At 46.9% G+C, this 61213-nt stretch overlaps 1 protein-coding gene across 2 annotated transcripts; it reads left to right on the top strand.

Moving 5' to 3' along the window:
- Positions 1-18866: 18866 nt before the first annotated feature.
- On the top strand, positions 18867-29668 carry LOC136546927 (uncharacterized). Of its 2 annotated transcripts, XR_010781457.1 has the most exons (8): positions 18867-19436; positions 20470-20661; positions 20781-21020; positions 21580-21797; positions 27845-28096; positions 28653-29166; positions 29286-29454; positions 29547-29668. XR_010781457.1 is itself a non-coding variant. In XM_066538887.1 (6 exons), exons 1-6 carry the CDS (start codon positions 19016-19018, stop codon positions 28929-28931), a joined length of 1602 nt encoding a protein of 533 aa, XP_066394984.1. In that variant the 5' UTR covers positions 18867-19015; the 3' UTR covers positions 28932-29262. The 2 variants fall into 2 exon arrangements, 1 of the variants encoding a protein (XP_066394984.1); XM_066538887.1 differs by lacking the exons at positions 29286-29454; positions 29547-29668 and having other exon boundaries at positions 28653-29262.
- The last annotated feature ends 31545 nt before the right edge of the window (positions 29669-61213 follow it).

Genomic DNA, 61213 nt, shown 5'->3' with positions numbered 1-61213 from the left:
GTGCGCCCGCTGTCCAGCTGGCGGAGGTCCCGAATGCGGTCTGGGACCATATCACAAGTGGGCTGTTCTACGGAGCATCGAGGGTGTTGACTTCGGTGGTGATGTACCACCTAAACCTGGACTTCGCCACTATCTGCAGTAGGTATGCTGACAACCTGAGCATGAAGGACATCTAAATGCTCGGGGAGAGCTTGCTGCCGCACGCAAGGTTGGTGGCAGAGCAAGTCTCTGCGTAGTGGGTGATGGACATCCGCTGTGAAGACATGGCCAGAAGCGTGCGTCGGGAGGACGTCGCCTAGCCTATGGATGGCATAGAGCCTGGGTCGGAGGTGGACATTGCCCTGGCTTCAACCGAGCCGAATGTCGTCCTACCGGGGAGTGAGCAGCCCGCGCCTTCGTCGGTCATACTGACAGTAGATGCCGCCAAGCCACCCCAATACTTTGGGAAGTATAAGACGCTAGTAGATGTAAAAAGATTAAGTTTGTGGGGGAGCCCCCATGTAAACGTTCTTGTGTACATAATGACTACAGTTGGTTTCATTTTTTGTGATGGAGTCATTCCGTCCGAGGAAGCTTATCCCTTTCGTTCCTTAGTTTTCCCTTAGCATAATTTTGTTTTTTATTCTTTCTTTCTCGTACTTGCCCATTCTTCCCATAGGCTATAACCTTGGGAGCCTAGGGCGTGGCCCGTGAGGCTCAGCTACTCATAACCTTAGGAAAAGGCAGGGTGCGATCGGTCGGAATGTTTTAAAGCAAAGCTACATAAGGCAAATTAAAAGAATGAACTACTCTTTTGTTTAGGTAGGAAGGAGTTTCACCATATGATAGTAAATGAAAAAGAGAGGTAGTAGTGTACCCTCGTGGAGCCCCCGAGCGACCCGAGCCAAAAAGTGTCTGGGTCAGGGTGCTCTTATAGGAGGAAACGCTAAGTAAATAATGGTAAGACTAAAATTTATGGGAATAAAAAATGGCATAGTTGTTCCAAGCATTCGGTGAGAATGTCATCGCTGTCATCCTTCAGTTGGTAGGCGTCCGGTTGGATCATTTTGACCTTCAGTCGTCCGGTTCCTTGTCCACTATACCCCCTTTCTTGGCCGCTGCTTCTACGCCTTTTTCTTCCTTTGGCCCGTCGGCCTATCGCAGAAGGCGCTTGAGGAGCTTGTAGTCCTTGTAGAGGTGTTTGACGGGGTAGGCATGGTTGGTGCATAGGCTCTTTATGAGCTCATGGAAGTGGCCCAAAGGGTCCTGCTGGGGCTGCTTGCCCATGTGATCAGCCATGGCGACCAACGCAGAGTTGGCCGGTCGACGACGATCTTTTCTGTTCTTTTTCCCCTTCTATGTGGAGGGGCCCTCATCCTTATCTTGGCGCTTGGCCTTGCCTTTGCCTTAGCCTCCATTGGAGCATAGTGGGAGCGGCGCTCGCTGGAGGCGTTGGACAAAGTTTCATGGTCCTGGGCCATCAGGACTGAGACTCCGGTCGCCGCTACGTGCGTCTTGGTTTGGCCTGAGCCACGCATATGCAGGTGGTCGGTGCAGAGCGTTCATCAAGTCAAGATGAGGCATGGGTGTGACCTCTTGTGCCGCACTCAGTGGTTGTAGCGATGAGCGGGGGGAGCGACTCATCTGTTGCGTCCCCATTCCCCTGGTGGCCGTGAGTCGGTGTTGTGATACGGAGCTCTTCACCTATTGAACAGCTATGGTCTCCACTAGTGCCTAAAGGTTTATGGAGCTCTTCACCTATTCCCAAGGGGTGTTTGGCTTAGGGAGGCCACACTGAAGCATTACCATGGCGGCGATGTTCTGATTGGGCCGAGCGAACTATGGGGCATCGTTCCCCCTATCTATGGTGTTGCGCTGGACCTGATGGGTGCAACCCTAGGTGCCGCTCGCCGGTTTATGCACATGAGGTGTAGTGTGGTGCGCCGAGCGCGCTGGCGTAGTCAGTGGGTGGTGCAACCATTGTTGTCGTGGTTCCTCGCCGTGCTCCCATGCGAGCTCGGGGGTCTCCTCATGAGGATTCAAAGGGGTGTGAGTGTGCAAGGACTCTGTTACCACCGATGGCTGTCCTAGAGTGTTCACCATAGCGCACTCCTAGGATGAACAGTGGTGGGGTACCACGTCATCGATGCTAGAGACATCACTCTCAACATCATTATCCATAAGGTCGAGGAAATAGGTGGGAGCAGAGCTCACCATCCCCATGAATTCAGACATGAGAGGGGTGGCGCTGGCATCCTTCGGAGACCCCGAGCGTACGTGTCTGCAGGAGACATGAGGCCGTAGGGGAACCAGTTGTATGGCGGTCATGGCGGGGACAACAGGGTCCCTCTAGATAATCGGCAGAAGATAGAGAATAGCAAGTAAATAACAATATGTACGTTACTCACAGCGGGATTTGAGCAGAGAGCTTGCTTGGAATGAAGTGCGGATGCCGCGCCATTGAAGTCGTGCATCCTGGAGTCAATGGAGGGCACCCCACCGATGGGTGCTGGAATGAGTGCCTCCTCACGGAGGTGTAGTATGCCGAGCCGGTCGAGGATGAAGTCTAGGCTTCCGAGGGGGAGGCCTAGGATGGCTTGAAGACGGGTGGAACCCACATCCCAGCAGGTGGGAGTACGGAAAACTCCAGTGAGCCAAAGCAAATCATATCATCTGAGCCCGCCATGGTGAAGGTGGTGGAAAAGTGGGCCATCTAATAACCAAAAAGTGTTGAACATATAGTGTCTTCCCTACGGACGGTGCCAATTGTTGGTGCAGAAAGTGACCAACAAGTAAATATTTATAGTTTTACCATACGTTTTGATCGGATGTGGCCTAGCACTCAATGACATATGGTTTATACTAGTTTAGGCAACGTGCCCTATATCTAGTTTGAGTCGGTCGATGACTTTATTCCTGAGCCCAGGTGCTCGAAGTTTGCAGTGGGGTTACAAACAAGAAGGAGAAATATGGGGGTACAAGAGGTCCGGTCGGACTCTGATCGGAAGGGTCGAGAGCGACAGGAGCTCCGCTATGAGCTAAGTGTTCAAGCGTGTGCTTGAGGTTTGAACCTGGCGGTTCTATGGTTGTGAACTAGTGAACTTGATCGATCTAATAATCTTGAATGACTTGACTGAATCTATCAACCTAGATTGACTTGACTGAATCTATCAACCTGGATTGACTGAGTCTTTTGGGAGAGAGCGCATCCCCTTTTATAGATGAAGGGGATGGCCTTATAAGTGTGAGGGAGAGAGTACGTATGCTATCGAGCCTTGCTGCCCACGTTGACAGGTATAGGATGATGGTAGGCGCCCACAATGTTGAATGTCAGATGCACGTGGGAGGTGGTGTTGTCTTCTTCATGTATGGCAGACATCGGCGCCTGCCACACTATTGATACCTAGAGGCATGCAAGGGGTTTTACCATATTCATTCAGTACGGTAAAAGCCGGCACCCACAATACTATTGATGCCCAAAGGCATGTGGGGGGCCTCACCGTATGGGAGTTAATGGCGCCCACAATACTGTAGAAAAAATGTCGACGCCTACAACACTGTTTGTGTCAGAAAGGTTGCAGAGTACTATTTCTATAGGTGTACTAGGTATGGTCCCTGGTATTGTGGTTTGACTTGTGTGTCCTACCTTGCTTTCTCCATTCGTTCCCTGGTCCTTTCCGAGCAGGCATCCCCGATCGGTTGGTCCCAGTCGGCTCTGATTGTGCCAGTCGGAGAAGAGCGACGAGCAGGGTTTTTACGTACTCCGGTCGGAGACATGGGGTCAAAGTCGGAAGTAGTGCTTTAGCCAAGCCTTCTGGTCGAAGAGGCCTTCCGGAGGGGGGCTGGAGACTGAAGTGAGCCCTCTAGTCAGAGAGGTGGGCCAAAGTCAGAAAACGGGCGTCGCTCCTCCTCGGCGAGACCTTCTGGTCAGTGATAGGATTGCCCTTCTGGCCTGTTGTTTAGATACTTAGGCTGGTCCATGAGTTACACGTTGTCTACTTGGGCTGAGCCTTTGTTGAGAAGCCGATCCATGAGGGACCCTAGGTTTATGAATCTGACAGTTGTACTTTTTGGCCCATAGCAGTTGGCGATGACATGAGCTTCTATTAGGAACCATGTTCGAGGGATCAGGCGAGGCGAAGCTAGCCCTCAGACGTTGGCCATAGTGGAGCCAACCCTTGGGGGTCGGCCAAGGTGGAGCCTACCCTTAGGAGTCAGCCGAGGCGGAGCTAGCCCTCGGACATCGATCGAGGCGGGGCCTGCCCTTAGACGTCGGGCAAGATGGAGCCAACCCTCGAGGGTCGGACAAGATGGAGCCAACCCTAGGAAGTCAGCCAAGGTGGAGCCGACCCTTAGGGGTCAGGCAAGGTGGAGGCCACCGCCTCATTGTCCATCAAAGTGGGGCCAACCCTCGGGGCTCAGACAAGGTGGAGCCCATGATCTCGGCAGTCAAATGAGGCAGGGCTTAGCAAGACGTGTAGTCACGCTCTTGACCACTTGGATGAATCAACGTTGATGGTTATGAGTTCCTCCTCTTCGGGTACCTTAGTATTGGTACCCGACAGTAGCCCCCGAGCCCCTGGATGATTCAGGTAGAATCACCTAGGGGTTTTTTTGACTTGCCATTGGGTGCACACGAGCACACCCGGTGGGTATAGACCCTAAGCCTGTGGAGGAGTAGAATACTCTTTCAGAGGTTTTGCGAAAGGGAGGACTCTGAGGGCCCGGGCCTTCTTTTGTTGCTCATGGCATGTCCTAGGAATGGTGATTCCTTCTTGCCAAGGTCAGTGATGAGGACATCACTCCTTTAGATGCATCCGCTGATCCTCCAACCGTCATGCAAGGTCCAATGACCCAGGCTTGAATGCGTTAACTCAATTTAGAGGTGAGCTTATTCTTAAGTGATTCTTTTCATACTTTTGAGAATAGACTACTACCTAATGATGTTATCTTACTTAGGAACATTGGAGAGGGTCATGATGGACTTAGAGGATGTGGTGGAGGTGATGATGACCAGCAAGGACGTCCAATAGAAACTAGAGTCCTAATCCAACATGATTTCGAGTCTGCCTCAGCCTCTAGGACCAGTCTGCCTTAAACTGGTCACCCAGGACGCATCTAGACTCCATTTTCAACGATCCACATATAGATGGAAAGCTAATTTGATAATGAAGCCAATTGAAGTGGTCTCATGTCAAAATCTATTCGGAATCAATAGGAATCATGGTCACAATTCAGTGTCTAGAATCTATTAGGGTGCTGCGACACCGTCTTTTGGTCCGTTGGACCATGTATCATGTTTGGGCCCATTAGGGGCACATCTAGGGGTCTTGCATGACCCTAGAGTCTTCATAAACAGCTGCCACTCCTCCATTAGGGTTTGGGTTTTACTTAGATTATTCTATCAAGAACAGTTTCGCCGTTCATCGGTTTGTGAGACCCCAACTTCATGAGATTAATCATTCATCTACAATTTAGTTGTGTTCTTTCTTGTTCTTGCTTATGTTCTTCATTGCGTAGGTAGGAATTAGCCTTCTTGGTGAGGTCAACCTAGTTTGTGACTTGGTTGATAACCAGAGGAGCTGTGGTGCTAAGATTGCAGGGTTTGATCTTTTGATCTAAAGCCGGATTGGTGTGTCATTCTCCACCACAATGATAGTTATCTCTACCTAACAGAAGATCGAGATCCCCATCCCCATTAGTCAGACCCTTCGCGGGTATGGCTATGAGATTTGGTGGTTCGTTTGAGCTTTCGGCATCCGTTTCGCAGAGATCCGGCTAGGGTCAGTTTGGCTGAGACTCGATCATGGGCCGAGATGCATGTGGTGCTCATGCGCCTAGGTACTAGCTGCTTGCGAGGCTCATCCCTTTCCATCCCTCATTGTAAGGGTGCCTAGAGCAATTGTCGAATCTATCGATGGGCCAACTGTCAAACTCCTAGGCCTAGACAGGCCGTAGAGGCGTTTTTAATCCGTATTCCTCTTACTCGTAATGAGTCATGACCCGCCCAAGGAGGCAAAACATCTGGCATGTATTTTGAGGGAAAGGATAGAGATTGCGTGCGTATATCCCATGGTGTGATGTTATAGACTTATAGCAGATCATGGCGGGCACGGAGATCTAGGCAGATGGTTGGTTTCCTCGCATCCGTCGCCCCTATAAAACCAAAGGGTTCACCCTCAGGGCTTCGTACCTTGCCTTCTTGCCTTTGCATCTACAACCTCCACCGCCAATCGCCTAGGCCTCCTGCATCTGTGTCCTAGCAGCCATCGAGCTCATGTTCACCCACCCCTATCTTCCAATGGATTCATGGTGCCACTCTAACATCACATTCTAGCGCATGGAGGGCCACGTCCATAGCGGTTTTCTCTACATGTAGACCATAGATGAGTGGCTGCTACCCAGCGAGGAGGATGTGTCGTTGCCACCTGACGGTTATGTGGTGTCGTTCGCGCACTTTCATCAGTGTGGGTTCGCTACAACTGCTCACAGATTTCTTAAGGGGCTGCTACACTACTACAAGATTGAGCTATAGTACCTCAATCCCAATGGAATCTAGCACATGGCGGCGTTCATCGCCTTGTGTGAGGGATTCCTAGAGATCAGTCCCCACTTTGATCTGTGGTGGCACTTCTTCGCCATTACCCTCTAGAAGAAGCAGGAGCTGAATTCACCGATGGGATGCGCCGGCATCCACCTCCAGAATAATCGGGTCGGCGAGTACCCATCAATGCGGCTGTTGACCTCCAACAAGGGGTGACATTCGCATTGGTTCTGTCTCAAGAACAACACTATTGCCTCCCTGCTGGAGTTCCTCGGGCGTCTAATCGAAGAGGCCCTGGATTCGTGGAAGTGGGGTGTCCTAGAGAAGGACAAAAAGAAGATCTGGGACCACCTTAGCGCCATCTGCATCCTAGAGGAGAGGGGCCTGAAGGGGTCAGGCATCATTAGGGCCTACCATGCTAGGAGGGTGGCACCACTGATGAGGCACGTGCTTCCTCTATATGCGATGGTGCTCGAGGTGTCATTCATTGGGATGGTGCTGGCCGAGGGAGCGCTCTCCCCTTCTGAAGTCACGCAGCGCATCAAGGAGGCAAAGGAGCCTTCATGGGATGACACAGGCGTCCCCTTGATTTCATGTACCCAATGCCGGGGCATCCTCTAATGCGGCTGGAACTAGGCTATACTGTCTTCATAAGTTTTCTCTCCTCACGCCTCCTCTTCAGTTGATCTCCCAACCCCTTGATAGTAATATTGAGATGGGGGACTAGCCGAGGGACCTCGTCCTCATGGATCAATTGGCTTCGCTACCGAGGGATTTGTCCGTGAGGGCAGTGAATCGTGCCAAGGGCGAGCGTGGTAGGAAGGCTAAGTAGGACAAGAGGAAGAAGAGGTAGTGGAAGCTGCTAGTGTGGGAGCGAGGGGAGGACACTGGCAGCGACGATAATGATGATGAGGAAGATGACGACGAGGTAGTTGACGACATTGAGTGGGATGACCTAGAGAGCAAAGATGTGCTGATGAATATCTGCTTGTCTTTATAGGAGTTGGGGCCCTTCCTGTTCCATGGAGGGGAGGGCACATCAGTGGGGCTGACAGAGACAGGCCAGATCATCGACCAGCCCCAAAAGCCAATAGGGGCAGGTGGATCTATCGCCGTGCCTAAGGTGCCGATGGTGGTGGGTGGCTAGGCCGTCGCACCCTAGGATGCAAGGGGAGAGAGCCCCTCTACCCAGGAGTAGGGGGCAGGCTTGAAATGGTCCCACCCCAATGAGGTAGAGTAGGGGTCTAGGGGTTTGCCCCCAAAATGTATCCACCATCCAACAGTGCCAATGTAAGTCACCATCTCCTCTGTTTTTCTCTGTTTTCATTGTGACTTATGCTTTTCTTTCTTTGCAGCGGCGTGAAGCGGTGTAATCCTTTGGCACTATCATAAAAGGACAGCATCGCCCTTCAAATAGGATGGTAGCTGTCGGTTGGCGTCACGCCCATTTTGGGTGGGAGCGGTGCTGGTGTGACCGCATCACTGGCTAGTCAGGCACCGCCCGCGGTGGCACCCATGCCTTCGGTAGGACAAGTAGGCATAGGGGCTCGAGGGGCGCCTTTGGAGGTCATCGAGCAGCCCACGATGGAGGCGGTACCACTGCCGATGATGGGGCAGACGAAGTCACCGTCCACGCTCATGGCGCCGACCGCGGTGGGCACGACACAGCTGGTCCATGCCCCGCTGATGTAGGTGGAGTTGGCAGTGGCTGTGATAGGTGGGCCACAACTGGATGCAACCATGATAGTGCCTGAGGCAGCGTCGCAACCCACGCCATCGACAACCCAAGCGACGGCGCTCGACGTGGGCCAGACGGAAGGGGACACGACCGAGGGGTCTCCGGACATTGTCACGATGGCAAAGGGGACCGGTAGGGAATCATCCCTGATCCCAATGTCGGGAGGCAGCCACTCACCTACGTGGGGTGAACACCTGCTCCGATGGACAAATCTAGAGGACCAGCATCGATGCTATTTACCCTCGACGATGCACCGAGAGCATGGAGCGGGAGAGCCTCAATGTGGGAGTCTCGTTCATGCTCAAAGCCCTAGACCATGCCCAAGGTGCCTTGGCCAACATTGTTGTTCCCGCTGGCTAGGTACTTGCTTGATCCTGCTTCTTGCTTTTTCCTTTCTCCTCATATTTTTGTATTCTGACCATTGTCTTCTCTCAGTCCCTTATTACTCATAGCCAGGGGAAGTCATGGTTCCTTCGTGAGTAGAAGGGAACCTGGGACTGCCTTGTCGAGGAGGCATGACTACGTGGGGAGGTGATGGCCTAGCTTGCTGCCACCTAGTAGAAGGTGGTCGAGCTGACTCACATTGCTAAGAAGGTGAACAGTCTCTGGTTGCGGGTGGCCGAGGCCCGTTGGCATGTGGATGAGGCTGAGAGGGCATTCGAGGCTCTATTGGCGAGGTCATGGGAGGATGAGGAGGAGGCCATCAAGGTTAGGAGGGAGAGGGACGAGCTACTTCAGAAGGACACCGAGACCCACTGGTGGATCCTCGGCCTCCTAGCCGAGGTTGAGAAGGAGCGGGAGTTGAAGCTGGGGGTCAAGGAGAAGCTCATGATCATGGAGGAGAAGGCGAGTCTGGACGCTGCGGTGGTCACTCAACTGGGCAAGGAGCAGGACGAGCTGCTCCAAACTGTGGAGAGGCTTCGCTTGGAGCATGGCGTGGCTCGCGAGGAGTGCGACTAGGCCCTCTGAGTGTGCGATGATGCACAGCAGAAGATCGGCTCCCTCCAGGCCAAGCTTGGAACTATGATGACCTAGAGGCTGGAGGCCGAGGGCATCTCCGCTAGGCTAGCCGTGGACCTCGTTGAGGCGAGAAGGAACCTTCAGGTGGAGAGCGACGAGCTTGGTATCCTGAGCACCGCCCTCAGAGTGGTCTGTGATGTCTTGGAGGTGGTGCGGTCGGAGGGGACTAGTTCACTCATGGCCTGTGCCGTCGAGATCACAGCGTGGGTGCACCAGCTCAAGAGGGACACCCTTCGCACCGGGGTCCATCAATCCTTCGCGATTGCTTATTCCCATTATGGGGACAGCATTGACCTAGAGACGATGAGCCATGGCTTAGTGCTTGGCTACACTGACATCGAGCTGGATGAGATAGAGGCGGCGGTGGCTCCTCTTTCGCAGGATGTGGCAGACAAAATGGAAGACTCAGTTCTACCCCAGAGGGGTTAGTTAGTCAGATAGGTCGAGTAATCGTTCATGTAACTAGTAGACAAACGCTGACCCTTCTGCACTATCACACAAACTTATCATTTTATTTTATTTGACTAAGTTTGTTTTCCTCCCTTTTTATGTGTGGAAAGGGGTTCGTGTGTTCCTACCCTTCCATTTGTTAAAACCACGGGGCCCAAGGTGTAGGAGGGAAACTCTAATCGTGCTGGTGAGTAAGAGTGTCGTAGCCATAGGGGCATTGGTTTTTCGTAGTCCAACCAGCCATGCTTCAATCGTTTGTTTCCACAGACCTTGTCACTAGATTTAATGTGAGGAAGAGGTCGGGCACGGCGGCTATTTTAGAAAGGGTGTATTTATACCCTTATCAGCCCTTGAGTGAGATCCGACCCTGTTTGCTGGGGTCAGGTGTCACTAAAGATCATGGAGAGGATAGCAAGATTAGTAGGAGAAAACTTCTCTTATTTTCGTACGTCCCTCCTCCCTAGGATCCGAGCTATCGTTCCGTGACCACGCGTTCGGTCTCCTTGAGAGTGTAACTTTCATCGAGCCCCCACACGTAGCGGAGGTTCAATTAAGGGTCAGCTTGACTTTGTGATTGTTGCCCCATCCGTGATTTCTGCACTGTGGGGGTTGAGCTAATGTTACTTGCTTCGATGGCTCGAGTGGTGCACTCGGTGAAATCGCTAATGAGCATGTTCGAGTGGAATCTGGGTCCATCGTTCGCTATGGGCTCAGCAGAGCCTTCATGTGGCATTCCACTGCCCCTTAACCTGCCTTCCAATAGATGCCCCCTCAATGGGGATTCTATGGGCTCGGCTGGGAGTTAGGATCGAACGAAAAGGTTGAGATGACCCTATCCGCCTCTATGTTGGTCGACAAAGGCCGCTGGGGCTCATCTACATTTTCTCCCCTAGCTCTTGTTTGATGTGAGGCGGCCTTGGACCCTCCATGGGTCAGCCTTCGAACCCCAATCTCTCAATTTAGGGTTGGTCGGTTTGAGCCCTCGAGCCCTGTGAGACTCGGGAGGGGTCGGCCAAGTTTCATGCGTCACCCCACCCTCGATTTCTACAACCGGAGGGGACTCATTGTTTGTTTGTGACCACATGTTCTGTCACTTTGCGATGTTGAGCCCCCAAGCCCCTGTGTGTAACAGGGGTCCGGTCAGGGGGTCGGTTCATCTTGTGATCATCATCCCTCATGCGTCCATTCGCTAGAACGGAGCGGCTAGGCCATGCCGTGCTTTCCTCGTTGGATGGAGCAGGGTGCACGGTGAGTTGTTAACGATCTTATTCGAGTAGAGCCTTGGCATCCCCTTCATAGGGGTCTAGTTCGAGGTCAGCTGGTGACTGGCTCCAGATTCTTTGGCGGCCGGTCCATATAGTTCCTGGATCCATTCGACCGGTCCGAGGGCTCGATGCCTTTCTTCGGGGAAAAACCATGGACACTGCATCATCTAAGACTCAAAACGAGGGTTGGAACGCCCAAGGCGCTCCACGTGCTTTGGGTATTTTCCGCTACCAGGCCCGTCCTTAACCTCCCCTAACTCTAGGGTGCCCTAGAGCGACCGTAAACCAGCTGGTGGGCTAGCCTTCAAACTCCTTGGTGTTAATGGGCCATAGGAGCATTTTTAGCTCCATATCCCACTTACCTACGATGACCCTTAGTCTTTGAAGGTGAACCGTTGCTCGATGGATCATTCACGGGGAAGATTTAGATAGGCATATGCTTGTCTTTTGGCAGCTTCCTAGAGTCGTTCGATTGACCTGGGTATAGGTTTTACCTTGATGATAAGAGTGATGGGTTCGGAAAGCTCTTACCATACATGATCGAGCAGGATCTGGGTCCATCGCTCATGATGGGGTCGGCATAACCCACGCGGGGCATCCTGTTGCTCCCTACCCGTTTTCCTGCAGTGGCCAAGTCATCTGATCGACTTGTGTTACCTGTTGAGACAAGACTTTCCTGCGGAGATAGAGGATGAGGACATCCTATGCAAGAATTTAATTAGGCAGATAAGCCAGGCGGGGAACTTTTAGTAAATGGACAAGCTTCTAAATTTTGTTATAGCAAACAGCTCTTTAGCCCTTCTCCCCTTTTTCTATAACAAGGTTAGTGCATTCCGACCCTTTTTGTCGTTAAGGCCATAAAAGCTCGGGATGCGAGTGAGCCAATTCTGATCATGCTGGTGAGCAAAGACACCATAGCCGCTAGGGCATAGGTTTCCTAAAGCCCGACCAGTTATACTCAGAGCTTGTTCCCACAAACCTAGCTCCTAGGTCTTAACGTAAAAGGGGGTCGGGCACTGAGAATGTTTGCTAGGCGGATAGATATTTAAAGTATACTGGCCCTTTCCATGGCTAAGGCCAAAAAAGCCTAGGGTGCGGAAAAGAAACTCTGATTACGCTAGTGAGCCAAGGCGCCATAGCTGCTAGGGTGTAGGTTTCTCGCGGTCCGACTAGTTTTACTCAGGGTTTATTTCCACAAACTTCGCTTTTGGGTCTTAATCATGAGAAAGGGTCAGACATAGAGATTATCTACCGGATAGATATGTCCTTATTAGTCCCCGAGTGAGGCCCAACCCCCCGCCATTTGTCGGGGTTGGGTGTCACAAAAGATCGAGGAGTTTGACAACGAAACTAATAATAAGAGAAAATGTGCGTTTATTAAGGGTAAAAGTGATATAGCTGCTCAATGTTCCCGGCGTTTGACGAAGACCTCGCCGTTGATGGTTTTGAGCTTGTAGGTGCCTGGCCGAAGCATCTCTATGACGACGCGTAATCCTTCCTATGGCGAGGAGAGCTTGCGGCGTCCTTGCATATTTGGCTGAGCGAAGGAGGGCGACATCGTGTGCTTCATCTAGCTAGACTCCATCCTATGCTCTCCTTGTTAGAGCTTCCGAACAAGAACCGCTTCAAGAGACCACATTCCTTGTATAGGTGCTTGACAGGGAAGGCATGGTTTGGGCATGGCCCTTTAAGCAGCTTCTAGAAGTGGCTCGAGGTGCCCTCCGTGGGCTTTCGACCCCCCGCGCGGTCGGCGTTGGCCACTAGTGAGCTCCCGCGCCGCCGCTTGTTCTTCCTTTTGTTGGGAGGCTTAGAGGCACCTTCGTTGGCGTCCTCATCCCGCTTTGCCTTGCCCTTGAGGGTCTGTCGGCCAAAGACCTGAGGTCCCATCAAGTCGGGGCTCGGGCTTCAGTCCTCATCGCTGTCATAGCGTCAACCATGGTGTGGATGGTAGCCATGGCTGGCCCCCTCCTTTGTGTCACCGTAGGCACGCCTACGGGCGTTGAGGGTGTCACAGGCATCGCGGTGGAGGTCGAGACGCTCATGCACCAGAACCGTGGCATGTGGCCCGCTGCCCTAGTTCGGTCTGATGGGCCGGTACGTCCTCATCGGGTTGTTCTGAGGGCGCTTCGCGATTGCGAGCGTCGGGGGTGTCACGCGCGTTGCGGTGGAGCTCAAGACGCTCGTGCACCAAAATCATGGTATGCGGCCTTTCGTAGTCGAAGCTGAGAAACTGGTTGCTTCCAGGGGTGTGGACCTTCGTTGTAGGTAGCTGTAGCTCCTCAGGCGCCTCGGTGATTGCGCCGAGGCCAGTGAAGAGGAGGGGTTGTGTGGCAGCGGAAGACCGCACCAACTCTCCCTCCGTCGTAATGACGAAGTCCATGTTCCTAAAACACACGCGCGCGCCCGGGACCCAGCTGACGTTGCGATTAGCCATCCGAGGCCTGGTGTTGATGTCGAGATGAGCAAAAAGGCCCCTACCTGGTGCACCAACTGTCGGTGTTTCTGGTAAGCACCGGCTAGTAAATTTGTATATTGCGCTTCGGACACAAATGGTGTGCTGAGAGAACACAAGGATTATACTGGCTCGGGCCAAATGTCCCTACGTCCAGTTTTGGGCTACTCGTGTTACCAACACTGAGCTTGTAGTAAGGGTTACAAACGAGCGAGAGAGGGAGGTAGTTCCCAAGTCTCTGGTGTTACTAGCCCTCAGACGTCGGTCGTGGCAGAGCCGACCCTTGACGGTCGGTCGAGGCGGAGCCAACCCTCGGGAGTCAGCCGAGGCGGAGCGAGCCCTCGGACGTCGAGCGAGGCGGGGCCTACCCCCAGATGTTGGGCGAGATGGAGCCAACCCTCGAGGGTCGGACAAGATGGAGCCAACCCTAGGAAGTCAGCCGAGGTGGAGCCGACCCTTTGGGGTCGGACGAGGCGAAGCCCGCCGCCTCATTGTCCATCGAAGCGGAGCCAACCTCGGGGGTTGGAAGAGGCGAAGCCCATGGTCTCGACGGTCAGACGAGGCGGGGCTCAACAAGAGGTGTAGTCGCGCTCTTGACCACTCGGATGAATCAACGTTGATGGTTATTATCTCCTCCTCTTCGAGTACCCTAGTATTGGTCCCCGACAAAGACCATACCATATTAGAAGATGTCTTATAAACTAGACCTGAGAGAGTGATTAACAAAATGATTTATTGTGATTACAAAATATGAAAGCTAAGATGGTTCATGTGGAAGGAAAAAAGTTAAGGAAAGTGGTAACATATTATAAAATATAACTACATTTTAGTCTTTAATCAAACATGTTAAGGAAAGTGGAAAATATCACAAAATATAACTGCATTTATTCTTTAAGCTGACAGGATAGGGAAAGTAGTAAAATGTCTTATATGGCATCCATTAACTCGTTCATGCACACATGGTCTACGTATGGGTATGGCAACGACGTCTACTTGCATGTCTCAATGGCCCTGTTTGGATACTCTAGCACAGCTAGAGGTTAGAGTTAGTTTCTAGCTCAGGACTAGCCCTGAACTAACTCTAGTTTAAGAAATGTTTGGATACAAGGGTTAAAATGATAATAAATGTGCTTTCCAAATCATTGGTGCGGATGAAAGTAGAGAGAAAACAGTGGACCCCACCTCAAATAGCCCCAACTAGCCCAAATAATCACCTCTTTTGGGGGATAGTTTTTTAGGGTGGGCTAGTTCCAAATAACCCACTATAGCCCTCCTGTTTGGCTACTTTAGTACTAGTTGAGCTCAAACTAGCTCAAAATAGCTCTAACCCATAGATCCAAACAGGGCCAATGTCTACCCTATGAGCATATCCGACTGAGCCAATAGATCTGGAAGGGAATGTGCTACCATTTATTCATTTTCATCCATTCACCTGGTCAATTATGTCCAGAACTCAAATGTGGTTTTTTAAGACAGTTTTAAACTCTATATGTAGTTGTATCCTAAGATGGAGTGCCTATTTTGTTTCGTTTATGCACCTTTAAAATTTGTTTAGGTGACTAACAACAATGGGGCAAGCTACCAAGCCAAAAGCCAAAGGAAATTGTCTTGACAAAGTTAGGTTAGTACAACAGGGTGTTAGCGATTGAGAGACGTGAGACGATAATAACCTTGTGGTCCAAAGTAAGTGAAATTTATTCAAGATCCACCAGCGTGGAAGAATATAATCATTGGTGGATCTTCATCGACGGCTTCTATCCTTTTTAGAAATTCTCTAATGGCTATACCCTTGTTGAAGGGGAAATCTCGAAGCCAACCATTAATCGTAATGGAACTCTGCGCAAAGTTTCCCCTTGTGATATGAGTTACTATCCCTTGATCACTTATAGTACCCCAAACATCCGACTGCATTTTCCAACTGAAAAGAAAAATGACTACCGAAATAGAATTGTATGCGCTGGCAGTTGAGGCTTGGCAGGATGGGAGTGAATTAAGGTCGAGGGAGCAGGAAAGAGTTTGTTATTCGCTATTGGCTTAGTATTTCCCAAAAAGGCCATTAGCCCCCACTAACTTTGCATTTTTCTAATAGAATTATATACTCCATTCAAAATTATAAGACGCTTTAACATTTTTCTAGCTACGTATGTTTTGCTATTTGCCCACTATGTCAATATACATGTACAGGCAATGGGTCTAGACTCTAGAAAAAACAAAAAATGTTCTATGATTTGGAACGGAGTACTTAACTATACTAAGCTATTGTTAATTTATCTATTTTACCACTTATAATACCCCCCCCCCCCAACCTCGCTAGTGAATGCAATCACTGGTTTCTGTACCAAAAATAATCGTGAGCAACTGCTGATTATTCCGTTTATCACCGATAATTTACATTCAAAATCTAATTACCTACGCAGTGATAAAAACACACATTAGGACGTGTTCAGTGACTCTGTGTTCTAGCCGAGGCACATTGCACGTGCAGAGCATTGGTGTTGTCTCCCTCCTCTACGCGGTTTGCATCACCATGAAAACGAATAAACGATTCCAGTATATCACTCATACGCACTTAGGCAGCCTATCCCAATCCCGCTAGCTCCACTCCACGAGCCCGCCACGCCGGGCAAGCAATCAAGCACTTTACCGTTGGTAACCCACCACGTGCCAGGCGCCCCATTGGCCATGTACCCTCCTGCTGCTACAGTGCCGAATATCCTGCTCCAGTGCTCGATATCGATAACCCCAGACCCAGAAAAGGGCAGCCGCCGCATGCATCAGCATCGCACAGACCCCACCGTCCGTCCACTCCATCCCGAGCTCCAGCCATAGAGCCGCGTGATCGCGTTCCGCCGACGCGCCGCGTGCCACCCGCGAGGTCGCTGCGCGAACCGGAGCACGCGATCCTGCCGCCCGGGGTCCCACCCCACCTGCCCAAAGCGTAACCGGTACGCGCGGGTAGCTCGGATCCCCCGTACGGCGGCGGCAGCTGTGGCCCGTGCTGTTTTGCCGCCTCGTCGACTCGTGGTGGCCCGGTGGAAGTGGCAGGTGGCGTATCGGGGCAGTTCGAGGCCAGGGTGATGGGCGAGGGCCCAGGGGCGGTCGCCGGTCGCGGTCGGTCTCCGCCAGCCGGTCCAGCCGTTGCAAGCGTCCACACTTTCTCGTCCGGTTGCGCCGCCGCCCCATCTCTGCTAGAGCAACACAAGGGCTTTGAAACGGACAATCCTAACACCGAAACTACTCCGTATGAGATAATGTTTAAACTTACCAAATCATTTAGATATTATGGCCCCGTTTACGTGTCTTTAAACTCGGTTTGATCCACTTCTTTTTTTCATCTGGAACAGTATTTTTCTCTCATAAATTCCTCCAAATTTATTCAGATTCCTCCAGAATTCCTCCAAGCGAACGAGGCCTACAGATAGAAACTATGAAATTGTATTTTTAACTATGAGATAATGTTTGATTAAAAAAAACTATGAGATAATGTTTATACTTGCAAAATCATTTAGATATTATAGATAGAAACTATGAAATTATATTTTATTAATTGGTTGTTTTGGATAACGCTAACCTTAAAAGGAATATCAATAGGTCTTGCCATGGATCCTTGTATTATAGGACGGAGGAAGTATTATGGTTATAAACTCTACCCAATAGCAGAATGTGATTGTTTAAGGGAATTCCATTACAAGGTAATGGATTAGAAACGGGCTCACCATTAATTGTACCAATAAGAAGCCATCACGAATACTTTTAGTGAGGCCATGCACTAATGGAGTATTCGGCTGGACTTTAAAACACTGTTCATGTAGGTTTACTGTTTATACTGGTTTTTTTTAGAGAAACACGCGGTTCGGGTTGAAAAAAAAGACAGCCAGCCAGCCAAATCTGGCCAACCGAACACGCCGTAAAAAGCCTCTCTCAATGTTACCAAAAAGTATTAGGGCAGTGGAGTCCTTACGTCATAGTATTGATTAAAATCACAAGGTCACCTAAATCAACCACTGTATGTTTACAATACGCACTTTAAGCACACAAATGATTGAAAATACTTTAGACGAGAAGAGTGTCACGGACCCTTTTAAGAAATGCTTATTAGTGTGTATAACCATTACAAGTTAGCACAAACACAACACACACACAAATATGACATTTTTTTCGGATCCTAAAAATAAGAAACCACAGAACTTAATGCCATTCATAGTTGCATGTACCTTCTATTGGCTAGTAAATACTTCATCCGTTTTAAATTGTGTATCGTTTTTTAGGTCCTGTTCGTTTCTCTTATAATTTGTACTTTTCAGTTTGTTTTTTTTAACTGAAACAATATTTTTTTCTCACAACAAATCAATTGGAACAGTGTTTTGGCTTGTTTTTTCAGCGAAATGAACGACGCCTTAGTTTTGTTATAAGTCAATCTTTTAAACTTTGACTACTTTGACTAAGTGTATGAAAAATAGGCCAGTATCTATAGCATCAGTTTAATTTCTGAATTTTGTTTAGATAGTGCTCTAAACAAATGTGCGGGACAACGTTCAAATATCTGTAAACAGCTTCATTCTGACATTTGCAACAGCGGTCTCTTAAGTTTTCTTGCAGTGAACGTGGGAACAACATGGGACCACTACTTTTGAATTTTTGTGATCACTTCTCGGCATGCCCAAGTATCTAGGTGGTGTTTAATTTCAGGGGTTAAAATTTATGGATTTTACATCAGATGTCACATAAAGATATCACATGTGAATATTTGGATAGTAATAATAAAACAAATTACACAAGTCCTTAGGAATTCGCAAGACGAATTTATTAAGCCTAATTAATCCGTCATTAGAACATGTGTACTGCAGCATCATATTGTCAAGTCATAGACTAATTAGGCTTAAAAAATTCGTCTCCATGCATGTGTCCTATCACATCGGATGTTTGGATACATGTATAGAGTATTAAATATAGACTAAAAAATAACTAATTACACAGATTGCGATTACTTTGCGAGACGAAATTTTTAAGCATAATTAGTCTATGATTTGATAATATAGCATACAGTAAAACTACATTACACATATGTTAATAACGGATTAATTATGCTTAATAAATTCAACTCACATATTACTGAGAACTTTTATAATTTGTTTTATTATTACCATCCAAACACTTCCTTATCACACCATAATATGACCCCGATATAACACCCTAAACTTTAGCCCGCGATTTAAACACCGCCGAGCATCTATGTCAATCTGACCGTCCATTAAGCGGCAGTTGCGAGCCGCCGTGCCGCCTCTCACATTTCCTACGGCCTAGATCCGTGGACGCTCGTGGGGAAGAAAGCAACCCAGGAACCACCAAAGCCAGGGACAGCCACCGAAACTCCTACCCACACAGCCTAGCGGGACCCACAAGTCAGCCAAACATCTCAAGCTCGCCATTTCGCCTCCGTTTCCAACTCCCAAAGTGTGCCGGTCTTCCACTCCCCCTCCTCGCTTCCCAATCCAAACCTCTCTCTTGCACAGCACGGGAGGAGCACGTACACGCGGAGCGAAAGCGATCGGCGCCGCGGCGGCAAGATGTCGGCGGCGGCGACGATGACGTGGCACGAGGACCTGTCCACTCTCGTGGGGGACACGGGCGTTCGCCTCCCCGGCGCCGGGGGGCACGCGCCGCCGGCGGCGAATGTTGTGGCGGTGGGGGCCGGGTGGTACGGGGAGGAGGAAGAGGGGAGGGCGGAGGAGGAGGGGTGGGCGCAGCAGGCGAAGGGGTTCGCGGAGTCGACGGCGGAGATGCTGCGGGAGCTGGGCCGGGGGCTGTGGGACGTCGCCGCGCAGAGCCTCGCCGGCGCCGAGGACAGCGAGCTCGCGCGGCGGCTCCGGAAGCGGGCGGCGGCCACGGGGAAGCGCCTCAGCTTCATGAACGAGTACCTCCCCGAGGAGCGCGACCCGGTGAGGTGTTGGCTCATCGTCGCCGCAGTCGCATTCGTCACGCTCCTAGGTAACCGCTGATCTCGAGTCCGCCGCTCTTCTCTGCGTCAGCACCGCTATACCGCGCGCTGGCGTGACGCGTCTCTGCCTCCTGCTGAGCGTGCAACTGTGGTTTCTGGCGTCCCGCAACATGCTATGTGCGTTTTATCTTGTATTTGTTCTTTTGCGGGGATGGATCTAACTGACTGTGGAGAATCGGGAATAAACGCGTGTTTCAGTTTCTGTTGAGGGTTTTAATTTGAATTTTGGATTATAACCTCTCTCAGCTGTGAGCAGATATCTATCCTGTAGCACGTTTCACTGTCGAATTGGTTGAAAAACGTGACATTTGCAACCATACATTTTCAGACCCTGGGATCCATGCCTAGTTTGCTTGGGCAACGTTGCTTTGACAAGAAAAATCCGCAACTACACTAATGTTTTATTATGTGTATTCTTGGTTTGTGTTTGATCCGCTGAATCAGTGCAATGGTTAAGGATACCACTAGTCAATTGTTTTACTTTTTGAGTTCCTCCTGGAATGGGACAAGGAGAACTGCTTGATCCTATTTCATTCACATTTGTACAGATGGTTTGTCTAGCGTGTCTAGTCTAAGTAATTGATTTTCATGGAGGCCACTGTCTATTTCTCATTCTTATCTTTCACCATAATATGATGAGTATGAACCAAGTCTGTTTATTTTTAGTCCGATTTACTCTGTCACTGATTTCTTATGTACATTTTGTGATCAGTTGTTCATTGTGAACCAAAGCTTCTTACTTGAGAACTGGAACATGTTAATTTATATATTTTTTAAAATTCGAATAATATTATGAATTTAAGGTGACTTTTATCCTCATGTTATAAATTTACGGCCTTCCGGTTATGATAGCACAATGCAACATCTATCCAGTAGTGCCAAAATGCCCATATCTGATTGACTGGTTATGCACTAGACATCCATTTTGTCAGTGCACTGCGGTCAATTGACCCACATTACAGTTTGTCCATGTAGGGATCAGTGCACCACTTTAATTGCTTAATGAGAATGTTCTCCATGCAGTTTTAGGTGTTGGGAGTGGCAATGAAACTCCAATAGAGCTTCCAAAGAAACTTATCATTGGTCCCCCAAGTGCTGATAGAATCCAACTTCCTGATGGACGGCATCTGGCTTATGAAGAACAAGGAGTCTCAGCTAACAGAGCAAGATTTTCACTGATTGCTCCTCATTCTTTTCTTTCATCAAGGCTGGCAGGTAGGGAGTCCAGTAGAGTTGGTATGGCATGTTAGTTTATCAGAGCATCACATCATTTGCTGGATAGTGTTGGCATTTCCATGCTTTCTATTTGATCTACATTGTTCTTTCTCATGCAGGAATCCCTGGAATAAGTGCATCTCTTCTGGAAGAATTTGGAGTACGACTTGTGACCTATGATCTTCCTGGTTTTGGTGAAAGCGATCCACACCTAGGCCGGAATCTCAATTCTTCTGCACTGGACATGCTCTATCTGGCTAATGCTCTGAATATTCCGGAAAAGTTCTGGGTTGTGGGCTATTCTGGAGGTGGCATGCATGCCTGGAGTGCTCTTCGTTACATTCCTGATCGAATTGCTGGTACCTACCTCATATGGTTTTATTCTATATTGTTTTGGATTTGTAAATTTATATGTTGGCAAGTTCTTGATGGGGATGCCTCTTTGGTTGCAATTGTTTTTGACACTAGCACAGTGGAGCCATTGTTTTCAGCCTGTGGATATGCAATGTCATACCTTGCTTATGCCCTTTGAACTTCAGAAGACTTAATTCTGGAAATGATTGTGACCTAAACATAATGCCATCCATGCTTTACATTTTTGTAAGTTTGTTAGTATATCACTTTTGCTTCGATGATAATGAAATGCGAGTGCTCTATTCAAGTGGATTACTCAGCACCATCTAAATCTGTAACGATATTTTTGTAACTGATAGCACATATGCACATATGTCTTCCTTGTTTAGAACCTTGACCTGCTCAAGACATAACTACCATTACATCTTAAGATTAAGATGTGGTTATTTCAGTCATAAGCATTTATTGCTTTTATTTTCAAAGAACACAGACCTTACATGCTTATTGTATATGTAAGTATTACTGTTAGGTCTGCTGATATGTGATTTATTATTCCGAGTCCAGGTGCAGCAATGTTCGCACCTATGGCAAATCCATATGACTCCAAGATGACCAAAGACGAGAGGCGTAAAACATGGGATACCTGGTCAACAAAACGGAAACTGATGCATATTTTAGCTCGGAGGTTTCCATCACTGCTACCGTTCTTTTATCGCCAAACCTTCCTTTCTGGAAAGCAAGGACAGCCAGATAGTTGGTTGTCATTGTCATTGGGGAAGAAGGTATGATGATGTCAGTTTTATGTACTATCTCAGCATACCAATGAAAAATTGGGATGCTGCTGCAGGGCAACATGGGCATGACATTATTATTTGCTTTACCATTCCTGCTCTTACTGTCCATCATCAGGGTTCTTTACAATATAAAAACCTTCTATTTATTTCAAGGCATAGGAAAATCAGATGCAAGATGTGTGGTATCTTGCACAACAGACAATGACACAAGGAAGTGTTAGACTGCTATATTATGGGCTGTAGCTTGGGCTATTAGCATTACTGTATGGGCTGTTACGCCCTGGGCTTGGGGCTGAGTGCGCCTGTAGGCGCCCCTTGGGGTTTTATGGTAGATGATCTTGGTTGAGGCAAGGATCACCGTTGATTGGGTGTTTCTATAAACCCTTGACAATCCTTGCCTATATATATTGTACTCATTTGGTACCTCCATAATCAATCTACCAAGTTTTCCCGAGCCATCTCTTCTTTCATGGTATCACGAGTCTGGGTATTCACCCCGATTCCACCTTCGCTGCCCTAGCGCGCCTTTTCCCCTTGGCTGTGCTCCTCCCCAGCGCGCCCTCCCCTCGGCTGCGCTTCTCCCACCCATCTGCGCCGTCTTCCCTGTGCTGCGATGCCTGGGACTCCTCCCCCCTCTCCCAAATCGGCAGCCGCCGCCGCCTCCAAGGCTGCCGTCCCCACGGTATCCAGCCTAGACTCCGATGCCCAGGCCAAGGCTGCTGCCGCCGCCAAAGTTGGTGCCGATGCGGATGCCGCTGCGCGCCTACGCGCAGCCAACCGGAAGGCTGAGCGCGATGCCGCCCTCGCGCGCGCCGCCACCGCCGCCCGCGCTTGCGACGCCCTGGCACGCGCCGCCGCTGGTGCACCCGCGGACGGGGACGATGAGGACGACCTCTCCGATCACGCCTCCGACCACAACGACAACACCGATCTGCATCAAGCCCTCCTTCTGCAAGAGGCTGCTGCACTCGCCAACCTCCACTCCCAGGCTGTTGCGGTCCAGAACATCCGCAATCTTGTCACGGTTGTTCTCGACCTCAACGCCGGCAATTTCAATCGGTGGCGCGATCATTTCCTCCTCATCGTTGGGAAGTATTCCCTTCAACACCATGTCCTGCAGGACTTACCGGCACATGGTTTCCCTGACTGGCAGCGCATGGATTGCGTTGTCAAGTCATGGATCCTCTGCACCATCTCCGACGACCTCGCCGCGACGATCTCAGCGCGCAACTCCACTGCCCGCGACACTTGGCGCGCTGTGGAGTCCCAATTCTTCAATAACCGCGAGACACGAGCCCTCCTCCTCGGACGCCAAGCTTCGCAACTTCGTTCAAGGTGATCTGTCCATCACCGATTACTGCAAGGAGCTCAAGCGCATGGCGGACACGCTTGGTGACTTAGGTAAAGTCGTCACCGACCGCACCCTTGTCCTCAACCTCATTCGCGGTCTGAATGAGCGCTTCAAGACCGTCGGCATGCATCTCCGGCGAGGGCGCCCCTTCCCCACGTTCCTGGACGCGAAGGCTGACCTCCTCCTGGAGGAGTTGACGATGGAGAACACGTCGTCGTCTCAATCGACAGCACTCACCGCTTCCACCACTACGTCAGCCCCGTCGCGTCCTCCTGTTGTTAAGCAGCCTGCAGCCTCCAGCGCAGGCTCCGGGGGTGGCTCTGCTCCCTCCAAGAACCACAGCGGAAAACGCGGCGGCCGGCGCGATGGCGCTGGTGGCAAACCGGCGCCCACTAACACGCAGCCAGGTGCCCAGTCCAGCGCACCCTTTGGTGGACAGGGCGCGCCATGGCCCTCCTTCTACCGCCCGTGGGCTGGGGCCATCCAAATGTGGCCTGGACGACAGCCTGGGCAGCGGCCTCCACTTGCGCCACTGCCTGGCACCCCTCAGCACGCTCTGCTGGCCCAGCAGCCTCTTCAACAGCATGTTGTGCCTGCCCCGGTCCTGGAGAATGCCGGGTCTTGGACTGCACCACCCCCCGGCTACTACCAGCCGCACGCTGGACTTCCTACATGGGATCAGCAATCTCTGGCATCGACATTCAGCACCATGACGCTGCAGCAGCCACAAAACAACAATGACTGGTACTTCGATTCAGGTGCAACCTCTCACATGTCATCACATTCCAATTCGCTTTCACATACTACTTCCTCGCGGTATCCTACTCCATCGTCCATTGTCGTCGGTAACGGATCCTTACTCCCCGTTACATCCACTGGCTCTACAGTTATTTCACCATCTTTACGTCTTAATAATTTGCTGGTTTCCCCACAACTTATTAAGAACCTAATTTCTGTTCGCCAGTTCACTATTGATAACAATTGTTGTGTTGAGTTTGATCCAACTGGGTATTCTGTGAAGGATCTTCTGTCTCGGAACGTGATCGTTAGGTGCAATAGCTCCAGACCGTTGTACCCTCTCCGGCTGCCAGCTGCTCAATCCTTGGTCGCCGTCACCGAGTCTTCACTTTGGCATCGCCGCCTCGGTCATCCTAGACACGAGGCCCTCTCCAAGCTTGCGTCGAGTCTTCCTACTTGTCGTCATGATACTACTACTGGCTGTCATGCATGTCAATGAGGTCGTCATGTGTGTCTTCCATTTCATTTGTCAACTTCTCGAGCGTCCAATAAATTTGATCTGATACATTGTGATCTGTGGACATCACCTGTTCTTAGTGTCTCGGGCTATAAATATTACTTGGCTATTCTTGATGATTGTTCACATTATTTATGGACGTTTCCTCTGAAGTTGAAATCTGACGCTTTTCCGACAATCGCTCACTTTTTTGCCCTTGTGTCCACTCAGTTCGGCACCACCATCAAGACAGTTCAGTGCGAAAACGGTCGTGAGTTTGACAACTCCAGCTCCCGCACGTTCTTCCTTACCCATGGTGTTCGCCTCCGCATGTCGTGCCCATACACTTCCGCCCAGAACGGTAAGGCCGAGCGCATCATTCGTTCCATTAACAATGTGACTCGCTCCCTACTGTTCCAGGCTTCCCTCCCACCCTCATTCTGTGTCGAAGCTATGCAGACAGCCACATATCTCATTAATATCTTGCCCACCAAAACGCTGAGCTCATCCACCCCGCACTTTGCCCTCTTCGGCACAGCGCCCTCCTATGATCACCTACGCGTTTTTGGCTGCACTTGTTATCCCAACTTGTCCGCCACAGCTCCCCACAAACTTTCCCCTCGATCCACCTTGTGTGTCTTCCTGGGATATTCAGCCCATCATAAAGGATACCGCTGCCTTGATCTCTCTTCCAATAGAGTTATCATCTCTCGTCACGTCGTCTTTGACGAGTCAGCATTCCCCTATGCTGAGCGTGCCTCCACTCCATCACCCGCAGACTTTGATTTTTTGGACATTACTGACTATGTGCCAGCTCCCATCGGACCAGCACATAAGTTTCTATCTGTAGGCACTGGTCCTTCGACACCCGCACAACCACGTGCGGCTGCGGCTGACACCGATGATGACCTGGCTGGTTCAGCAGCGCTTGATGCGCTCCCAGCTAGTCCACCAGTTGTGCCTGCCTCGCCTTCGCCCGCACAGCCACGTGCGGCTACGATGTCACCATCGTCTGCACGGCCATGTGCGGCACCGACTTCTTCGACCTCGCCGTCACCTGTAGCTTTGGCCGAGCCGCACGGACCTCCGCCCGGTTTCCCACCGCTGCCTGTCTTCCTGGTGCCCGCAGTCCGTCACGTGTACACGCGCCGTGAGCGCCAAGCTGCTGTTCAGCCAGCTGCTGCCCCTACGTTGTGCCGGGAGAGCCCAGCTGCTGTCCGGCCAGCTGCTGAGCGCCCAGCTGCTACACCTGCGCCGCTGCCCAAGGGTGCTGTTGCTGTCCCAAGTGTGATCAACCAGCACCCCATGGCCACGCGCGCGAAGACCGGCTTCCGGATTCCTGCTCTCTATCATGCTACGCCACTGTCTCTAGTGCCAAAGACCTTCCGCAGCGCACTCGCCGATCCGAATTGGCGTTCTGCTATGGAGGAAGAACATGCTGCTCTTCTCCAAAACCACACATGGGATCTTGTTCCTCGCCCCCCTCGGGCTAATGTGGTCACCGGGAAGTGGATTTTCAAGCACAAGTTCAACACCGACGGGTCACTTGAGCGGTACAAGGCACGCTGGGTCCTTCGCGGCTTCACTCAGCGGCCTGGCGTGGATTTTTCAGAGACTTTCAGTCCAGTCGTGAAGCCTGCCACAGTTCGCACCGTGCTTTCTCTGGCTCTGTCTCACCAGTGGCCCGTGCACCAGCTCGATGTGAAGAATGCCTTCCTACATGGCAATTTGTCACAGACAGTGTATTGTGTACAGTCGTCTGGTTTTGAGGATCCCACCCACTTGAACTTCGTGTGTCAGCTCAACAAGTCCTTGTATGGGTTGAAGCAGGCTCCTCGCGCTTGGTACAGTCGGTTCGCCACTTTTCTGTTGTCTCTCGGGTTTGTCGAAGCCAAGTCAGACACCTCGCTCTTCATCTACCGGCGCGGCTCAGATATTGCATATCTTCTCCTGTATGTGGATGACATCGTCCTCACAGCCTCCTCCTCGAGTCTCCTTCGACGGATCATTTCGGCCCTCCAACAGGAGTTCTCAATGAAGGATCTTGGCAAACTGCATCACTTTCTCGGTATGCATGTTCAGCAGTGTGGTGACGGTCTCTTCCTTTCGCAGCGGCAGTACATGCTGGATATCTTGGACCGTGCTGGGATGGCTGAGTGTAAGCCGTGTTCTACTCCAGTCGACACAAACCCCAAGGTTGCAGCGGCTGATGGCCCTCCTGTGGCTGATGCAACAGACTATCGAAGTCTTGTTGGCGCATTACAGTATCGGACCTTCACCCGGCTTGACATCGCCTATGCTGTCCAGCAAGTCTGCCTTCACATGCATGACCCACGGGAACCACACTTGGCAGCACTCAAGCGCATCCTTCGCTATGTTCGGGGCACTCTCCACTTAGGTCTACTGTTGCGGCCATCTCCTGCCACTGATCTTGTGGTCTACACTTACGCTGATTGGGCTGGTTGCCCTGACACGCGCAAGTCCACCTCGGGCTACGCAGTGTTCCTCGGTGATAATCTCGTCTCCTGGTCATCCAAGTGTCAGAATACAGTCTCCAGATCTAGTGCCGAAGCTGAGTACCGCGCGGTGGCCAACGGTGTTGCTGAGGCCTCTTGGCTGCGTCAGCTCTTGCTCGAGCTCCATGCCCCCCTTCGGCGAGCTACTTTAGTCTATTGTGACAACATTAGCGCCGTCTACATGTCCTCCAACCCGGTACAGCATCAGCGCACCAAGCATATCGAGATTGACCTCTATTTCTTTCGGGAGAAGGTTGCTGCTGGTAATGTTCATGTCCTGCATGTGCCATCCTCATCCCAATATGCGGACATCTTCACCAAAGGTCTTCCATCTTCGGTCTTCACAGAGTTCAGGTCCAGCCTGAACGTGCGCGGTGACGATCATCAGACTGCGAGGGCGTGTTAGACTGCTATATTATGGGTTGTAGCTTGGGCTATTAGCATTACTGTATGGGCTGTTACGCCCTGGGCTTGGGGCTGAGTGCGCCTGTAGGCGCCCCTTGGGGTTTTATGGTAGATGATCTTGGTTGAGGCAAGGATCACCGTTGATTGGGTGTTTTTATAAACCCTTGACAATCCTTGCCTATATATATTGTACTCATTTGGTACCTCCATAATCAACCTACCAAGTTTTCCCGAGCCATCTCTTCTTTCAGGAAGAAGTGGCACTGGATTTTAGTTAGAAAAAAACCTTTTAAAAAAAAATATTCAGATGAAAAATTGGAGCGTCTATGTTTATCTTCCATGTGCAACTCAACATCTGTTCCACATAGGTAAACAACTTCAGCATTGTTGTGTTTCATGAACATGTTAGTAATTGATTTATCCATGCCTGATTGGTGCTAGCTTTAGAATTCTTAGTATTCATCCTTTTGATTAAATGTGAACATTTGCCCTTTCTCGTGCCAAGTACTAATATTACGTCATTATTCAGGACAAAACTTTACTGGAAGGTCCTGTGTTCAATGCATTCTGGGAAAGGAATGTTGCAGAGTCTGTGCGCCAGGGAGATGCAAGGCCATTTGTAGAGGAAGCTGTGCTGCAAGTATCTGACTGGGGTTTCAGCTTGTCTGACATCCAAATGCAGAAGAAAGAGGCTCGAGGCTTTTTTGAACTCATCAAGTCTCTGTTCAATCAGGCTGAAAAAGAGTGGGTGGGATTTCTAGGCCCAATACATATATGGCAGGTTTGTACTCTGTTCTCTGAAACTGAAAGTGATTCAAAAATATGGCAGCCTTTAGTAGAAACTAAAGAAAACTTACTCCAGCTATTTCACACATAGTGTGCTTGCACACAATGACGTTGTTTAGAAGGTGTTCTCTAGCTGCCTAGCATCTGGGTTCATCAGTTTCTGTTTATGGTCATACTGTAGATTCAGTGCATGTCAAGGTTACCTCATTTAGATGGCTTCAAAAAAAAGCTTTATCAGCACAGCAGAAAGGTTGCATCAGTAGTAATTGTAGCTGAATAGTATTGATTTTGTACGATTCAGGAAAATTGATGCATAAGTGTAGGTAGTATCGTGATTGGTTTTGTATGTATTAACAAATAGCAACAAATGGCATAAGAACTGGGAAATGGAGACACTATAAAAGCACCGTGTGTTATCAATTGGACGCAATGAATTGGATGTGTCCATTATGTTGTTTGGTGGTTCAACTTCTCAAACTATATGCCTTGCACGTTCGTGTAGCCGAGGGAATAAGGGATTCCTGAAGAACTAACCTTTCATATCTCAACAGGGGATGGACGACCGAGTGGTCTCGCCGTCAGTGGCTGAATTTGTGCGGCGGGTGGTTCCAGGAGCCACGGTCCACAAGCTTCTTGCTGAAGGCCACTTCTCATACTTCTGCTTCTGCGATGAGTGCCACAGGCAGATATTCTCCACCCTCTTCGGCATTCCCCAGGGCCCTATCAACCCTGCGCTACAACCTAGCGAGGTGGTTTCAGAGCTCACCGAAGAAACAACAGTACCAGACAATGGCACAGATCAGGAACAAGGAAAATCAGGCCTGCCCTGATTCAAGATCAGTTTTCAGGATCAACAGTATAGATATGAGACGTTACTACTACTAAAGACAATACCTCAAATAGACGGGAACTTCGCTGCCCAATGGGACAATGCCTACAGCCTGTAGACTGAGCTCCTCCTCCTTCTGCGGAAGTCTTGAAGGCAAAGCATTGGATAGAGGAGGCTGTGCCGTTTCAGTTCGATGTACAAAAATGCTCATCACAAATTCGCACGGCACCTGCTCGGTGCGCTTTTAGTATAGTCGGTATTAAAATTCGATTAACCTGCTATTACTCCGTTATAGGCTTCTTTTTGCACATTATGGTTGAATTGTGCCCTCAGCTGAATTTTGTTCCTTTACTAGTTATGCCATGATGAAGGGCGGGCCTGGTGCAAGCGGTAGAATCTTACCGTCTGTGACCGGAAGGTCCCGGGTTCGAATCGTGGTCTCCTCGCATTGCACAGGCGAGGGTAAGGCTTGCCACTGACACTCTTCTCCAGACTCCGCATAGAGCGGGGGCTCTCTGCACTTGGTACGCCCTTTTTTACTAGTTATGCCATGATCCAATTTTTCAATCCAGCTTAAGGTCAGTAATGTATTCGCCTCTTGCAACATGTAAAAAAGTTCGCCTCTTGCTGCCGGAGCACTTGCCAGCTGGCAGGAGACGGATGTACAGACTACAGTGCCGTGTGATACTGTGAGTGTTTTGACTTTGGAGAGGTATGTTTGGTGTCTGTGGAGCGTTGTTTCCCAAACGGCCCGTCCAGCGAAGTCCATTTAAGCATTTGAACTTGAACCCCAACTTGTCACCCTATCCAAATCCAAAAAAAAAAAAACATCTCTCAACCCCAATACTAAAATTATATACGTCCTCTAGCGTTTATAACCGGACAGAATGTTGTTTTTTTCCTTAAAAATGTCGCATCTTTGATCACACACCAGTTAGGGTTAGATCGTTAGGGCCACCACATGCCGAAGAGCGCAGGGGTAGCCAATCGTGCTTGCGTGATGAAGAACGGCTAGTTTAGAGCAAAGTAGCAAAAAAATCATAAAAGCTATCGCCCGGAAGGGACCCTATACGTGTTGGATACCTCAATCGGTCATGTACCTCCTATTTTATAGGGAGTACGGGCAGTGGCGGATGCACGATGCGGGATAAGGGGGGGCTAAAATAATGGAGATGTTGATTTGCATGAAGATTTAATGATGAAATCAAGCTTTTGCTACAGTAATTAGGCTTGAAATTAAGAAATTAGGGGGGCTGGAGTCCCCCAGCCCCCCCTGTGGATCCGCCGCTGAGTACGGGTAGTCTTATATCGTTAGAAAACCAATATGGTACTATAATTATGTCGCTTTATAGAGTTTTTTCTTATATTGGGCCAAAACTTGCATGAGCCTCTTAAAATTGGCATGGGCCCAATTTAAGTGCCAACAAGGCCCCACATGTTATTGAGTTTTAGCCATGTCATTTTTAATGAAACATTTAATCTACTAAATAATCAACAAGATTTTTTTTTATTTCGTCGAGCACCTCAACTTTAGTATGTCTCTATCAGGCTTTGAAAAATTCAAAAAATTGAATCTCAGAGCATAACAATTTAAAACGAATATTTATGCACCAAAACTACTCGCTTCAACAACATTCGAATTTTGTCCCAAAATACTTAACCTTCTCATTTTCCAATGCACATTTCTCTTTTTCATATACATCTCTATATCTCCTCTCCTTTTTATAGGGACACTTTGGTCGTTAGCTATAACATTGGTATCCGTGCACAATCCTACAACGTCCACTATTTTGGGATAGAGGAAGTATCTCAAATAGAAAAAAATACCAACCATGAAATTGTAAATCGGGCTGAGAGATACAACCTTGATATACATCATGCCAACATTAGAGGTGGTTTAAAAAAATTAAAACTTTGAAATAAAATCTAATAACTTTAAACAAATATTTACACATTTAAATAATAATATAAAAATATCAGCTATAGGTTGTATATCACATTAAGAGCTACAACATTAGTTTATACCATGTCAACATCTAAAGCCGTTTCAAAAATTCAAAGAATTGAATTCAAAATCTAATATTTTTTAATAATATTTGGGATTTGGCCATATAAATGATTTCAAATAGAAAGTTATCAAATGTAAAGTTGTAAATCATGTCAAGGATCAAGCTCTATAATTTTTACATAAAATTTTCCTTCATTAGATTTTATATGAAAATTTATAATCTTTTTTCATATAAAAGAAAAATAAGACAGAAACACGTTGACCCACACTAACATGTCATAAAGAACAACATCAAAAACTACTTTCAAATGGTAAAAGGGGATATTTTGCCTGGTTTAAAAAGTTGAAGGACATATGAGTTCTAGTATTGGAGTTGAGGCTTGAGGGCTTTTTTTTCAGACTCAACGAAAAATTCAAGAAGGTTAAATGGACTTCACTCAAAGGGAAAAGTTTTTTTTGGGCTTCCCGCAATTTTCGCCAAAGTCCTCTATCTTTCGAAACCATCCGTTTTTCTTCCTCTGGATGGTTTTGACAACGATTTGGCCAATGTGACGCCATGCCAAATCCGCGATACAGATATATGGCGTGTCTAATGTGATGTCATGTTTGTTAAAGTTGCTGTCAAACACTCAACTATTCAAGGAGCAAAATCAAATAGTTCCAAAAGACATAGCGTTAAAAACTTTTTTTCGATGAGAGAGCAGACCAGGAAGACCAAAAGGACTCTCTACTAAGAAATGAGGTAATGCATCTTTGACCCAGTAGAATAGCAGGCCCATACTGTAAAGGCCAGACCATCCTAAACACAGAAACTGCAGCTATGAATTAATCATGAAAAAACATAGATTCAAAGTTAGAGTAAAAAATTTGTACTAAAGCATATCATATCATATGTTTACTGTGTAGATGTACTTATGTGGAGTCCAACAAAATTAGATTTTCTATTTTATAATTTTTCTATAATCTACTATGATTTTTTTAAAGATTCAGCTAAAATAAATATAAAAGAAAATGAGAAAAACCACCTAGAAAAACAACCAGGGAGGCCATATGTCCGGTTTGAAAACATAGGGGAGAAATTATTGCTAATTTTCTACTTCATCAGTTCTAAATTATAAGTCGCTTTGACTTTGGTACATCTATTTTACTATGCATCTAGATATAATAATATGTCTAGATACATAGCTAGATGGATGAACCAAAAAAGTCAAAACTATTTATAATTTGGAATAGAGGGAGTAGTTCAGAGAGAAAAAACTGACTTTTGCAATAGTTAAGGGAGGCAAATTAGGCCTTTTCCTCTTTTTTTTTTAATGTCTACCTCACGCTCAAGTACTTGGGCCTCCAAAATAATGTTCTTATCTTGGGGCTTTTCACCCGTGTAATCCCATGGTCTAAATCTTCCGCACCATCGACTAATAGTCTATTTGACACATCTGTCGGAGCAGCTTACTGCTTATCAGCTGAATTCGTGAGAACTTTATGAAACAACTTTTTTTTACTAGAAAATGATTCTATACTAATTCTGTAGAGTGATTATCTAAAATGAAGTAGAGAACTGGGAATTAAAAAAGATGTTTCTCTTAATTCACTTCATGTACAGATGGCGTGCTTTGGGTTGGAACCGGAGCCAGGCAGCCTATCCAACCACCTATCCAGCCACAGGCAGTGAAAATCGAACCCCTGAGCTGGTTGCCTGGACCAGGCAGCGCTGGCCTGGAATCAACCAAACAAGCCCAGAGTCGCTATGTCGGGTTCATAAACCCAGGGTCCCTAATGGATCTACTTCCCAGTAAAAGCTCGGCTCAGCAGACGGCATTACAGACGATGCGTAACTCCTGGGCCGGCCCAGATACCTAACGACAGGCCGGAAGAGTGATCCAGTCTCCGACCGAAAGGACTCTGACTCCGACCGGCTTCTCCGGACGGAAGGCCTGGCCAAGGAGGGGACGACTCTCGCTTCCGACTCCGACCCGCTTCTCTGACCGGAAGGCCTGGCCAAGGAGGGGACAACGCTTGCTTCTGACTCCGACCCGCTTCTCCGACCGGAAGTACACCGAATCTCTGCTTACAGCTCTTGTCCGACTGACGTGGTCAGAGCCGACTAGGAAACGACCGAACGGGGACGCCCGCTCGGTAAGGACCCAAAGAATCTGGCGGGGACCCTGCACACCTACAGGACAGTACCGCCAGACCATGTCAGAAGAGTGCTCTGCAACCTTCCAGACATGTCGGAACACGAACGGTGTTGTGGACGTCGACATTTGTCCTACAGTATGGTAGGCGCCGACATTTGCCATACCAGAAAAACACGATGTAGCCTACCACATGCATCTGGGCGCCAATAGTATTGTGGGCGCCGACAAACCGTCTTGTACCCGACAGTGTGGGTAACAAGACTAGGTAGCGCGCACACACACTCTCTCTCTTGTAAGGCCATCCCCTTAACCTATAAAAGGGGATGCGCTCCCTCCTAGAGGACGACAAACGAACAACAGACGGATCATTCCAACTCACTCTCTGCTAGCTTTAGACTTTCTAAAGCTACACAGAACATACGTTCTAATACTTAGTGCACGTAGGAGCTCCCGTCACTCTCAGCCCTTTGGTCTAGAGTCCGACCGGACGTCTAACACCCCCATCTTACTCCCACTCGTTTGTAACCCCACAACAAACTTCGAGCACCTGGGCTCAGGAATAAAGTCATCAACCAACTTAAACTAGACGTAGGACACGTTGCCTGAACCAGTATAAACCCTGTGTCATTGAGTGTTAGGACACATCCGATCACAACGTATGGCAAAACGACAAATATTTACTAGTTGATCACTTTTCGCACCGACAGTTGGCGTCGTCCGTAGGGAAAACGTCGTACGTTCACGCTTTTGGTCATCGGATGGCCCACCTTTCCGCCATCTTCGGCATGGCGGGCTCGAGCGATACGACTCGCTTCAGCTCACTGGAGTTTCCCACACTCCCACCTATTGGGCTGTGGGTTCCTCCCGTCTTTAAGCCATCCCAGATCTTCCTCTTAGGAAGCCTGGACTTCGTCGCCGACCGGCTCGCCATGCTTCACCTCTACAAGGAGGCACTTGTCCCGGCACCCATCGGAGGAGGAGCACCCTCCGTCGGCTTTGGGCCACCCGACGACCTCAACGATGAGGCGCCTACGCTCCGCTCTGAGCCCACGCTGGGCTCAAATCCCACTGTGAGTAACATACATATTGTTCTTTACTCGTTATTCAATATCTTCCGTCGACTCTCCGGAGGGACCCCATTGTCCCCACCGCGACCGCCATGCAACTGGTTCCCCTACGGCCTCACATCCCATGTGGACGCGTATGCACGGGGCTCTGAAAGATGCTAACGCCGCCCCCTCTCACATCCGAATTCATGGGGATGGCGGGCTATGCTCCTGCCTCTTTCCACGACCTCATGAATGACGAGGTCAAAAGTGATGGCTCCGGCATCAGCGACATTGTGGCATCTAGCCACCCTCTATCCTAGGAGTGCGCTATGGCGGACGCCCTAGGACAGCCGCTGGTGGTAGTGGAGTCTCTACAGACTCACACTCCTTTGGACCCTCATATAGAGGCCCTCGTGTGTGCGTAGGAGCTTGGCGAGGAGCGACAACAAAGGCAGTAGAGCCAACTGCCACCTACGCTAGCGCACTCGGCGTAGCATGCTGCGCCCCACACGCGTAACCCGATGAGTGGCACTCGGGGTCACGCCCGCCAGGTCCAGCGCAACATCATGGATGGGGGGAATGATCCCCACAGTTCGCTCAGGCTGGCCAGAACATCGCTGCTATGGTGATTCTTCTGCGCGGCGTTCCAGAGTCTATCGACCCCCAAGAGCAGGTGGTCCACCGGAACCTCCAGGCGCTGGTGGAAACCACCGCCGTTCAACAGGCGAAGAGCTTCGTGTCGTGACACCGACTCACGGCCTCTCTCCCCACCGAAGGAATGGGGGCGCACCAGACCAATGGCTCAATCCGCTCACCACTACAGTCGCTGGGCGTGGAACAGGAGGACACAGCTACACCATAGCCTGACCCGGCGCCCGCTCCACACCAACCACCTGTGCCTGAATGCCTCGGACCAAACCGAGATGCTCGCAGCATCATCAACAATCGACGTCAAGCCCACCGTGATGATGACTTCCATCATGCGGTGGTGAGAGCAGGCGGCACAGGCCCCGGCCAGACCATCGAGGGGAACAGGGAAACGCGCCCTAGGCATGGTCGGCAATCGGACGATCAGAGTCCTAGCCCAAATGGCTCGGGACCCCAGGCCTTTGGCCATTGCATCCAGAGAGCGCTGTTCCCACAGCACTTCCGACCACCTACCAACGTCGCCAAATATACCAAGGAGACGAATCCCGGTATATGGCTCGAAGACTTTTGGCTTGCCTACCGAGCCAGAGGAGTGGATGATGACCACTTCATCATTTAGTACCTCCCCATCTACGTGGGGGAACATGTTCGAGCATGGCTCAAATTCCTCCCACATGACAACATCCATGACTAGGCAGATCTCAAGAGGATCTTCATCGGGAATTTCTAGGGGATGTATGTCTGCCCTGGGAATTCCTAGGACCTCAAGAGCTGCTAGCGGGAGCCCAACGAGTCCCTGCAGGATTACATCCGTAGGTTCTCAAAACAATGCAACTCCCTTCCTGATGTCGTCAATGCGGACGTCATCAGCGTGTTCCTCTCTAGGACAACTTGTGAGTCCTTGATCCACAAGCTTGGTTGTCTTAAGCCCTGTACCACCCGCGACCTGCTCAACGTCACCACAAACCATGCCTCCAGCGAGGAGGCGGTCAGAGCGGTCTTTAGTGGAGGCCAGGACAAGGGCAAGGCCAAGCGCGAGGACCAAGATGAGGGCCCCTCCACGTAGAGGGGTAAAAAGAATAAAAAGAATCAGCGCCGGTAGGCCAACTCTGCGCTAGTCACCGCGACTGATCACACGAGCAAGCAGCCCCAGCAGGGCCAGCCTGACCACTTCAATAAGCTCATGGAGAGCCCATGCACCAACCACGCCTACCCTATGAGGCACCTCTACAAGGACTATGAACTCCTCACACGCTTTCTACGATAGGTCGGTGGATCAAAAGAGGGAAAGGGGAAGGAGGCAGCAGCTAAGAAAGAATGCACGATGGGTAAGGATGGGGACAACTTTCCTGATCCTGAGGAATGCCTCATGATCTTTGGGGGATCTGATGCCATCTACTTCAAGCGCTAGCACAAAGTGCACTATAGAGAGGCATGCATCGTGGAAACAACCATCCCCTCCTTCCTCAGCTGGTTAGAATCTCCGATCACTTTTGATTGGAGAGACCATCCTTCCCTTATCGCTAGACTGGGTCGCTACCCACTCATCATTGACCCCATTGTCTGCAAGAAGCGCCTCACCAAGGTGCTGGTGGACGAAGGTAGTGGCATCAACATCCTCTACGTCGACACCCTCGATGCCATGCGCATCCCCTGGTTAGAGCTCCACCCAATGAGCTCTCCCTTCCATGGCATGATACCGGAAATGTAGGCATACCTGCTCGGGCAGATCAACCTGCCCATCACGTTTGGTGACCAAGCCAACTTCCGCTCAGAGGTCCTCACCTTCGAGGTGGTGGACTTCCAAGGGTCCTACCACGCCATCCTAGGGCGGCCATGCTATGCCAAGTTTATGGTGATCCCCAACTACACCTACCTCAAGTTAAAGATGCTAGGACCGAATGACATCATCACTATGGGTAGCACCTTTTCGCATGCCTACATGTGCGAACATGAGCATTACGAGCTCGCCACTACCGTCGTCAACTCAGTCGAGCTCCCTTGGCTCAGAGAATCGTCGACCCCAGCAATCCCGGACTACAACAAGCCAACCTCCTCGGCCACCTTCCACCCACTTGAGGAAACTAAGGTGGTGGGGATCGACCCCACTAACCCAACCAAGATGGTGTGGATCGGGACCTAGCTCCCAGCCAAATAGGAATGCGAGCTCATCGACTTTCTATGCGCCAATCGCGATGTCTTTGCATGGAAACCTTCTGACATGCCAGGCATACCATAGGAGGTCATCGTGCATGCATTACACCTTGTCCTAGGCTCAAAACCTACCAAGCAATGCCTACGTCACTTGGACAATGAGAGGCACAGGGCCATAGGCGAGGAGGTCGCCAAACCCCTGGCAGCTAGATTCATCAAGGAGGTATACCACTCTGACTGGCTTGCTAATCCTGTTCTTGTTAAAAAAGAAGACTAGGAAATAGAGAATATGCATTGATTATACTGGCCTCAATAAGGCATGTTCGAAGGACCATTTTCCTTTGCCACGCATAGACCAGATAATCGACTCCACATTGGGATGCGAAATCCTCTCCTTTCTAGATGCCTACTCAGGCTATCACCAGATCACGATGAAAGAGTCCGACCAGCTCGCAACCTCATTCATCACCCCATATGGTTCGTACTGTTATGTAACCATGCCTTTCGGTCTCAAGAACGCTGGCACCACCTATCAATAGTGCATGCAGTAATGCTTTGCCGACCAAATCAACCCGCTCGACTAGCCTGACCAAGTTGAGCGACCAAAACCAACGATCGCCGCCTATGTTGATGACATAGTGGTCAAAACGGCCTAAGCTTGCGACCTGATCGTGAACTTGGCCACAACATTCATGAACCTCCAAAGATTCAACATCAAATTGAATCATGAAAAATGTGTTTTTGGGGTTTCGAAGGGGAAGCTACTTGGATACATCATGTCCGAACACAGTATTGAGGCCAACCCCAAAAAAATCATGGCCATCTCCAACATGGGCCCTATATGCAACATCAAGGGCGTACAAAGGCTCACCGACTGCTTGGCCGCCCTAAGCCAGTTCATCTCCTAGCTAGGCGAGCGGGGGATGCCTCTCTACAAGCTTCTTAAAAAGACAGACGCTTTTGTCTGGACTGTGTAAGCACAATAGGCTTTGGAGAGCCTCAAAGTGTCACTAACATTGGCCCCAATCCTCGTTGCTCCTAAACAGGGAGAACCCCTCCTCCTCTATGTCATGGCAAGCAACCACGTGGTGAGCGCCGCCCAAGTCATCGAAAGGGAGGAGCCAAGACACCACCTTAAGGTCCAATGACCCATATACTTCATCGCGGTGGTACTCACTGATGCCAAGGTTCGCTACCCCTAGGTGCAGAAACTTCTATACGCAGTACTGATGGTGACCCAAAAGCTCCTACACTACTTCAATAACCATGAAGTCCTAGTCATCACTTCATACCCGCTAGGAGACATCATCCGCAACCGTGACACCACGGGACGGATCTCCAAGTGGGCACTCGAACTAATGGGCCACGATGTCAGGTATATCCCTCGCTCCGCTATTAAGTCTCAGGCTCTCGTGGATTTTGTCACCGAATGGACGGAGGTCCAGCTACTGACCCCAGACGTCACCTAAGAGTACTAGACGATGTACTTTGATAGGTCCATAATGGTGTCCGGCTCAGGGGCTAGAGTGGTTCTGATCTCCCTAGGCAGGAGTAGGCTCGACTACGCGATCTACCTCCACTTTTCAGCCTCAAACAACGCCGTGGAATATGAGGCCCTCATCAACAGACTGCGCATCACCATTGAGCTTGGCTCTATGGGGCTCTACGTTCGTGGCGACTCAGAGTTGGTTGTCGACCAAGTCATGAAGGAGTCCTCTTGCAAAGCCCCCTCATGGTACAATACTACAAGGAGGTGCGCTAGCTCGATGACAAATTCTAGGGGATCAAACTACATCATGTCCCCCAAAAGGACAACGACGTGGCTAATTTTCTCACAAAATTGGCTACCAGATGGGTTCCGTCTCTAGATGGAGTCTTCATCAATGACCTTCATGAGTCATTCGCCTACATCCTAGAAGGTCTGATCCAGACACACCCTGATGCCAACCGGGCACTCGGGGGCTCAGACCTCGGTGCCTCCATGATGATGTCGCTCACCAACATCGCCATAGTAGTACTCAATCAAGCCGACTGGCGAGCACCGCTACTCGCCTACCTCCTCGAGGAGGTTCTCCCACCCAAAAGAACTAAAGCACGATAGATCGCTCGATACGCCAATTCGTTCGGTAATGAGCTTTACAAGCGAGGTCCATCAGGAATACTCATGAAGTGCATCCCTACTGACCAAGGGAGACAACTCCTCCTTAAGGTCCATGCTAGAATCTATGAACATCACGTGGCCCAAAGGTCGCTGGTCAGAAAAGCCTTTCGCCAAGGTTTTTACTAGCCCACCACGTTGCGAGATGCAGAGAAGGTCATTCGTAGGTGCGAGTGATGCCAGTTCTACACTCGGCAAACTCATTTGCCAACACAGGAGCTTCAAACCATCCCCATCACCTGGCTGTTCATGGTCTAGGGCCTCGACATGGTAGGACCCCTGAAAAAGGGCTCATGCGGCTTCACTCACCTACTTGTAGCAGTGGACAAATTCACCAAGTGGATAGAGGTGAAACCCATCACCAATATTCGTTTGAAAGAGGTGGTCAAGTTCTTCCTTGACATCATCTACCGGTTCGGTGTTCCTAACTATATCATCGCTGACCATGGAACTAACTTCACCAGGAAGAAGTTTCTGGACTTTTTTGATGGATACGGCATTAAGATCGACTGGGCCTTGGTTGAACATCCATGTACCAATGGTCAGGTCAAGCAGGCCATTGGCATAGTCCTCCAAGGACTTAAGCCACATATCTTTGACCGACTCAATAAGTATGCTAGGCGATGGATTATAGAGGTCCCAGCGATCCTCTAGAGCCTGAGAACGACCCCGAACCAATCCATAGGGTTCACACCCTTCTTCCTGGCCTACGGAGCTAAAGAAGTGCTACCCTTTGACCTCGACCACAGCGCCCCAAGAGTGTAGGCCTTCGACCGCAACTAAGCCGCGGAGGCTCAGTAAGACATAGTTGACCTACTCGAGGAGGCTCGCAAGACGGCCGTCATCCGCTCCGCTCGCTACCAGCAAACTCTCCGCAGGTACCATGAATAGAAAATCAGGGGGAGGATCCTCGAGGTCGAAGACCTAGTACTCCGAAGAACCCAATCAACCAAGGAGAAACACAAACTCTCCCCTCCATGGGAAGATCCCTATATAGTGACCGAGGTGATCCGACTAGGTGCCTACGGACCGAAGGATGACAATGGCAACGTTCTCACCAACACTTGGAACATTGAACAATTACGTCATTTCTTCCCCTAAAAATGTAGTCTTATCGCTTTCTTTCATTCAATGTTTGCTCCTACAAGCACCCTGGCCCGAACACTCTCGGCCCGGGTCACTCGAGGGCTCCACGAGGGTGCGATACCACCTCTCTTTTTTACTATCATATAGTAAATACTTTTTACTCAAATGAAAGGGTAGTTCGTTCCTTTAATTACCCTACATAACTTTGCCTTAAACTCCCGACCGATCACACCCTACCATGACCTACGGTTATGAGCAGCTGAGCCTTGCAGGCCATGCTTGGGTTCTTAAGGTTGCAGCCTACGGGTCAAACGGGTAGGTGCAAAAAAAGGATAAAAATAGAGCTATGCTAGGGTAAAAACAAAGAATGGATGGGACAAGCTTCCCCTTACAAAGTGATTCCATCACAAAACAAAATATATGTATTCATGAATACAAACTGTTCACACGGGGGCTTCCCCACGAACTTATTGGTTACACAAAAATTTGGAAGAGGAATTACAGGGACTCAAAAGCTCCTAAGATCATGTCATTAAGGAATCAATTACGTGCAGGTCAGTATCAGCTAATTCGAATGCAACACAGGAATCGACTTTCTTCAGATAGCGCCAGCAGATAACGACAAAGGCTACGATCGGCGTCGGGACAAGGCATGTTGGACTCTATAAAAAGGGAAAGATTAGAGTCTAAGTTATCTTAAATTTAGAATGTTTTCTCTAGGGCCAAAAATTGTGATGAGTCGTGCTTAGATAGAAATCATGCGTAGGTTCCAGGTATAAATATTGGGCCCTGGCTATTGTAAAGGACACACAATCAATCAAATACAAGTTATTTACTTTTTTGGCTCTGACCACCTCTTAGGAGTAGGAGTAGAGTAGATCTTGGCGAGTTCTTCAGTAAATATGGCTTCATCGATCTGATCGACCTCCACTGCTTGTCTGTAAGTACCGTCATGGCTTATACTTCTATTTGTACGGCTATATCGATCAGGTCGACCTCTACTATGACTCTGGTTTAAGCTAGTTATCAACTCTTGTCTAGTTCAAGTAAGGCTGCATCAATCCGATCAACCTCCACTGCTCGAACTAGATTAAGGTCAAGTTATCGGCTCTATCTAAGGACGAATCGAGCCTTCCTTAGGTCACCGAGGTAGGGCCATAGCAGCTCATGGGTCACCCCAAACCCGCTAGAAGGTCTAGTCGCCGTAGCATCATGTGACGACCAGACCACCGCCAGCTCCTACGACAACGGGATGGCCAGTGGCTCCACCCTAGCGCCTGCCTCGCTAGAGCAGGGGATCTCCGCTACGTCGACCACGCGGCCTGCTGATGGATGTTCTACCTCTAGCCTAGCCACGTCACCTCCCGACACCTCTAGCTCTGACTAGGAGGGCGAGCCGTGCATCCCTCCATTGAGTGAAAGGTCCTTGTGTGGTTTTGATAATTGAGTGACAACCTAGGTGAACCAATTATGTTTATATGAGATACACAGGTGATTAGTCCACAGGTATATGTGTGTGAGCAACATATGCCATGAAGGTGAAAATGGCTTGGAGATGTTGCAAAGCTAACACGTATGATGATGAAGGAGCTCATTGCAAACGAGACATGACATTGAGTCATGTGATCAAGGTGGAGAAGATCAAGACATGACTTGGATTGATGGACCGGTTGCAAGCGTGAAGGGCAAGTTGGAGGCTATGGAGCGATGGACCATGTGGCAGTGAAGCTTGAGCAAGACTTGGTGCTGATGGATGAAGGCAATGGTGAAAAGCAAGTGAAGTCAAGATCGATGAACCAATATGATCATGTGATGATATGAAGTGGATCATATCATTGTTGATCATGTTGGTGCATGTGTTGCATCGACATTGGAGGAGATGGGATGGAATGCGCAAGGCAAAGGTATAACCTAGGGCATTTCATTTCATCGGTCATAGGTGTGTAGAGAAGTTGATGACCAGGTTTACGATAGATGGCCGTACTATCAAGAGGGGCAAACTTATTTGCATATCGGTCATCTAGTGCCACTCGAGTGATCTAACTTTGCATCATCACTAGGATTGAGTGGCGTGGCAAGTTGAGTGGCTAATCCTTTGGAAAATGATTGTAAAAATGCTAACACACATACACATGGTGGTGTACACTTGATGGTGTTGGCACATTTACAAAGGAGATGAAGTTGGAGTTGATGTGGATCAACTCGATGATGAAATGGATGTGAGAAAGGTTTTCAACTCCACCACCGGAGTGTCCACCCGTAGATCTGATCCTAGCTAAAAAACTCTTCTGGCTTCCAATACTTCACTGATATCTTCCCATGGCTTTAGTATGTTCTTGAAGAATGGCTAAGTAGGCAATTGGCTGAAACCAAACTAACAAGCTACAAAGGATGGGTTGTAAAATTCATACATGGGGAGGTTGCATGGAATGAAAGAGCCAGTAGCCATTTTGCCATGGCCATGATGAAACTTGGCTGGAAGAACACAGGGCTTGACAAAAGAATTGAAGATTACAGCCGCCACATCGTCCGAACAACCTGACTTAAATCAAAACTTAAATGGGAAGGCTAGCTCTTCATTCTCATCATCATACGGTAGCCAAGTCAGGATGTCTACACCAAACCCTCTGTAGAACTTCTTGAAGAGATGCCCAATATCAAAATTAATTGTTATGGCCGATGTAGCCTCACCATAGTTCATGCACTGTCGAGTTCTTCCTTCCTCACCTCTATATTCCTCATCAAAATTGGAAGAAGGGAAACTTAGACTTTTGAGATCAGGCCTCACAAACTTGGTGCATATACAGGTTAAGCCATAGTTGTATTAACCACCAAGGGCCACTAATAGTATGCACTGGTTCATTCTTCAGTAATTGGGTAGCCACCTGGTACATCAGATGATAAGCAACTCCTAGCAGATAATTTCTGAGAGGGATATCCTTGCTTAATGCTAGGTGCTCCACCATGAGCTTGTGATTGTAGGTTGGACCACAAGATGACCTACAGAAAATGAATCTTTCCAGCCACTTGTTCAGAAAGGCCACGTATTCCCTTTCGCTGACAGCTGATCCATCTTCAACATGGTTCAAAATGTAACTGGCCCATCCTGTATAGTCTACTATCTTGGCTAATTTCTTGGAGCCAGCACTCAAGTGCTCATAAGGCTGCATTAATCCAGTAATTCTAAGGCCGATCAATATATAAACATCGTCCAGAGTGATGGTCATTAGACCATGTCCAAATACAAAGGCATTCAGGGCATTGGACTAGAAATAAGATGCAGAAATCAGGAGTAAATCATTTCTCTCCATCACAGACAATGAGAGGGCTAGACATTATAGTCGAAACATACCTTAGGGATGTGGTCGATGTTCACCATTATAGCCAAAAAATTGGTTTGAATCTAGCGAGGATCGCTTGGATGATGGCTTGTTGGAACAAATGGTTTGCTAGGGTTTGGGACCTTGGCGATGACGGCGTCAACTGTTAAAGTTGGCTCGAGAAAGAAGGAGAAAGCAAACAGGCTGAGTGGGTTGGAAAAGATACTGTTGGGATGTTATATAAAACTTAGGCCGAGAGTCAGGAGTCATGCGTATATCTCAGGATAGAATAGTTACGGGTGGTAAACCAATGAACTAGAATTTTGAGATAAAATCATTTTACCCCAAAATTGGGGGACATGTGTTTACACCAAAATTTAGGAGAAGAGCGTGGAAACTCGTAGACTTCCAAGATTGTGCCAATCAAGGAGTCGATTACGTAAAGATTGATATCGGTCGGTTCGGATGTGACACTGGGATCGATTTTCTTTAAATGACGTCAGCAGATAACGATGATGAGATATGATTGGCATCGAGAGGATACATATCGGACTCTACAAAAGGGGAAAGATTAGAGTCCTAGTTATCTTAAAATAGGAATGTTTTTTTGTACCAAAGATTGTACTGAGTCGTACTCAAGTAGGATTCGTTTTTAGGCTCCGAGTATAAATATCAAACCCCGACTATTGTAAAAGGACACACAATCAATCTAATATAAGTTATTTACTTTTTTTGGCTCCGACCACCCCTTAGGAGTAGGAGTAGAGTAGATCTCAGCGAGTTCTTCAGCAAGTACGGCTGCATCGATTTGGTCGATCTCCACTGCTTGTCTGTAAGTACCATCATGGCTTATACCTCTGTTCGTACGGCTGCATTGATCTGGTCCACCTCCACTGTGACTCTGGTATAAGTTAGTTATCGATTCTTGTCTAGTTCAAATAAGGCTGCGTTGATCTGGTCGACCTCCACTGCTCGAACTAGATTAAGGTCAAGTTATCGGCTCTATCTAAGGGTGGCATTCCTTCGGATAGATTCATTAAGTTACCGATATTGCTTATTGCTTCTAGAGATGATGAAAAATTAGTTCAGTCTAAAGCCAAAAGGACTAACCTTCTCGTACAAACGCTTATATCCATAATGGTATGATTTGGTCACTCTTTCTGCAAATTACAGGCTCCTAGAGTTCGCTAAGTTCACTGGCCAAGATAGTACAAACATGATAGAACATGTCAGTCGGTATCTTACACAATTGGACGAAGCATCAGATGAGGATGCCCATCGAGTTCATTTCCTCTCCTTGTCCCTATCAGGGCCAGCCTTCACTTGGTTTTTTTCATCACTACTAGTCAATTCCATTGCTAATTGGGCTGACCTAGAGAAGAAGTTTTATACATATTTTTACATTGGGACTGTGGAAAAGAAGATAACCGATTTGACAACTCTCAGGCAAAAGACTAACAAATCGGGTACTGAGTTTCTTCAGAGGTTTCAAGAAACTTGGAACTTATGCTTCTCCTTAAACTTGACTGATGATTAGCTAGCTACTTTAGCCATTCAAGGAATGCTGCCAATGTGGAAAGAGAAACTACTAGGACAAGAATTTGATAACTTGGGTCAATTGGCTCAACGAGTGGCAGTGCTCAATAACTAATTCTAGAGTATGCGTAGAGATACCTGATTTCAAAGGAGTACCACAGTGGCCAAGGCTTATAATCCATACTCAGTCGATGATGGCTATGAAGATGAAGAAGAAGAGGTTGTTATGGCTGAATGGAATTGGAGCAAGAAAACAGTAATGGTGCCAAATCTTGGGGAAGAGGAGTTGAGGAGAGCTATGACTTTGATGTCACTAAATCAGACAAGCTCTTTGATTTCTTGCTTGAGAAATGGTAGATCAAGTTGCCTGATGGTCATGTTATGTTGCCCCTGATCAGTTGAAAAATGAGAAGTTCTGCAAGTTCCATAATGCTACTTCTCATTCCACTAATGAATGCAGAATTTTCCGGCAGCATATACAGAGGGCTATTCAGCAAGGAAAACTTAAATTTGATACGCCTTGAAAAATGAAGGTTGATGATAATCCTTTCCTAGGAGATCAAAACATGGTTGATGCTAGGTTGATCAAAGGAAAAACTAAAATCCTAACATCAACCAAATCAAGAGAAGCTAGAACAGTTGTTGACACAGAATTTTTGTCTTCGTGCCGAGGGCACACGCAGCAAGCCAGGAGGGTCTGCTCGAAGGAGCATATCCACCTAGCTTTAGTGCAAGGGTGGTCAATCCTATGCAATCCTTTCGAGATGTGCCAGTCAATTTGACCCTACAACTAACAAGGAGAGAAAGTTCATCAGTAATTAAGGGCGGAACATGCCGGTGTTTCTAGACAGTCCCGAATGTGCAGCTCTGAGAGCCGATGTGAGAGGAGATTGACTAAATAGTCGATTCTAGTGTATTCATAAGAATAAATCGATTAAAGCTCATGGGGTCGTATAAGAAGAATCGGTTATCATTCAGGATAAATATTATTTAAGCAAATATTAATCAATGGCAATAAGATATCAATGATGATCAGTTTATGCTGAGCCAATGATTATAAGTAACCGAACTCCTTTTTGTATAAAGAGACAATTCAACACCACTTAACCATTTAATAAAGATAAATCTAGTGAAAATGTTAGATCTCATCCATTGCCATGACCAGTGGGGCATGAGGTAGAATCATGTAGGCCATAGAAACAACAATCGACTCAACGACCCTAACTCATTACTAATATCAGTGGGGCATGAGGCAGAATCATGCAGGCCGTAATACAATAATAAGATCATGGGGCTAACATATCTTTCAACTTATCTCTACTTCAATGATCTTGTAATATGAACTATTCGTGAAAGCGCTTGATATCGGCTAAATAGTCCATTCAGGCATAGCGCACAGTTAAGGTCATACCTTCTCAGGAACAGATCTACCAACTAACGATCCCCACTCCACGGTGCTAACAGTGAGGTGAGAGGCAGAATACCATAGGCCGTGATAACGAGCCATGAAATGGTTCTCGCTAACCAATAGATCTACTCAAAATCGAACATGCCTTAACCGCGCGCTATGCACGATTAAGATTGATGTAAAACAGTCGATAAAACATAACTCATCATTTAAGGTGTAGATTAGATCAACTTTACATTAGCAAACGATGGGTTAAATAAGATATAAGGCCAATCCAGATCAATCTCAATCGAGCAGAGTGATATTGCTGTAATTAGATAAACGATGAAAGCAATAAGCAATATCGGTAACTTAATGAATCTACCAAAGGCTGCCATACTAAGGTAGACCCGATAACTTGACCTTGATCTAATTCAAGCAGTGGGGTGTGAGGCAGAATCACACAGGCCATACTTGAATTAGACAAGAGTCGATAACTAGCCCATACCAGAGTCGCAGTGGGGGTCAACCGGATCGATGCAGCCATACGAACAGAGGTATAAACCATGATGGTACTTACAGACAAGCAGTGGAGATCGACCAGATCGATGCAGCCGTACTCGCTGAAGAACTCGCTGAGATCTACTCTACTCCTACTCTTAAGGGGTGGTTGGAGCCAAAAAAAGTAATTGACTTGTATTTGATTGATTGATTGTTTTTACAATAGCCGAGGTTTGGTATTTATACCCAAAGTCTAAACATGAATCCTACTCAAGCATGATTTGTTACAACTTTTAGCATAAAATGAAAACATTCCTAATTTAAGATAACTTGGACTCTAATCTTTCCCTTTTTGTAGAGTCCAACATATCTCGTCCCAGCGCCAATCATAGCCTCTGTCGTTATCTACTGGTGCTATTTGAAGAAAGCTGATTCTAGTGCTGCATCTGAATCAGCTGGTTCTGATCCGCACGCAATCGATTCCTTGCTGACATGATTTTGGGAGCTCTCGAGCTTCTAAGATGCTCCTTCCAAATTCTAGTGTAAACAATAGTCGATCCTAAGATGCAAATATCGGCCAACGAATACAGGGAAATTAAGAGATGTCGCGATAAGCAAAAGAGCTGATATGAGTAGGGAGAAACGTCAAAGGATGGGGTGACAAAGCCGCGAGTTACATCTTGGATTCTGTTAAATAAGTGGCAGTGGCAGAAGAAAAAGGATTATCAGCGTTGGTTAAAGGATCAAGAATACCTGCATCAACTAGAAAAAAGAGAGGTATGAAAGGACACAAGCCGAATCACATTGGAATTGTCCTTTCTTCGGACATTGCTGGAATGAAGGTTTGAAGTTGCCTACCAGACATGACTATCTAGAATGCAGCAATCAATATTGGGAGTTTAGACAATCTCAAACCAACCATTGGTCTATCTATGCTCAAGATGCATATCATCATAATAACATAGATTGGCACTTAAAAAATAAAAGTGTTCATGATCGGCTTAGAAAACGAGTTGTTGACCAAAACTGGGCTGGTTATGAAGAAGAAGGTAATGAGAGAGAATATGTTTGGCAGGAAGGCCAATGGTGTACAGAAGGTTTGACAAGAAGTTAGAAGAGAAGGGTGCAACACCTAAGGAATAAAGAGTTGGAATAGGCTCAGGCATCTGGTAAACCTCAAATATAGCGTACTAAGCAAACAACTAATAGAAAGCAACCATCGGCTAATATCCAAATGGCTTTTCTATTGCCATCAGAATTTAGAGCTCCGATAAATCAAGAAGTTTATTTGGATTTCAATGAATTAGAGTATGAGGAGATAGTTGCCAAGTTGACGGTTGTACAACAAGCAATATTTGATAAACTAGTTAAGCATCAGCATTTAAAGGCTTTATATATGAAAGGTTTTGTTGATAGGAAGTCGATGAACAAGATGTTGGTAGACGGAGGTGCTTCTGTCAATCTTATGTCTTACACCACTTTTCATAAACTTGGCAAAGGACCAGGAGATCTGATGGAGACTGACATGATGCTTAAGAATTTTGGAGGTAATGCATCTAAGACCCAAGGGCAATAAACGTTGAGCTAATAATCGGGAGTAAGACTGTGCTCACCACATTCTTTGTCATCGATGGAAAAGGGTTGTACAGTTTGCTCCTTGGTAATGATTGGATTTAGGAGAACTGTTGTGTATCATTGACCATGCATCAGTGTTTGATTCAATGGCATGGGGATGATGTCGAACTAGTTCACGCTGATGAGTCTATGAGCATCGCAACAACTGATCTAGTCTTCTAGGAACTAGGAGACTTCGAATGCTTTTCTGGTAATTTATGGGAAGGAGGCTTCATTAAGATCAGCAATGAAAGCCAATAGCTGATGCAAGCGATCGGCTCTAAGAGTTTGTTTTAGTGAATAGTCATGGCTTCACATCAGTCATTGGATTAAGGAAGAATAAGCACTAGTCCTGGAGATGGGCTTAGGCCGACATATGTGAATGCTAAGTCGAATCATGAGTAATAGGTCTATTAAAGGAGGTTCTGTTTCGCTTAATGGGATGCTTGACCTAGATTGATCAATCGTTTAACCCTTGATATTAAAAGTTCTATGGCAAAATATGTAAGGGGATGTTATCTTAGCATTCGATCAACACTTAATAGCCGATTCATTCAGTCATCGGCTCTAATAGCCGGTACCAGAAAGGAATCGCCTCTAGTTCAAAAAATGAAAAAATCTTCAAAGACATAAAAGCCGATACCATATGTATCACCTCCAGAGCAAGAAATAAAAACAAAGACAGTCATATACGAGGGCATTGCACTGAGACGCATTCATGAAAGAACATGGGTCTTTGTTCATCGGATTACCCTAAGTACAAACTAATCGAAGACCTTGTTCACCATATCCTGAGCGGATGTGATGTCTACTATGTCCTCCGCTACCATAATGAATTCTTCGAGCAGGTCCTCATGTTCCTAAGGGTCATCACCCATTGGGCAACCAGTCTCCATGGCTTGAAGCTCGTACCTAGTTTAGACTTGCACCATGGTCAGCGCTGCTGCCGCACCATGACAAATGCCATGGAGGGCGATTTCCTGAACATGGGACCAAACATCATGGAGGCGAGCATTGATGAGAGAGCCCCAAGCATTGACAGCATCCACAGCCACGTTCACCGCCAGTTGGAGAGACTCCAACTGCACTGTTAGGGCTGACAATCACGAAAGCCAAAAGAAATGTCAACATAAAAGATAATGGAAATTGGAGTAAAAGCGTTCCTGGAGTTCATCCTACCCGCTACCATGGCGTCGGATTTGGCCAGTCGTGCCCGAACGGCATTGGCCTCCTCTTCGGCGGCATGAAGGGCCATTTGGGAGACCCCGAGATGGATCTCAAGCTGGCCATTTTCTCGAGTCACCTTGGAATAGTGGTTCTGGGCCACCCTTCACTCTTAGAGAAAGCGTCGGGCATCATCATCGTTGTACAAGTCAGAGGAATCCGATGATGAGGCAGGCGCAGAAGATGCCACATCGGGGGGCCCGTCGGCCCTAGGAAGGGGACGAAGACTGTCATTCACAACAAACCTATAGGCGAGTCAGAACAGTTTGTCATCATAAACAAGAAATGTCAATCTCACCTCATGCATTGGAGATGCTGGTTCATCGGCATGTTCTTCTCTGGGATCTCCTCCGCCGTACGCTTGCCTCGGTTGTCGTCGCCGGCCATGAAGGATGATTGGATCTATGAAAGGGAAAAAGAAAACCACTATAGGGTTTTGATAGGCAGAGGAGAGTGAAGGAACAGTTGTGAATAGAGATGTGTTCGAGGCCGAAGCCCTCGGTTGGTATTTGAAGACATGAAGCGAAGAGGCGGATGCCTCAGGACATGTAAAAGGCAACCACAATTAATAGAAGGCGAAGCGCCACTTCACTAATGCCGATGAGAATACGACATTGGGCAACTAAGGGCAAAAAATCGAAGGGTTCTCTTAATAAAAGTCATGTTTTTAGACTTAATTGGATTAAGATTGGGAGGATGGAATCAGTTGTTTTCAAATCGGCTCTTTAGCCGAAACAAAAATACAAAGAGGCAATGAAAATATGGTTATCACTGATTCCATACAAGATACATGTCAACATATAGATTACAAGTCTAGAAAATCCTTGATGGTTTTCAGTACTTCTAGCCGCGAAGTATCAACCTCTGCAATCTATTGCTTATCTTCTTTGGCTGTTCTAGGAATATTCTCAAGGCTACTTCGGATGGCTCTACCCTCTCTGACTTTGGCCAGCAATTCCTATTTTTTTGTTTGATGGCATTAGGTATTTGGGCCAGAGTGGACTTGTGATGACCAATGGTAGCCTTCATGTTTTCTAGCTCCTTCTCAAGCTCTGCAGGCTTGATTTCTAGTTGAGACAACTCTAGATCAGGCCTAAGGGAGGAGTTCTTCAAGTTATCAATCAATTGTGTCAGCTCTTTAGCCTCTTGCCTATTGGAATTCTCCTTGGTCAGCAAGGTTTCATGATTGGACAAGTTCCTCTGGGTCTTCTTCACCTTTAGGGCCTGATCTTCAAAAATAGACAAATATGACAAGACTCTGGAGAGAACTAGAGAAGGAATACACTTAATGGCTAGGAAGACTCTCTGTGTTAAGTTAGTATCTTAGACCAGATCGGCTATATTCTTCTCAAACATTGGCAGTATATCTCTTAGCTAATTTCTGGTTTCTACTAACAAAGCTTCCTTAGAGGAAGTGGCTGACGAACTGACCTCATCCTCATCAATATATTCCCCAAGGTCGAAAGAATAGCATAGAGCTAGAAGGTTGGGTGCCTACATATGCGAGGAAATCTTGATTAGAAGGATCGAATCAGTTTATAATAGAATGAATAAGTAAAATGAGATACAATACCTTTTCTGTGGTAGCTTCTATCTAAAGGGGCGGAACAACTGATGATACACCAATAATATCAGGTTGAATTGGCTTGGAAACCTCAACATCGGCATCTGCAAACATCGAAAGATTTTTAGTTCATGTTTGCTGTAGAGAAATAAATTAAGCAAATAACTCCCTTACCATAAGTTGTTTGCCGGACTGGGGAATCAATAGTCTGAGTGTTGATGGTAACAAGACCACCTCCAACATCAACAGGATCATTAAGCGGATAGTCAGGCTCCCAATCTTGCACAAATGTTTCCTCAGGAAGTATCTGGCGTAGCAAGAAGTCAGATGAAGGGGAAAAGACTGAATGAAAGAAGTTAAAGAAAATACCCCAATAAGCATCAAAGATAAAACTCACATTTTTTGCTGTTGTGGAAGTATCGGTTATTTCAACCGAAATTAGCTCCTTTTGTGGATCAGCCGATGGAAGTTCAGTTGATGCTGAGTCGAACGCCTAGGATAGCAGTCCTACACCCAGGGCAGGTTGGGACACAATGCTCGATAACTATGAAAGAACCAAATCAGCAATAGGATATCATTTTGAGAAGAAGATGAATTATTTACCTAAGCAGCTGATGGCCTCGTTCTACAGAGTCCCTTCCAAGTAGTGGTTTTTAGGTTGTCCCTTGAGCTGCCTTGCACTTTGAAGATTGATACGTCACGATAGTAGAGGTAGCCTGAGTTTTCATCAATTTTTTCAGAGAAGGCGTAGCCGATCCCATTCTTAAAACCAGGCATGGTAGCTGGTAATCTATAGGACGCCACTCCCTATCCAAGCTCGGAGGATCAAATTCAACATCCTGAAAAGGTTGATTAGGACGGTTAGCAGAGGGATTCATCAAGCATTTTTCTTGAAAAGAAATAGCAAGTTACCTCTCCGTTAGAAGCAAATTCTCCATCTAAGGCAATACACAAACGGTGGACCGATCCACAGAAAAGATGGGAATGCCATTCTTGCCACCAGGATTCAAAGATAGTAGAAGAGGGGCTAACATTAATCCAATCGTGCAAACAGAGGGAAGGAAGATCTGATCCCAGCTAAAAAACTCTTTCGGCTTCTAGTACTTCACTAATATCTTTCCGTGGCTTTAGTATGTTCTTGAAGAATAGCTTGTGGCAGAACCTCCTAAATTATAGGGCCCACATGCACCTGTCACTGTCCAATGACCTTTGACATCTGCGCATATATTTCCAGTAACTTAAGAAGACTGTCGGGTGTCCTCGGGAACCCCAAATCATCCACAATTTCTGAGCAGGATCACATTACAGAGTTATTATAGTATTACAACATTTATTCAAATATCTATACCAGAGTAAAAACAGTGGAAGTCTTACAATAACATAATTTACAAAACATTAGTTTCAAACCTCACAACTAAGTTCGATGATTATTACAAAATGAAATAGTGGAGTGGCATTATAATATAATACAAAACACACAATGAAACTGCCCTGCCCAAGGGCCACATATTTACTTCTCATCGTCATCACAAGGAACAACCGTCATACAGCACGATCTAAAACAGATCTGCTCATGAGGCTCACCTGCAACAAGGGTCAACGAACCCTGAGTACAAAAGTACTCAACAAGACTTAACTGAAATAAGAATTTATAAACTCAGGAATGTAGGCTCAGGGATTCAAGGTATGGCTTTAGCAATAATCAAAGTTATTTTGCGTAAAAGTTCTTTAATAAAAATTCTTTAATTCGACATTTATAACTTCATAAAATCATATACAAAGCTGACATGATCCATATGGAGATCATGAAACTTCATATCCAACACTTTCTCAACCAACCTCAAGTTCTAGTTATCAATACTACGATGATGAACAATGAGTTGAGTCTCCATAACTGAGGAGCAATGACGATTCGAACCGATTAAAAACCCAGTTGAGGATTCCAGACCATACGACATATGCAGGTCTTCGACCTACATATACCAACCTACCCTCAGATCCTCTAAAACAAGAACGGGTCCGCGCCACCCGAGAATATAGTACTCCACCATTCTAGCCCATGGCCACGTTGGTACACGCTATTCCCGCCATCTCTCCACTCCTAGTGCGCGAGTAGCCATTCTCGTACTAGAATCGCCAAGTTAAGGCTTACCAAAGTATGTGGTTAGTACTACAAAATCTCACCTCATGCAATTCAACAACGGTACGGACCTTAATCGACACAGACGGAAAGTACCCGCTCACAAGACCTCCATGTCTTGTGGCTCACACACACCGAGTCCATCCGATCCAGATTTATTACTCCACATTCCCATATCACATGATAACATAAGTAACCAAAGTTCCGTTTAAAACTTGCAGGTGGTAGGTAATCACCCGACTTTCATCGTTCTAAGCATAGCTAAGCAAGACTAGGCATATACGAATTTAAAACTGGTAATATGGTAAATATGGAATAACAAGGTTGGTAATGTACCAATTTGGTTTTTACTTGACTCCTAATCACTTAATGCAGTAAAGAAAAGCAAAAGCGAAATTAATTTGTAAAACACAAGGTAGGGTTGTATGCATCTAGGGCTTGCCTTCATTGACGGAAAAGTCTGGTTCCTGCGACGTTTCACAGGTATTCGATCTGACCTCAACAGACGGATTAACCTCCTCTGCAACTTGATTAACTACCACGTGTTCACCTTCATTCACTATATGTAGTAACAATGCCATGTTTAACATGATGCGGAATACAAAACATGATGCTCGATGATGGATGCAAAAATTAACAATTTAAATACAACTTTTCTTCGCGGTATAGTTACAAGTCAAACTAACCAAATCTTTTTCGTATTACTTACATCAATTGCCAAGGATCATTACCAACTAATGACCCAAGGACATCACTCAATCAAAAATTCAAACAAAACCTAAATCACTAAAGGTTACTATTTGCTTTTAAGAATTAATTAATTAATTAAGAATTATGAAATAAACCAACATACTGCCCACGACTAAGCGCACCTACTGATGTCCTTAGTTGCAACTATTGTGGCATGAAATGAGCACGGTACCGACCATGGCAAACACGACGGCTCGGCGGCATTACACTGGTGAAACAAGGCCGGTAGCGACTAAACAAATGGCCTAGAAAGACTCAAGGGCTCACCTCGATCATGCTGGAGTCGATGACCGAGCCGGAGGACCAATGGAGAGATGGGTCGACGTTCACAGCAACCACGGCGGAGCAAGCCACGACGACGACGATGTTCCGGCTACTATGGTGGACAAAACGGTCAATCAACCGGGCACGAAGCACCACGGCATCATGAAGAAGCTGAAACAAGGCTTCACAAGGTCAGAGGCTCACCATAGAGCGCTGGCCACGACGGCGCTGCCACGACGGAGATGTTGCCGGCAGCGAGGAAGAAGAGCGTGGTCAGTGAGTTCCCAGCGAAATCAGTCGACCACAGTTGGCTGGGTGGATGCGCAAGAAGGAGACGGAGCTGGAACTGGCTTTAGCTGCGATGGTGGAGCACTACCGCGATGGTGCGAGCTCGCCGGAGATGAGCAAGGCCGACGGGAAAAACAGAGCAAGGGAAAAAGAAGAATGGCGACTGCTCTAGAGCTTTATAGGACGGCCAAGGAAGCAAGGAGAAGCCACGGCGGAGTCTTTCCCACGCCAGCGCGAAGCCAAGGCCACCACGCGCGCGCCTGGAACACCGAAGACGGTCGCCGGCCATGTAGCAAGAGCGGCGAACACTGTTCATCAATATTACAGAATTGCCATCCAGTTTGAAACTGAAATTACTCCCAAATTTTTGTAACAACTCAAAAATCTCCAAAAATAAAAGTTGTTCAAAACCAAAATTTCTACAACTTTGCTTTTATAACCACCCCCAAATTCGGTCTAGATTTTGAAATGAACTTTTGAATTCGAATAGGGGAAATTTAACGAATTACACCTTTTCAAATTACTCCAAATTTTTCATAACAACTTTGAAAACTCCAAAAACAAACTTTGTATAACTTGCCAAGCTCTACACTTTTGCTTCTGGGCTCAACCCCAAAATATGCTTAGATTTTGAAATGAGTTTTCAGGGTAGGATTTAAATGCTGAAAATCAGGGTTTTCTCGAAAATTTAAAAATCCAAGCAAACTTTGAACTTGAGTCAAACAATACAATTCAACACATACCACATAAATATAAACTTGTTTTAGTGTGTGCATCTCAAAGTTTTCACCAAATACCAAATGCTTTGCAATGCATATGATGACATGTCAGGTTTTAGTATTTAAACACCCAGGGTGTTACAATCCTTCCCCCTAAAAGAAATCTCACCTCGAGATTCAAAGCCATAGGGTAAGTAATGGAAAAGGAAATGTGTCGCGAGAACACATTCAAGATCTGTCCATAAAACAGTTGAGGTCCCTTTACAAAACACAACTTGTACAACCAAGCTCAACTAACATCACTCTATTCTATATTGACGCTAGAAACTCTGGAAACTTTTCTAACAAGTAATCTTCTGATTCCCAAGTAGCTTCCTCTTCTAAATGTTGATTCCATTGTATTTTATAGAACTTGATTGTCCTCCTTTGAGTAACACGATCCTCCTTATCCAAAACTCAGATAGGATATTCAGAATAAGTCAAATCTGGTTTAAGTTCCACTTCTTCAACCTCAACATTCTGCTCAGGCACTCGGAGACACTTCTTCAATTGAGAAACATGGAACACATCATGCACAGCTGCGAGATGTTCAGGTAATTCCAAGCGATATGCCACTTTTCCATACCTCTCCAAAATTTGATATGGTTCAATATATCGAGGTGCCAACTTGCCTTTAACACCAAAACGGGTAACTCTTTTCATTGGTGATACTTTTAGATATACAAAATCTCCTTTGTTAAATACCAATGGTCTCTGTCTTCTATCCGCATAACTCTTTTGTTAGGATTGAGCTATCTTCAAATTACTTTGTATTTGCTTAACCTTGTCTTCTGTTTCTTTCATAAGGTCGACTCCAAAGAATCTTCTTTCTCCAGGCTTAGACCAACTCAGCGATGTTCTGCACCTACGACCATAGAGTGCTTCAAATGGAGCCATTCTAATGCTTTTCTGATAACTATTGTTGTATAAGAACTCGGCCAAAGGCAGACATTCATCCCACTTTTTGGAATAGTTAAGAACACAACATCTTAACATATCTTCAAGTACTTGATTAACTCTTTCAGTCTGACCATCAGTCTGAGAATGATAAGCTATACTGTATAGAAGTTTGGTACCTAATGGAGTATGTAAGTGTTTCCAAAAGCTAGAGACAAACTGTGTATCCCTATCTAACACTATGGTCTTTGGTACTCCATGTAAGCTCATGATTCTTGCTAAGTACATCTTGGCATATTGGATCATAGGATATATAGTCTTGACAGGAAGAAAATGTGCTGACTTAGTGAGTCAATCTATAATAACCCATACTGAGTCAAATCCTTTTGATGTCTTGGGTAGACCAACAATAAAGTCCATACTTATGTCCTCCCACTTCCAAGATGGAATAGGTAATGGTTTTAATTCACCAGTAGACCTCAAATGTATAGCTTTCACCTTTTGACAAGTATCACACTTTGCTATATATCTAGCAATCTCTATTTTTATTTTAGTCCACCAGAATCTTTGCTTCAAGTCATGATACATCTTGTTGCTTCCCAGATGGATAGATAACCTAGTAGCATGTGTCTCTTCTAGAATTGACTGCCGCAACTCAGGAACTTTTGGTACCACCAGGCGATCCTTGAACCATAGCACACCTTCATCATCTATGCTAAAGCATTCCGCTTTTCCATTCTTGACTCTTTCCTTTATATGGGCTATACCCTTATTTTCCTTCTGAGCAGCAATAATTTGATCTCAAATAGTGGCTTCAACAATTATGTTGGTCAAACTTCCTTGTTAAATTACTTCTACATTTAATTTCTCCATTTCTTGACATAAAGTCAAACACATTGTTCTCACTGCCAGACAATGGCAATAACTTTTGCGACTAAGGGTATCTACAACCACATTTGCTTTACTAGGATGATAATGTACTTCCAAGTCATAATCCTTAATCAGTTCTAACCATCTTCTTTGTCGCATGTTCAATTCTGACTGAGTAAAGATATACTTTAAGCTTTTGTGGTCTGTATACATATGGCACGTATTACCAAGCAGGTAATGCCGCCAAATCTTTAGAGCATGGACCACAGCTGCTAACTCCAGATCATGAGTCAGATAGTGTTCTTCGTGTTGCTTAAGTTGCCTAGATGCATAAGCAATGACTCGGCCTTCTTGCATCAACACACATCCAATACCAATACCCGAAGCATCACAATAAACATCAAACAGCTTCTCAATATCAGGTTGGGCTAATACTGGTGCAGTGGTTAACAATCTCTTCAAAGTCTAGAAAGCCTCTTCACAATTAGATGACCAGACAAACTTGACTTGGTTCTTCAACAATTCGGTTATGGACTTTGATACTTTAGAGAAATCTAGAATAAACCGATGGTAATACCCTGCCAATCCTAGAAAACTCCGAACTTGATGAACTGTGGTTGGCGGTTTCTAATCAAGCACATCCTTCACTTTGCTTGGATCAACTACAACGCCTTCAGCTGACAAGACATGTCCAAGAAATTGCACTTCCTTAAGCCAAAAATCACACTTGCTGAACTTGGCATATAGTTGATGTTCTCTCAAGCGAGTCAGTACAATTCTGAGATGTTCCGCATGTTGTTTCTTATTCTTGGAATATACTAGAATATCATCAATAAACACTACTACAAACTTGTCTAGCTCAGGCATGAATACTGAATTCATTAGATACATGAAATGAGCTGGAGCATTTGTCAAACCAAAAGACATTACCAAGTATTCATATAATCCATATCTTGTGGTAAATGCCATTTTGGGAATATCTTCAGGCTTTATCTTGATTTGGTGATATCCTGACCTCAAATCTATCTTGGAGAAAACTTTGGCTCCGACCAATTGATCAAAAAGCAAATCTATCCGAGATAATGGATACTTATTCTTGATGGTCACTTCATTCAACGGACGATAGTCAACACATAACCTCAGGGTCTCATCTTTCTTTTTCACAAAAATTGCCGGACATCCCTAAGGTGATGAACTAGGTTGGATAAACCCCTTCTTAATCAATTCTTGTAACTGAGTCTTCAACTCAACCAATTCCTTAGGTGGCATCCTATAAGCTCTTCGAAAAATCGGAGCTGTTCCAGGTTGCAACTCTATGTTAAACTATACATCCCTATCAGGTGGTAGACCGAGTAAATCTTCAGGAAACACATCCGGAAATTCACACACTACCGGGATATCTCTAATTTCTTTGATAGCAGTTGCACAAATCTTGCCCACTGATCTTCTTAAGGTTGGAAGTTGGATGAGAAGTTGAGAAGTACTATTAGGCAAACTTACCCTTAAAGTTCTATTCAAAGCATCTATAACAGCCTTATGCTGATACATCCAATTCATTCCCAAGATTACATCTATATCCTGACCCTTAAGGATAATCATGGTAGTGGGAAAAATATGCCCACCTAGGTTTACAGGTACCTGGTATACCATTTCCTTAGTACATAGACGTCCCCCGGGTGACTGTATAAAGAAACTTTCCTTTGTTGCCCCAATTGAAATTTTATACTTCACGACAAATGTTCTATTGATGAATGAATGCGATGCGCCAGAATCAAAAAGTATAACTACAGGGTGATTGGCAACAGGAAACATACCCATCATCACTGGCTCCCCTTTTGAAATTTCTCCAGCTTGAATATAGAACACTCGTCCTATCTTCCTCTCATCTTTGCCCTTCTGAGCATTCTGATTGGGGTTCTTGTTTGGTGTCTGACCTTGTTGTTGATTGGTAGGGCCCTTCTGATAATTTTGATTAGCCTGCCTAGGATATGGATATTCCCTAGAAAAATGACCAGTCCTTCCACAATTGTAACACGGATAGTTGTGACCCTGGGATGTTGGAGCATTGCCACCAGGAGCATTGGTCGACTGTGAATTTGGGTAGGTTATAGCAGGACAAACATTTGACTGTTGCCCGCCTTGAGACTGTAGTGGATGATAAGGAGGATGATTATGATGCACTGGATGATAAATTACCCTCTGCCTCTTCTAATTTCCCCCAAAGGATCCAGACGGCATACTCTTTTTCTTTTTGAGCTCCTTATGCTGCCGATACTTTGCCTCTGAAGCAATTACAATATTTACTGCCTCATGATAAGTAACATTAGTACAAGTTGTCATCATTGTTTGCAGCTTGGTATTCAGGCCTCTCATAAACCACCTCTTCTTCTTGGCATCTGTATTGACATGTTCAGATGCATATTGTGACAAGTGATTGAATCTTCCCACATACTGCATCACTGTTTGATCTCCTTGCTTCAAAGTAAGGAATTCATCCAGCTTCATAGCCATAACTCCTTCAGGGATATAATGGGCTCTGAAGGTAGTATAGAACTTAGCCCAAGTTATTGGAATGCCAGCTGGTTGCATAGCCACTAAGTTTGCCCACCAAGCACTTGCTGCTCCTCTAAGTTGCTGAGCGACAAACGCAGGTTTCTGATACTCCATGCATGGAATAAGATCAAATTTCTGCTCCATGGTTCGAAGCCAGTCATCAGCCTCCAATGGTTCATCTGCCTTGGTGAACACTGGTGGTCTTGTGTCTGTAAAATCAACATATGTAGCCTCCTGTCTGTTATGGTGGCGACCACGGTTTCCATGCATCTGATTCTGATTACTCTGAGCTATCTGATGAAGCAAACGAGAATTTTTGGCCGTCACATTGACAAGTGCGGTTATAGCATCAGCCAGATTTGTTGGAACTGGTGGCGGATCTAGAATACTATCTCATCTTGTGAAGTTCCCGGAATATACGAACCCCGCGTACGACGTATCTGCTCATAACAAACCAAACTTTATTCACAAGTCTTTATTGAATTGCACCAAAACTTACTCCAGACACATTACATAGAGTTTACTTAATATAAACACAAACCCGTAAGTACCAAAACAAGACTACATAACTTAACTAGAGCTAACTATTATACAACTCTACTCCTTTCCTTGATTACTTCAAACTTCAGGCTCGGTATCTATTCTGGAATTATTATAGCCTTCATTATCACTTTCATCGATCATTACTAATTCTTCAGGATCATCTTCTTCTTCCGATTCATCATCATCGGCAAAGATGACACCGGGATCCATGGCATCAGCTTGGGGTTCATGATTTGGATTTAGTAGATTGCTAAGCCTATGAACTTCCTCATGCAGATAAGTATTATGTTCTTCTAAATCTTCTACATAGAATTCTAGCTCATGAGTTCTAGCTCTAGCTACATTTTCTCTATGCCAAGCTTCATTCCTTCCCTCCACCATACGAACTAACATGCTTTCGTAGTTCCTATGCACGGTGGTGAGACACCTCAATTGATCCTATAATTCTCCTACCTATATAGCATCCAAAGCCCTATCTCTAGTAGCTTGTGCTAACTCTACAGAAATCCTCTGTATCTCTGCCTGGGGATTAGGCCTAGAGCTGCTACTGCTAGCACCATCATTCCTAGGGGCAAGTTGGTGACGAGGAACTCCTTTGGGTCCAGTGGACTTATGGGGCGTCATCTTGGTACGAGCCATACTATAGGAAGCTAATTTAATCCAAGTAAGATTATTTGATCAAAGTCTAAAGAGCAGCTATGATGGATTACATTACTCAAACCAGACTCACTACTCAACTCTAGACTCAAAGGTGAAGGAAGTAACTAGTAAATTAATCATGATGCATAAATCATTCTTACAATCAAAAACATCAAAGCTTATAATGCACATAA

This window comes from Miscanthus floridulus, chromosome 1 (assembly GCF_019320115.1).
Source record: "Miscanthus floridulus cultivar M001 chromosome 1, ASM1932011v1, whole genome shotgun sequence".
Classification (NCBI taxonomy): Eukaryota; Viridiplantae; Streptophyta; class Magnoliopsida; order Poales; family Poaceae; genus Miscanthus; species Miscanthus floridulus.
Note: the sequence above shows the minus strand (reverse complement) of the source record. Positions and strands in the feature narration are given on the sequence as shown.

Excerpts from the sequence above, each read along its gene's own strand:
- LOC136546927 (XM_066538887.1), top strand. The coding sequence starts at position 19,016 with ATGTCGGCGGCGGCGACGATGACGTGGCACGAGGACCTGTCCACTCTC. Across the intron at positions 20,662-20,780 it reads TCTTTCATCAAGGCTGGCAG|GAATCCCTGGAATAAGTGCA; the intron begins GTAGGGAGTCCA and ends TTTCTCATGCAG. Across the intron at positions 21,798-27,844 it reads CATTGTCATTGGGGAAGAAG|GACAAAACTTTACTGGAAGG; the intron begins GTATGATGATGT and ends GTCATTATTCAG.